This window comes from Chenopodium quinoa, unplaced genomic scaffold (genome assembly GCF_001683475.1).
Source record: "Chenopodium quinoa cultivar QQ74 unplaced genomic scaffold, ASM168347v1, whole genome shotgun sequence".
NCBI lineage: Eukaryota > Viridiplantae > Streptophyta > Magnoliopsida > Caryophyllales > Amaranthaceae > Chenopodium > Chenopodium quinoa.
Genome location: NW_018743327.1, coordinates 3,119,067 through 3,191,155, shown reverse-complemented (window position 1 = coordinate 3,191,155; position 72,089 = coordinate 3,119,067). Strand labels below are relative to the sequence as shown.

At 35.0% G+C, this 72,089-nt stretch overlaps 3 protein-coding genes and 1 long non-coding RNA gene across 4 annotated transcripts; 3 read left to right on the top strand and 1 right to left on the bottom strand.

The window, feature by feature from the left end:
• The first annotated feature begins 12,973 nt into the window (after positions 1 to 12,973).
• Positions 12,974 to 15,300, top strand: LOC110737341 (peroxisome biogenesis protein 7-like). Its single transcript, XM_021917697.1, has one exon. The coding sequence runs from the start codon at positions 13,979 to 13,981 to the stop codon at positions 14,894 to 14,896; it is 918 nt and encodes a 305-aa protein (XP_021773389.1). The 5' UTR covers positions 12,974 to 13,978; the 3' UTR covers positions 14,897 to 15,300.
• Positions 15,301 to 28,010: 12,710 nt separating this feature from the next.
• Positions 28,011 to 28,948, top strand: LOC110737339. Its single transcript, XR_002514367.1, has 2 exons — positions 28,011 to 28,117; positions 28,572 to 28,948. It is a non-coding gene; the product is annotated as an uncharacterized LOC110737339 (long non-coding RNA).
• A 17,997-nt stretch (positions 28,949 to 46,945) lies between these two features.
• Positions 46,946 to 57,224, top strand: LOC110737408 (7-methylguanosine phosphate-specific 5'-nucleotidase A-like). Its single transcript, XM_021917770.1, has 10 exons — positions 46,946 to 47,140; positions 47,345 to 47,474; positions 48,675 to 48,735; positions 48,834 to 48,966; positions 50,063 to 50,186; positions 50,747 to 50,803; positions 50,883 to 50,979; positions 51,207 to 51,414; positions 55,987 to 56,047; positions 56,876 to 57,224. Exons 1-10 carry the CDS (start codon positions 47,040 to 47,042, stop codon positions 56,933 to 56,935), a joined length of 1,032 nt encoding a protein of 343 aa, XP_021773462.1. The 5' UTR covers positions 46,946 to 47,039; the 3' UTR covers positions 56,936 to 57,224.
• A 1,630-nt stretch (positions 57,225 to 58,854) lies between these two features.
• Positions 58,855 to 63,279, bottom strand: LOC110737407. The gene is made up of 4 exons (XM_021917769.1): positions 62,495 to 63,279; positions 61,353 to 61,511; positions 60,589 to 61,248; positions 58,855 to 60,295 (listed from the first exon to the last, which is right to left on the bottom strand). Exons 1-4 carry the CDS (start codon positions 62,849 to 62,851, stop codon positions 59,171 to 59,173), a joined length of 2,301 nt encoding a protein of 766 aa, XP_021773461.1. The 5' UTR covers positions 62,852 to 63,279; the 3' UTR covers positions 58,855 to 59,170.
• Positions 63,280 to 72,089: the final 8,810 nt, after the last annotated feature.

Below are 72,089 nucleotides of genomic sequence, written 5' to 3'. Positions count from 1 at the left end.
TCCAGTCGAAATCCACTACCTGCAGATCAGGCACATAGTTCTTCTCAGACCAGGTGAGGGTCCTCACCATCCGTTTGGCAAACCCAGGACGATCCGGCGCGTCGAATTTAACATCTGCACCATAAGAAGTACTTGGTGAGAGAGTTGCAGCATAGTTGGCATTCATTCATTGTCAGCTGCTAACTGAACCTCCCAAAGGGTCGACCTTAGTCTTGACTCGCATAAATTCAAGCGGCCAAGGAAGTTCAATCCGATTCTTACCTTGGGTTTGAGGCTGGGGTTTTGGGGCATCACCCTCCCCAATCGTTGCCACACTGGCTGCAACATTGGGTAGCTGGGCACCCTTCGATGCCGTAGAGGCATCCGACGCATTGTTTGAGCGCTCTGAGTTTTTACTCAGAGTCTTCATAGCTGTAGGAGTTTTGCTCCCGGTCATAGGACGATCCGGGTTGGCTGAAGAGGTTGATTGGGAAGGGTTTTTCCTAGCAGCCTTAGCACTGGGAGTCTTTTCCAACTCATCACCCGGTCTATTAATTAGTTTTAAGATTGAGCGGGGCATAGTTGCTAGCACCCTGTAGAGAAAAGAGTCAATAAGATTACAGCCGGTAAAATGCTGGAGAAAAGTTAAAGTAAAAGCAAGTCAGGCGGTCTTACCCCGTCTTTTTTGGCGTCCTTGGCCTCGGCTGCAACCTTCTTGGCATGCAGCTGCTCTTTGCGCAGCACCGCAACAGACTTAACCGGTGTCTTTTCCAGGTCCACCAATTTCAGAGCTTCTTCTATAAGGAAGTAGAGACGGCAATTCGTCGGATGTATAGTGGGTCTACCCTTGGTGAACATTGTGCTAAGTCCGTAGGCGGACAGGAATGCCTCATCCTTGAAAAAAACTGGATGGGGGATCTAGTTCTTTGGCACGACTGTATGAGTCCCATCCCTTAAGGGCTTAGTCGTGGTCTAAAGAAATCCCGGCTCCATTATTTGTTCATGAGATTTGTAAGAGAGCCGGGGAGGGTACACTTCCTGCCTAGTTGAGCCGGTTCCCTATTATACCGGCGTAGGGTCCGGTTGTGACTCAAGCTTGGAGAGGAGACCAGATAAAACTTCTCCTTCTAGCCGGTCCATTTGGACACTTTGTCCAAGGACATTAAATATTGGGGAAGTGTGGTAAGAGTATACCACTCCCCATGACCTCCTGGGGCCTTGCTCATGTAATGCATGTTAGCAAAGGCAGAAAAGATGAGCTCTAAATCCTGAAACTCGCAGGCGGCGATGTAGCTCAGGATATTGACCCACGAGTTTAGGGTAAGCTGCCAAACGCCTACGTCGACCCCTTGAGAATTTTCCTGATTCCCCTATGAAGAGGGAAGCGGAGGCCGACTGCAATTACCGCCTCGTAGCAGACGAAGTAATTGTCAGCATTCTCTATTCCATCATCCTAGGCCATTACCGCATCCCCAGGCGGGACCTCAATTATCCACCCCTTTCCAAAAGACTACTTCTCTTTAAAAGACTCAAAGCCGCTCTGTAATAGGGCGATGTCACCCGGCAACATCCTAGTCTTTTTGGGGTCTGAGAACGTTGAAGCTTTAGCCGGTTGCTGGTAGTCAGCTGCAAAATCGTCTTGATCGAAGGCAGATGCTTCTGCCCCCGATCTTGTGGCGGCCTCGTTGCCGCCTGCCTCCTCCCCTGATCCATGAGAGGAGGCGGCCTCTTCACCGCCTACCTCCATCACGCTTGAACTATTTAAGGAAGAGGGAGCCTCATCATCTGAACCACTCCTCTCCTCCGATTCCTCCTGTTCCCCATCCGGAACAACCTCATCCGCGGGCACTTCCCTAGCGCGCCGGCTTCTTGGCTTAATAATCGTTTGTTTAACTTTAGCCATTGTGTCATGCACAAACACAGAGAGGGAGGAATTCGGGGATGAGCACAGCAGTTCCGACAGTCTAGAAAAGGCACCCCCTGTTCTAGATTCAGCCGTGCTGGGAGACCGGCTAAATGTCCTAGGCAGTGCCAAGTATGTGGATTGAGAGTCCATTTTTATTTTTGAAGAATATGTGTACAGACGGAACAAGAATGTATACAGATGAAAAAGAAGAAAAAAGTTGAAACAGGGTACAGGAGGTTACCTTACTTTGATTCTAAACTTTCTGAAAACTGCAACAGAAGGTAACCGGGTGTTGTAAGTGAGCACGCGGAAATGTTGAAAAATCTAATGCAGGCAAGATCAGAGAATCTCTCACTAGAATCTCACTTTCTCTCTCTAAAAAATTTCCCAAAGTTTGTAAATGAGGGGAGAGAAGGGGGGGGGGTAAAACCCTATTTATAGAGGGGTAAAACGGGGGCATCCCCGTCACACCCCAGAAGGTGAATAGTCGTTATTACTATTCACCACTCACAGGGGGACGCGTGTCACAGGCGTTACATGGCCCACCATGTCACCCTTGTGAGGGGCAAATGTTTAGGGTAAAAATACCCTAGACACGTGGACCAATGAGAGAGGCCCACGTGTCAAGCTCTAGCAGGTCACCATTGGCCACTCACTAGCTGGAACGTGGCAACCTCAGAGAATAATCAGAATTGCAGCCTTTAAAGGCCCAATTCCCGAGGAATCCGCACTTTGCGGCGCATCCCACAAAGCCTAGGTCAGAGTGATCTAGGGAGGGGCACTTTTCCCATCGACCCTATAAATAGGGATATATTCCCCCAATTTGGGGACAGATTGAATCATTTATTACATCCATTTTCTCTCTCATCAGAGAAAACCTAATCTCGGAATCCGAGAAGATCCCACTTAAATTTCCACACTTTTTCCTTTCATTCAATTTCTAACTTGATCTTCGGAGGTGGAGCTCCTACTACACGAAGTCCCCGTTGATTTTGCAGGTACAACTCGAGCCAGACCAATCTTTGTGACGTAACTCTCCCGAGGGACAATAACACCCAAAACACTTTCCAATTTTGTACTCTAATTGTTCAAATTTCTTCAAAGGAAGGGACTTAGTTAGCAAATCCACAAATTTTTCACATGATTAAATTTGTTGACAACTTCCTTTCTTTATACAAATTGATCGATATAGCTTTCGATGAACTTGTTAGCCAGGTATAGTAACTCGTCAACGAATAGACATGGAAAATGAATAAAAATAACTATATCAGTATCTATAAAGAACACATGATCTTGGTTTGTTATGTTAATGAAGACAAGATGATAATCTTATCGTATAAGAAAATATTGGATACCTATCAGATCCACAAAATTCCAAGTCATAAATTGGATAATTGTTCACTTATGGTGGCACTGCAATATCTTGGAAATTAAAAAGGCAAACTTTGACTGCAGCATAATCAAATCATGCCGAGTTGATCGCTCTTTATGAAGCTGGACATGTGTATGACTTAGATTAATGATCAATAATATTCAGGAGGAATGTGGGGTGAAAGTAGTGATAGAAAATTCAACCATCAATTATGAAGACAAATCTACATGCATCTCCCAAGTGACTTGTAGGATCCAACATAATGTAGGACTAGACACAAACACCTATCCCGAATTTTTTTTTCTTCTCACAGGATTTGCTGAAAGAAAAGAAGATAAGTATCGAACAAATTTTATCATGTGAAATAAAATCTCGATATTTTTTTACAAATTAAAGTCTCTTCCTTCAAAAAAAAAATTGATCAATTAGTACACAAGATTGTGATTCATCGCCATGATTTGAAGCTAAGTTAAAATTAGGGGGAGTGCTATATGCACTTTAATTTTTTCCCTTCAATCAAAATTCCATTGGATTTTTCCTCACAAGGTTTTGAACAAGACTAATAAAAAAAAGGTTTTAAGTGAGGTAGTACATCAATTGACTAACTATAGTTTTTATCTTATGAGGTCTTACCTAGCAAGGTTTTCAATGAGAGAATTTGTGCCCATTTTTATGTAGACATACAAGGGGGAGTGCTATGAAGTAAAATGTTACAGTAGGTTATAATCATAATTATTGACTCGCCACAAATATTGACCTTTGGCCTACATCACCATTTTTTTTAAAGTGGAAAAAGGAGACTAGCTCCCAATCGCGCGACTTGATATTACAAATGACACCTAGAGAGAGTCTAATAACTCTCTTATCCATATGAACACAAGAACAACATTAAAGGATGGGGGTATAACATACATGACCTGCTAGCAGTACAAATATGTGGATTGGCATAATCCATTGCAGATACTAGTCATAGGATGCTCAAAGCTTATTCCTTTGTGCTTCTTGGACTTGCGATAATAATACCTGAAATATATTTTATCTTTTTTAATTCTTCACCTTTGTTGTGTGCGAGATTTCATGTTTCCTAGATATAGAATAGAACTTGAAGGTAGTAGGACTGGGAATAAACTGGATCTGGTCGAGTTCAAAGAGACATGGGGTCATCTTCATTCATTAGAACCAAGAGATTCCTCTTCAACAAAATCAGTGGTAGAATAGTATCTCTCAGGTGCTTCACTCCCATTCTTGATACTTGAACCTTCATTACTGTTATTAGTTAGACATGAAGACATAGTCTCTTCTAAATCCTCCACAACATAAGTGTTGGGCTTTCCAAACCCAACAACATGGTTAACCACTTCAAAGCCATGAGTAAGTTTTACCTATTTCTTTTTGTTCTTTTTTTTCGCGTTTTCTCTCCTTTGGACTCTTTAGCTTAGAAGGCATAAACAAGGTATTAGGACCTTAGAGTCCTTGGCCTTGTAAAAATCACAATGTCTATCCTGAATAGTCTTTTCCTTCACCCGCACAGTCATTCACAAACTAGCAGATTCATTAAAGAAACTCAAAATTATCCCTTGCTTGAGCTTCAAATAAGACAAGGTGGAAATATTAAGGGATTGACCTCTATCTTTCCATTGAAGAAAGAACGTCCGGGTCCCATAGCCTTTGCATTTTTTTCAACCTAGTCTATATGGATATGTAGCGCATAGTGTTTCTTGTATATATAAATACTTCTGCATTCCGTTAAGTATGCATTGTTTTACTCTTAAACTAGTGTGTACCCCGGGCAATGCCCCGGTTGCTAGTTTGTGTACTTCTTGCTTTAATTTAATAATTATGTTCGACTGTTTGTATAGTTAGTGTGTGTAGTGATTCGGGCATTGCCTTGGATGTCACCTTTTTTTTTAATACATCATATATATTTATATTTAATCTTGTGAAAATAAATGAATTATATTACTTAATAAATAAAAGGAATATTATAATATTACGTGAAACTTAAAACGTTAATAATAGTTGGTTGAAATGGTAAAAGTAATATCTATATATATTGGAGGTTATGAGTTCGAATCTTGTTGAGAGCATATTTTATTTTGTTAAATGAAGTGGCTAGCTTATGTGGTGCATATACATTGTATGATGACGTGGCATTGTGACATAGATACACAAACTTTGAAGAGTGTCACGTGGCACCGTTCCTTTAAAAGGAACACCTTTTAATATATAGTATAGATAAATAAAACTCCTCTCTCTTTTCCTCTTACTAAAATGTCTAATGCGCGTGCATAGTTAGCCATGTTTGAGTTTTTTTTTTTTCCAAGTTGGTTTTATGCAACTTTAGTTGTTGGTTAATTTTAAGGGGTAAAAATCTTCTTCATACTATTTTTAAGAACTCAATAAAAAAGTCAACTAATATTAATAAGGAAAAATAAATAGACAAACATTTTAAAGAATATAATGTTCAAATACTGTTCATAAGAATTATCTCAAACTTTTTATAGGTAGAGAAAAAAAAAGGCAAAAAAAAAAAGAGCCAAAAAGCTACGCTACACATATAAAAAAAAGAATATTAAAAAGAAAAAATATCACACATGTGATTCACATGCATAAATAGGGGAGTATATGTTAATAGAATTTTTGAGGGATATTGTTGACATAACACTATTGATAAGCGTTTAGTTTAGCTTTTAATAAGGTAGAGAATATTGTTAGCATAGCAATATTCATAAGCTTTTAGTTAAACTTTTAATAAGGTAGATATTTTATAACATAAACAAATTATAAAAATTGGTTGTGCAACTTAGAGAACGACAATGTTTGTTTGTTTGTTTTTTTTTTAATGGTAATACTCCGTAAGAAAGATCATGTTTAGTTTTCAATCCCCATGGCTTATATGGTTCAATTTTTACGGGTGGACCCAAAATGACCAAAATGATTTAGGCCCGAATTACATGACTTGAATAAACACTAATTAAAAATTATCTGAACTAAATTGACTTTTTTAAAAATATCTTTTACGAAGTATTTGAATTTAATTGTAAAATTTGCATATTTGAATATTCATTCCTTTTATTCTCTTACCATTTGGTGAAGAGATTGAAAATTAGCCAAAATACAGATCTCACAGGTAAAGTCGCTAGCATAAGTTAAGAAAAGACTTAATAAAACCAGAAAGGCCAAGTAATATTTTATTTTTATTTTTATTTTATTTTTGTATAAATTATACAAAAAGATGTTTTGATTAATAAATTAAGATGTAAATTGAGATTTTAATGAATAATTGTATGCAAAAACAAAATTGAAAAAGAAGTTTCAAAACAATAATAAAACCAGAAAGGCCAAGTAATATTTTATTTTTATTTTTATTTTATTTTTGTATAAATTATACAAAAAGATGTTTTGATTAATAAATTAAGAAGTAAATTGAGATTTTAATGAATAATTGTATGCAAAAACAAAATTGAAAAAGAAGTTTCAAAACAATAATACAACTAAGCAGAAATTAAAAGTAAGAGCAAGCCCAATTTATAACCTTAGATAAACAATTATGTTTATCAAATGACATTTTCGTAAATAAGATGCATTGTAATATGTGTTTTTTTTATATTAAAAAAATAAATATTTTTACTGTTTGTGGGTCATTATGAGAAGTTGGATAGATTTTTGGAGTTAACACCGTTAACTCACCGTTTTCTACGTACTATTCATCATCTTCTTCCTCCCACTTTCTTCTTCTTCATGTTCATCTTCTTCCACTTGTTCATATTTTTTCTTCCCATCCACCCACCTTAATCTTCTTCTCCAATCTCTGTCTACTTTCACCTCCTCGATCTTTCAAGTTCGTTTGACACCATTTATGCCGGCGAAATAAAACAAAATCCTTAATAACAAAAGGAGAAATAATTAATGGTATAGTTAACTCTAAAGGGTAGCTGAGTTTTCTTTCCTCCATTAAATTCGACTTCGTACAACCATTTTCGACGACTTGCTGTCAGAACTAAACGAAAATTAAATCCAAATAACAAAGTGAAAATAACAAGCACGGTTAACTTTAGAGGGTAGGTAAACTTTTCTTCCTCTATACACGTCACTTGTTCGAGTCATAGTGAAAAGGTGTACTTTTCACCATTGAAATTGAAGGTTGAAGGAGGAAAGAGAAAACAAAAAAAGGTTAAAGGAGGAGAGTGAACATAAAAAAAATACCAAAAGGTTGAAGGAGGTGAGAGAAAACAACAGTTAACCAAAAGTTAGATTGATGTAATTTACACATACACCCCTTAATAGACAATTTTTGTTTATCAAGGTTATAAACTTGTATTTTCTGTAAAAATAATGCGATTTCAATTTCAATCTGGTCAATTTAATTAATACTAATAATATTTTCGGTTTTGTATATATATAATATTATTTTAGCAAAAATAAGTTCATTTTATTTAGCAAAAAAACATTTTAGCTTAATAAAAATAAGTTTTAATTAGTGTTAATATTGGTAACTTTATGTAACAAATAAAATAGAGAATCGAAAAACAATAAAAATAATATAAGTTCAACAAAACAATTTTAGTTCAGTGAAATAAATTTCAGTTTCGAAAAAAAAGTGAAGAGTTTATAAATTTTTAAATATGAAGGAAAATGTACCAAGCTCATTACTTCATTCTTAAAAAAAAAAAAGAACAAATTACTATTCTTTAAATTAAAATCAACTTTAAAGCCTTTAAACTGAATTATTTGCTTCGTAATTGAAGGAGTTCGATAATTATTTTTCATATTAATAGGATCTAAATTTTAAAAATTGTATATTTCTCCATATTTTTAATTCTTTAGAGAAAGAAGCAGAAAAATTAGAGAAAGAAATAGAAAATTTCGAGAGAGAGAAATTCCAGAGATCGAAGACAAAGGATGTGCACATTCAGTGTTTTGTCATGATTTTGATCATTGTTTTGTTAATGATTGATTGATGAATATTTATGTTGAATTTGAAGTCAATATGACAAAGATTGAAGATAACGTTCTTTATATAAAAAAAAATTGTTATGTTCATTGTTAATAACTCTGAAATTAATGTTTAATTTTCATTTAATTCACAATCTGATCTGTTTAATTATTATTATTATTATTATTGTTATTGTTATTGTTATTGTTATTGTTATTGTTATTGTTATTATTATTATTGTTGTTATTACTATTATTATTATTATTATTATTGTTATTATTATTATTATAATATTTTATGTTATTTTTTTATACCCCTTATGTTCGTTTAATTTGTTTTATCCCTTATGTAGTTCTTTTAAGTTTTTGTATTTTTTTGTTAATCTTTGAATTTAGCCCTTATCATATCATATCAGTAATATATAAAGCCGGTTTCATATTTTAGTTTTTTTACCAAGTGTTACGGCACGTAAGCGACAAATAGATTTAATTGTAACACATATGATGCTAAATAAGCGAATTCTAGGTTTTGAAGGGTTTTCTTTGGAGAAGTTTATGTTTTCTTTGTTTTTTTGATATAAACTTCTTACTTCCTCTTCTCCTCTTCAAATGATATAGAGTACTCTATTTATTGAGAGTAGACTTCCTAGGGTTAGGGTTAAATAATTAATATATATTGAATGTTGGGTTCGACAATAATATACGAGTAACACTAATTAAAATAAGCTAATTTTTCCAACTTAAAAAAGTGAAACTAACACCTTCGAAAAAAAACTCCCTCGCAAGAAAGGGTCTTCCTTTATAGGGTTTAGGGTTTTACTGTCGTTTGGCTTCGGATCTGCTTTCCTGTTTCTGCTTGTTGGCTATCTATGGCTGACGAAATTGCTGATCGCTATGCTAATCTCAATCTTGACGATGAGGATGGTGGTGTGGTGGACTTAGGAGTTGTCAAATATGCTCCTATGGCTGAAAAATTTCACTTACTTTTGATCGGTAGACTGGTGACTGAGAGACCGTATAATGTGGAGGCCTTTAAATCTACCATGACAAAAATTTGGGCTATGCAAGATAAACTAATAATTAGGGTTCTTGGATTTAATTTATTCGCTTTTCAATTCTTCTATTGGAGGGACAAGGAGAAAGTTTTGAATGGTCATCCTTGGTGTTTTGATAACTTATTGTTGGTTCTGAAGGAAGTAGAGGGCGATGAACAACCAGAGAAAGTTTTGTTGTATCATTCCCTTTTTTGGGTACGAATTAAACACTTACCTTTCAATTGTCGATCTGACGAAGATGTAAAAGAGTTGGTGGAAAATTGGGGTGAAGTTCTTGAGATAGAAGAGGATACTCTTGGCTTAGATCGATTTCGTAAGGTGAAGGTTATGATCAATATTACCAAGCCTTTACGGAGGGTGCAGCGAATTCGAGATAAGAGTGGCAGGGAGGTACATGTGGAATTTTCCTATGAAAGGCTGCCTTTCTTTTGCTTTGCATGTGGGATAATTGGACACTTCGATAGGGATTGTTGCTCGGTGTCGGAGGATAGTAAGAAAAATAATCTTGGATGGGGAGTATGGCTTAAAGCTCTGCATAGGAAGGGGAGGATGAAGGAAAGGGAGGAGCTTGAGTCAGTTTTAGTTTCGAGAAGAAAGCTTTTTGTAACAAAGGAGAAGGATGAAACCAATTTTCAATATGATGCTTTAGAAAATTAGGGGTTGGTGAAAGGGAGTATTGAAGGGAGTGATTTTAGTGGTAAGGGGAGGGAGGATAATATCACTGTGCTGGAATTAAATGGGAGTGAAAAGTATAGTGGGGTCGTGGAAGTGGTGCATAGAATTTTGGAGGGGGAACATAATGATGGGAAGGAAAACAATGCTGAAGCAGGGGAGGGAAATTGTAGTAATAATTCTGAAGGAAGTAGTGGGTTGGAGGTATTTGATTTTGGGCTGAGGTGGGGCCTAACAATGTAAAAGGCATAAATAAGAAGAGTAGTCACGGAGAGGGACCAATTTGATAGCCATATGGAGGTGGTGGATGAAGACATTCTGGGTAAGAGAGGGAGGAGTACAGGGGGAAAGGAGGGGATGGGGATGGGTCTAATAAAAAGGTGGTGTTGTCTGATGTTCATACTGAATTGCGGTTGGCGGAGGTTGCTAATGAGCAACCCCGCCGGGCTCAATGAGTATCTTTAGTTTAAACTATAGGGGGGGGGGGGGGGGGGGGCTGGGTAATACCTCTGCAGTTAGTAGTCTTCGGGACCTTATTCAAAGAGAGGCCCCATCTTCGATCTTTTTATCAGAGACGAAGTTAAGTAGTAGGGAATTTTAGAGAGTGTCAGAGCGTTTCCCTAACTATGATAGTTTAGCTGTTGATTCTATGGGGAGGTCGAGATGATTATCCCTTCCTTGGAGGAAGGGAATTTGTGTGGTTCTGCATACTATGTCAGTTCACCATGTTGATGTGAAGGTCCGGGTAGGCTTGGGGGAGGATGTGTGGAGACTTACGGGTTTCTATGGTTGGCCGGAGGTTGCTAATAGATATCTCTCATGGAGGTTACTTTGTGATCTTGCAATTCAATCCCATCTCCTATGGGTGTGCATTGGTGATTATAATGAGATATTATATGAGTCCGAGAAGTGTGGTGGTGATGATACAGCTCAATGGTAATACTAAGTTTTTCCACCAAAGAGCATCAAGGAGGAAGAGGAAGAACACCATTAAAAGTATCATAGATGATGATGATGTGCTTCGGTCTGGTGATGACGAGGTAGGTAGAGTTGCTACTGCCTATTTTCACCATCTTTTTACCTCATCAAATCCCACCCATATTGAGCAGGTGTTGCGTGATTTTCAAGCTAGGGTGACAGATGATATGAGCTTAATTTTGAAGGTCGAGTACTTTGCCGATAAAGTTAAGCGAGCCTTAGATCAAATGCATCCAATTAAGGCGCTGGGTCCTGATTGTATGTGTCCCTTATTTTTTAATCTTAGTGGCACATTGTTGGTCCTTCGATCTCGAATTGTGTTCTTTCGATTTTGCGTGGTGCCCCTATGTCTCAAACTCTCAATCATACTTATATTGATCTTATTCCGAAGAAAGATAATGTTGATCGTATGGTGGATTTTAGGCCTACCTAGTTGTTCAATGTGGTGTATAAATTAATCTCTAAGGTGCTTGCAAATCGTCTAAAAGTTTTTCTTGACAACATTATTTATGTGAATTAAAGTTCCTTTACTATGGGGAGGTTAATTTATGAAAATATTCTTGTGGCCTTTGAAATGTTCCATTATATGAAAAATTTGCCGAACAAGGGTGGTTGTATGGCTATGAAGCTTGACATGTCGAAAGCTTATGATAGGGTAGAGTGGGATTTCTTAGAAACAATACTTGATAAATTTGGGTTTGATGAGTCGTGGTCTCGGAATGTGATGAGGTGTGTTTGTTTGGTCTCTTTTTCCGTGCTTGTGAATGGGAATCCAACGGCAAAGGGATTAGACAAGGTGACCCTATTTCTCCATATTTGTCCATTTTGTGTGAGGAAGTCTTTTCTCAATTGCTCCGTGATGCAAAGGTCCGAGGTAGTATTCATGGTATTCGTGTTGCTCCTACTGCTCCATCTATCAATTATCTCTTGTTTGCGAATGATAGTAATATTTTCTTGAAAGCTACGATCGGTGATGTAGATTCGATTAAGGAGGTCCTTCATTTGTATGAGTTGTCATCGGGCCAAAAAATTAATTTTGATAAGCCGACAGTTTCTTTTAGCAAGGGAGTCCCGGATGCTAGGCGTGGTGAGTTGGCCAGCAACCTTGGGGTGCAAATTTTTGACATTCATGATAGATATTTGGGCTTACCTACGGTGATAGGTAGGTAAAAAAAAGTCATCACGAAAGGGGTAAAGGAGAAATTATGGAAGAAGCTTCAAGGTTGGAAGGGGATGGTTTTATCTAAGGCCGGTAGGGAAGTTATGATAGAGGCGGTGGCCCAATCTCTTCCTACCTACGCGATGAGTGTGTTTAAATTTCCATCGTCTTTTTGTGAGGAGTTAAGATCTCTTGTTGCTCAATTTTGGTGGGGGCAAAAACTAGGAATAAGAAAAATCCATTGGTTAGCTTGGAAAAAATTATGTAGATCGAAGAAGGAAGGGGGTCTTGGTTTCCGAGATTTCAAGTTGTTCAATTGGGCATTATTGGGTAAGCAAGCATGAGGTTAGTGAAGAATACGGGCAGCCTGGTGGAACAAGTATTAAAGAGTCGATATTATCCAAATTCGTCTTTATGGAGGCAAATATAGGCATTAATCCGAGCTATACGTGGAGGGGTATTGCTGAGGCTCGATGGATGGTTAGGCATGGGATGCGATGGAGGGTGGGAAATGGTGAGAATATTAAGGTGTGGACTAACCCTTGGGTTCCTATGACTTAAAATCATTTAATTCTTTCCCCTAGACGAGATGCTGATGTGAACATGCAAGTTAGTAAGCTCATGGTGACGGATACAAACGACTGGGATGTGCACAACAAGCTGTCTAAGTGTTTTCTTGGCTTCAAGTGTGACAGAATTCTCAGCATTCCCCTGAGTAAGAGGTTTCCGGAAGATAGTATTTGCTGGGACCTTGAGAATAATGGTGATTACTCAGTGAGGTCGGCCTACCATGCTCTGTTTGATGATGATTGGAATCCAAAGGAGGAAGCCGCTTCTTACCCTGCTGATATTTGGAAGAAAGTCTAGCAACTTCAAGTCCTGCCTCGTGTTAAAAAAAATTTGGCGAGCTTGCAATAATGCCCTCCCTACAAGGTATGGTATTAATGACCGAATAAAGACTATTCCCCTGAGTGTAGCATATGTTTGCATGAGTACGAGTCTACTCTTCATGATCTGAGAGATTGTAAGCATGCCAAAGCAATTTGGGAGAAGAGTGCTTTTGCTTTTGTGGCTAACTCGAACATAGTCTCTTTGATTGATTGGTGGATGAGCTGTTTTGCCGAGTTGGATTCTAATGATGTAGCTGATGTGGTCACGCTTTGCTGGGCCATTTGGGGAGCACACAACTCTCTGGTGGTGGAGAATGAGAGTAAGGATCTAGCTCAAGTGGTGAGCTATGCCTCGAAGACTTGTGAGGAAGTCAGAGCTGAGAACTCGAAGATTTTGAGTGGTGGACCTGCTGCTGGGAGCACTTATAAGACTGTATGGTTTGCTCCTCTTAGGGGCTTTTGTAAGGTCAATGTGGATGCGGGGGGAGTTGGTGAATTTGGAGCTGGTCTTGGGGAAGCAGTGAGGGACGATGAGGGCAGAGTCAGAGCTTGTAAGGTTGCTCAATCACATGACTGTTAGGAGATAAGTGTGGATGAAGTTAAAGCTATTGTGTTGGGGTTGGAATTGGCTAGAGACTTGGGGCTGCGAAGATTTATCTTGGAGAGTGACTTCCTTCCTATCATTTAAGCATTACGAGATAAGTCACAGGGTGCTGGTGAGTTGTTTTTAATTTTTGATGATATTGTTGATTTTAGTAGTTGTTTTGATTTGGTTAAGTGGTCTTTTGTTAAAAGAGGGGGAAATACGTTAGCTCATGCTATTGCCCATTCTCAACCTTGGGAATGTGGAGAACGTATGTGGCAAGATGAAATCCGTTCTCGGTTTGTAGAACTTGCTTTGGCTGATTTCAGTAATTAAGTTTAGCCCTTTGAGGGTTTGTTTAAAAAATTAAAATAACCTAATTTAACTTATTTCCTCACCATTGTACAACCTTAATCTACATCATTCACTAGACCCAGCCAACTCCAATCATGTCGGTGTTCAAAACTGCCTTCAAGGACTACTCCGTCAAATTCATCCCCTTCTTCAAACACCGCTTAGCCGTCGCCACCACCCAAAACTTCGACAAGCACGACAATGGCTGCCTCCACATCCTCGACCTCTCCCCCACCCCATCATCTCCAAACTCACCTTCTTCAATGCCACCGACTGCATCAACGACGTCGCCTGATCCAAATCCGACAACAACCTCCTCATCGACGCCTTTGCCGACGGCTCCCTCAAACTGTACAGCACCTCTTTCCCCTCAACAAGACCCTTATCACCCTCTCTCTGGACACACCAATGAAGCTTATTCCGTCGATTGGAGCCCAATTCGCAGTAATTCCATCATCTCAATCTCTTTCGATCATACAATCAAGCTTTGGACTATTGATCGTCCTACCAGTGTGAGCACCTTCAAGGGACAAGATTATTGTGTTTATAATGTTTCTTGGAATCCCCTGCTTGCCAATGTTTTTGCCTCGGCTTCCAGGGATTACACGGTTCGGTGTTGTGATGTTCGAAACTCGCGCTTTACTATGACCATACTTGCTAGTAGTAATAATCGTGAGATTTCGTCTTGTGATTGGAATACATTTGATGATTGTTTGCTGGCCACTGGGGCGATAGATAATATGGTTCGGGTTTGGGATGTGAGGAGTATTAGGACTCTCATTGGTGTTCTTGTTGGTCATAAGTATGCTGTAATGAAGGTTAAATTTTTGCCACATCGCCAGAACATGGTTATGAGTCTCTCTTTAGATAGGAAGGTTTGTATCTGGGATTTTACGGTGGAGGATGCTTTAATTGAGAAGTATGATCGTCATACTCATTACCCAGCCGGGATCGATATGAGTGTTCTTGATGAAGGGTTGTTGGCTAGTAATGGTTGGGATGGGATGACTTAGGTTTGGCAACATAGAACTGATCCTAGAGTAGAAGGAGGTATGTTGTAATTGCTTGGGTTGAGAATTTTATGTCTAAATGTTGATATATTAAGTGTTTAATAAAATCATCTAACCCAACTTTTTTTTTTGGATGTAATTGGAATGAGTTAATCATGCATTTACCCTTTTTTGTTTGTCCAATGATCTTTATTTATAAAACATGATGTGTATAATGTATATGGATGCAAATGGAATGTAAGCTATGATTGTTACGAAAAATGGTAGCTAATAAATTGTTGATAGTGGTGGGTATTGTTTATGTAATGTTGGAAATCTTTACTATTATGCTGAATTGTTGAGTTATAAGTTTTACTTGTTGTACCTTTGGAACTAGTTTGGACACTCTTTATCCTTGCCAAATTCTTTATCAATGTAAGAGTGTGCGCAAACTGTATATTATTAGGTGTAGACACCTAAATATGTCTCCCAAAACCAAACCCGATGATGAACAACTTTTTACCGTCATTATTGGTCGGGTTGAGTATTTAATCTTGGAGTTCTTAATCCATATTTCCATTTCATAAACCAACCCAATTCCTATCCCATTTCCCCAAATCATAACTTATTTTCCTCTTTTCGTGCCTTTAAACCCAAAATAATTCATTTCGTGTCCTTTTTATAGAAACGTTTAATCCAGTTTATTTTGGTCCATAATATGGGTCCAATAATTCAATAATTGGATGGGGCTTTAAAAGAGCTTTCCAACGATATATTATAAGCTCAAATCCGAGTTATAACGAGTAAGTTATGGCCAAAATATTAAACTAAGCCCAAACCGAACCTAAGCCCACCTTACCTGTGACCCAATGATCATGTGAAGGGTCCAAATTATTTAATCCCATTCCTAAACCAGTTAGGATTAATTAGAAGCTTCTATAAGTTTCTAAAATATCCTAATTATCCGTTTTGAAAAGATAAGATTAAAGAGTTTTAAATTGAATAAAACTCCTTTTTTGAAAATCCTATTTCCATCCGAATTGAAAGACATTCAAAGATAGACAGATATTATTTTAGTGCCTCATATTTTTTATCCAAATTTTATATGATTGGATATCCCTTGAAATTATCTTTCCAATGATATATTATAATATCAATTCCGAGCTTTAACGGAAAAGACATGAATAAAATGTCAAACTCTGTCCAAAACTGACACCGTCTCACTATTTTGGCCATATATTTTATTCTACATAATATTTTAATCTTATTTAAATTGGGTTAGAAAGTAGACTTTAAGATCTTTCCAACGATATCTTATTCATCTTATTCCAATTTCTGGATCAAAAGATATGATAAAAACAAAAATCGCAAAAACTGTTGTCTATCGCAAGAGTTTTAATCCGATTCGAACTCGATCTTTTCTTGATTCTTCGACCCTCTTTTTTCTCTACAAATAGAGGTCATATCACCCCTTTTTCAATCATCAACAATCTTGATCATCAAAATAATTCTCTTATCCCTCTTTAGCCTAAACACTAGCCTCCTCATTCTTTCACTATTCCTTCCTTTAAGCACTCCAAGGAGTCCATACAATACCCAAAGTTCTATACTTAAACCAAGGCGTGAAAGATATAATTAACTGATGGTTTGGACCAAATCAAATCTACCTTTATTTAATTTAATTTTCAATTTGATTTATATTTTTAATTGAAGTTATTAACAGTTTATTCATGATGTAGCAATTCAAGGAAACGCGAAAAGTGAGTAATTAATCACTTAATTTCCCTTATTTTTTTTCTTGTTGCTAGTATCATGATTAGGGTTATTATTATTATTTGATTTGACTAACAATTTATTGTTAAATTGCTTCCAATATTAATGTTTATTATATTATTTATTGATCACCATATTGCATGTTAAAGGGAATATGTAATTGGAAATCACGCCTAATAAGATAATTTGGACATTCGGTTTAGGACCCTTTTTAATCTTGTTGTTTAATTCAAGTGATCACAAATATTTTAGAATTATGTGTTGCATTAATATCCAACCAATTTAGCCTAATAATAGTTTGAAGCAAATTGAATATTTTGTTTGTATGCCTTTGAGATCGCAGGAATCACTTTTCACTATAAGAATCGAGTAGAGGCCAGTACGGGCGAATATGACTCCATGACTCACTTCGTACCATCATCCCCGATCCTCCTTTCGTGGTTCCGAACCACATGGAGTTAGTAATCTCATGGATTATGAATGGGGTGTAACCTTCACGGGTCAATCGTTGTTGCCTATCGTTGTCCCTTATCGTGGTTTCCTTTCTATGATCCGTGAACGGTTTACAAGTTCCTTAAAAACTTGTTGGCGGCTCCCTACTTTGCTTTGTCCCTAATCGTTGTCCTTAATCGTAATGTCAATTCCTACTTCCTAAGAGTGCCAAGCATATTCACCACATGCTTTAACGTAGGCGCACTTCGAGCGACGCTTACATTAGGATTCAGGGATTTTGCTTCATCATTGCATTTTTTTGAGATTATCCCTATCCAAGGATTCAAGGGTTTCTAGAATATTCCCCATAAGTAGACTTGCACCCCCTCTCTTAAGGGAAAATCCATTATAGTACTTAGAGCTGGATCAATAATAGTAAATTGTATAAGTACATGGCAATTATTTGGAGGAAGACCATTTCATCTCACATACCTGGTACCTCTGTCCATATTAAACAGAAGAATCAAGGGTAGTGGATGTAACTTCGTGTGTTTTTCTTCCCTTTATGGGTTGAAGAGATGGAATTGTGTGGATTTGGAAAGTTGAAGGAAAGTAGCTGTTATTAACTAATTAAAAGCGAGGAAAGGATGTTGTAAAGAGGCCATTATGCGGCATTGCAATAATCGGATTAGTTTATCGAAGGCTTTTCAGTTAGTTGTAAGAGTGACATATTGGACATCAAATTGATTGACAGGTAAAGGAAGATATCTTAAAGGTTTATTGTTAATTTGTAAGGAGGCAAGGAGTTTAATGGAATTGTGAATATGGAGTTTTAAAGTTGTTCAGTTCCCTCTAATTCAAAGCTAATTTGAGGACTCAATCCTCTTTCTTCTCCAAGTTTCTATTCTTGATGAGTTGATGGGATTGTATTATAAGTTAGAAACTACTAAGGAGTAGTATGTTTCTTAACCTATGTAGATATTGGGTACCTTAAATGATTTAAATGGTATATGTTTGACTTGCTTTACCTTAGGAACTAGTTTAGACATTTACATCCCTGTCATATTTCTTTACAATTTAAGAGTGCACACATGGTACATTATTAGGATTCAGGAATTTGGCTTTATCACTATATTTTGTTAAGAATATCCCTTGTTGAGGACTCAAGGGTTGATAGAATATTTCCCATAAGTGGAATTGAGCCCCTTCTCTTAGGAGAAATCCATTAAATTGCAAATGAAATGTAAAGAACCACTTAAGGGATCAATAATAGCAAATATTCAGGGGAAGGAAAGAGGAAGATTGTTTCATCTCACATCCCTGATATTTAAACAGAAGGATTTAAAGCTTGTTTGGGCAGTTGAAGTAAATTGTGTGTTTATTCTTTAGTACTTAAGTTGAAGAGATGGAATTATGTGGTATTGGAAAGTGGAAGAAAGGTAGTTGTTGTTAGCTCAATTGAAAATAGAGATGACAGTTACAGTAAGCCCATCTGAAACAAAGAAAACTAAAATATAATAACCCACTTTAGGAGTAGCAGTAGCTAGAGGTAGTTAAATGCTTGTAAGCTGTAACAATTGTTGATTGGTTTTTAGGAACCCATTTTAGCACCACTGTCATAGGGTAATAAGGCCTTAAACCTTGGTGTAGGTGTCTGGCTCCTAGTTCACATAGATTTGGCCCACGCTATTGCATTGATTACATAAGGATGAAATTCAATATTTGAAGTTTTTTTCAGGCCATTTGTATCTTTTACCAGGTGTAAAACAGGTTTAAGAAGAAAGTTTGATAACATCCATTCTCAGTTAAAAGTATAGAAAATGAGAGTTTAAAGTTGCTTTTAGGTGCATTCATCAGCACATTATAAAGGCACTCCAAAAAGGCTTCCAATTCTAACTGAAAACAAGGGATGGGTGTTGTAAAAGGGCCATTAGAATACATTGCTATATTTAGGTTCGTTAAGGTTCAATTAGTTGTAAGAGTAATATGTATGAGTGTATTACATTGGAGAGATTGTCAGGTAAAAAAAAATAGATTATTGTTAATGTCAAGAAAGAGGACAATAACTTAATGGAATTGTATATATGGAGCTTAAAAGATGTTCAGTACTTTCTATTTCAAAACCAATTTGAGGTCTCAATCGTCTTTCTTCTCCTAGTTTCCATACTTGATGTTTTTCATTCTTGGTGTTTTCAACCATTTGTTCATATATTAGAAGTTAGAACCTACAAGTATGTTTCTTAACCTATTAAAGTATGAAGAGAATGGGTAGCTTAATTAACTTAAATGATGACTGGTGAAATGGTTTCTTTACTGACTGGCATGAAAGTCTCCTTGGCCAGTTAGGTTTCAACTTATCATACATTTTTGCAAATACATACTGGATTGATAGACTTGTCTGCCAATTGCTGGTTATTAAATTTTTTTATTTCCTATTTTTTTTCAAACTCTTGGGTATTATATTGATTTCATGGTTTTGACCAAGGCTGTAAACCCTGATCATCATTTTTTGTTTATTTCTCCTGGTTTTGTTTTGCGAGGCAATTTCTGTGTAATTACTTCCCAATCTTTACTAGTTTACTAATATGTGTGGGAAACTCTAATAAGTTGAAGATAGGAATGGGACGGAGGGAGTAGTATAAATAGTAATCCTCGTATGTATCTATAATTAGCTTGGTCCTGCTGAGTGGTTTAGGTTGTACTGTGGTTGTTTATTACTAGATAATTTCAATTTAAGGAACAATTTTCTGGATATTGCACTTGTTCAATTCAGGTGGGTGTACATGACTTTGAAGTTCATCTTATTAGCTAGTTAGTCTCATGCAACTAAGGTGTTTACCTTTAATTAGCACGAATGATAGACTATTTGAATATGTGGAAACAAATGTTAATTGGGGTGATTGCCACTATTGTTGGGAACAGACCTTATATGAAATAGCATTTATGAATAACTTCTTGGAGCATTTAGCCTATTTTTAGATGACTCGCATCCACTCTTATCTTCCTTCTTCGAATTTGGTAAATAGTTTTCTTTAACAGGTACCTCATTTGAACCACAGCTCTCTGTTTTGCCTGATGAGAGGTCTTAAAACTCAGTCCTCCGGAAAGGTTGTGTTTTCCTAGTAGTTGCTGCTCCATTGTTGAAAAGCTGCTTGCTGGAGTTGTCTTCCATTGGGGAAACTCCTATTTGGAGAGTGGCCATCCATTGTTAAAGACTTATAGCTAGCTATAGCCCATGTTTGGTTCAATGCCGTCTGATTTTTTATGCTTCTTCTCTGAGCAGATTTTTTAAATGAATGAACGTTACCAGAATTTTTTTAGATACAGGGGTACAAGACATGTGTTTAGGGGCGGAGCTACAGGGGGCTGGCATAGGCCCGGCCCCTGCAGTCCAATCCTGCAGCCCATATTCTCTTTAATTTGTCCCCCGTAAACATTAGCTTACATAATGTTGAACTCCTCATATATATATAACTATGCTCTTGGTTCATTGGTAAGTCAATGCCATTTTTACACAAGGATTGCAGGTTCGAGCCTTAATAAAGGCAACAACTTTTTTTTTCCTTATTTATTACCTATAATAATAAAACAATCCTATTTAGTGGGCTATTAAAGAATAAAACAACTTTTTTTTTGTTCTTTTTGTTCTTTTTTTTTTTTTGGGGGGGGGGGATATTAAAAAAATTTATCCTACGGTAACTCTTTGACTATTTAATTTTCCAACAATGTTGGATCTTTCAATTTATTATTTCTTCCTTTTTTCCCCAAAATTTTCTATATATATATATATATATATATAAGTTCTAATTTGTCTATAGATCACCCTTTTTTTTAGTATGATATAATAGATATAATTGTAAAATAACAATAATAAAAAAAAATCCCTTAATTTTTGAAGTGGTTGATATTCAATAAGTAGATTTTACACCAGATATATATATATATATGAAAATAGATTGCCAATAATTTTTTCATATTATTAACGTTTTTTTATACGAAGTATGAAAAGTCATAATTATAATAATAAGCTATAAAATTATATATTGATTCAACCGTCATCGGCCCCCGTAGCTTAAAATTCCTGGCATCGCCTCTGCATGTGTTATTTCTTCTGGATCCCTACACCCACTCTCCTATTAATCTCTAAATTTCCTTAATCGTCATGCACCTCCTTGATGAATAGATTAGTATGAGATGGGAAGAGCAATGAGCAATTGTGCATAGCAATACATTTTATTTTATGTCCAAATATTGATATATTTAATGTTTAATAAAATCATCTAACACAACTTTTTTTGGATGTAATTGGAATGAGTTGATGATGCATTCACCCTTCTTAGGTTGTCCAATGATCTTTATATAAAAACCATGTTGTGTATAGTAAAGATGGATGCAAATGGAAATGTAAGCTATGATTTTCCGAAAAAACCAACACATTGGAAGAATTTGAAGAAAAATGTCCTCCAAGAGGTGAAGATTCAGTAATTTTCTACACAACTAGCTTGAGAAGAATAAGAAAAACTTTTGAGGATTATCAATGCTTCGGGTTGATCTACTGCGAAAGTTATGTGTCGATTCATTTGGAGTTTCGAGATGAGAGAATGGTTTGGTTATTTTCCACTTTGTTGATGTCCTTTTTTATGTTGGTTATTTGTTCCTTGTTTATTCCAATTATGATTCTTTGATTGAATTATTTGTTATATAAAATAGGAAAAATACACTTTATTAATCCCAACTATTGCCGATTTACTTCTAACAATCCCAACTAAGGTTTATTTTTTAACAATCCTAACTATGCCCTTAGTTTTCCTACAACAGTCCCAAAAACCGGTTACTTGCTAAAAAGGTATTTTTTTTTATTTTTTTTAAAATGCCACATGTTAGCACATGATTGGCCTAATGTTAAAAAAATAAAAAGGAAAAAAAAGAAAAAAAAATAAACAAAACCCATTCCAGCCACCCCCAGCCCACCGAAAACCGCCAACCAAACGCCAGCCAACTGGAAAATCGGTCGGCCAACCCCCAAAACCACCCAGCCACCTTCCCCCACCCCGAAAAATGGACGACAGGTTCTCCCAACCCCCAAAACCACCCAGCCACCTTCTCCACTAACCACCGCAACACCCTAACCCCACACCGAAAAACCCACATAAACTCGCCGGAAAATAGCCACATGCCCCCACTAACCACCGACACCAGTCGATTTCACCTTTACGACTCTAGGTGACCTATCCTCGACCCTCGAAACCACCTTCCCAGTCACCCCGATTCCCAAAACCACCAACAAGTCCAACGAAAGTCCAACAGGGTGGCTGGATAGGTGGTTTCGGGGGTCGAGATTGGGCCAGCTAGGGTTGTTGAGGTTAGGTTGGCGATGTCCGATGGGTAAGGGTGGTGGCCGTTGAGTTTCCGCCGGCGATGTTAAGCAGTCAGCTAGGGTTTTGCGGTGGAGAAGGTGGTTGGGAATTTTTGGGGTTTTTTTTGTTTTTTTTTTTAATTTTTTTGTTTTTATTTTTTATTTTTTTATTTTTTTTAAATTTGGACCAATCACGTGTTGACACGTGTCATGGTACCTGTTACAATAGGTTGTTGACTTTTTGTTGACCGGTTGGGACTGTTGGAGGAAAACTAAGGGCATAGTTAGGATTGTTAAAAAATAAACCTTAGTTAGGATTGTTAGAAGTAAATCAGCAATAGTTGGGATTAATAAAGTGTATTTTTCCTATAAAATATTTATCATTAATTATATGTATAGCTTGTACATGAGTTTTTTTTTTTTTTTTTGATGTTGTGAAGTACAATGTATGAGTTTTTCAAGATATCATTCTTTTTGTATATATTATTAGCCTAATTTTGTCGTTGGATCTTAGAAAATGCTCAGTTCATATGATGTTGAGATATTAATTTATTAAACGTTGATTTTTTTAATTATATTCCACAACGAACACAAATTAAAGTTTTACATGTAGATTTGGAGTGAATAAGTGATAGTTATTGTCGGAAAGCTTATTGTTAGGCAATGTATACAACTAAACCCAATTTACAATAATTTTATTTTACGTCGAACAGTTTGCGAAAAGTGACTTTTTTTCTAACAAAAGTGACCATTTTTTTGAACAAAAGTGACCCAAATTTTCACAAGAGTGACCCAATTTTTCACAAAAGTGACCTAAATTTTCATAGAAGTGAACTCTTTTTCACAAAAGTGACCCCTTTTTCCCAAAAAAGACCCATTTTTACAAAAGTGATCTTTTTTTTCCACAAAAGTGATTTTTTTTCCACAAAAGTGACCCTTTTTGTTTACAAAAGTTACTTTTTTTCACAAAAGTGACCCTTTTTGTTTACAAAAGTGACCTTTTTTTTCTCACAAAAAGTGACCATTTTTTTACAACAGAATTAAGCTACATATGCAAAACAGAGTATCAAAATCAACAAAAATAAACACAAAATTAACAATAGTCATGAAAAAACAGTACAATCACTCAAACAAATTAAAAGTCGCCGTCGGAACCACCACTAGCGACGCCGATAGCGCTGAAACCATCGCCGATTCCACCATGTCCGACCATCTCATCGAGCAAAGCAACGATGATGACGACGACTCTTTCTTCGAGTTATAGCTCACTTTACCTTCTTTCGATTTCAAATCTTCTCTTTCTACTCCTTGCTCAAAAAATTCATCAAAAAACTTCTACAATTGTGTAGAAGAGAAGGAATGTGAGCCGAAGAATTGAGGGAAAATAAGATGAAAATGGAAGCATATGAAGAAGATAGAGAAAGTAAAGTATGAACAAGAGAGAGAAAGTAAAGTAGAATATGAGGAAGAGATAGAAATTAAAGTAGAATATGAGGAAGAGAGAAAAAAATGTTTGTAACAAATTTCTTTGCCAACTGGAAGCTCGTGTACTGTGAAAGAATTTGGTGGAGTAACAAATTTATTTCTTACAGTATTTGTTACCGCCGCGCCATACACTATATTTGTGTACATCGGGTTTTTTAAAAAGTTTGTGTAAAAAGAAAAACTAATTATAAAGAGGAGGGTACTCTAAAGTATAAGAGAAAGAGAGAGAGAGAGAGAGAGTAATTTTATTTTATTACAAAGTATATAAAAGCAAGGAGTACAAAAACGCCTTACAATGATAAATTATCTTTCTCCCTACAATGATACATATTCACATGATTAATATAGACAGTAAATGACACTATTGGGTACAGTTATCACATAGTTTTCTAAGATAAGTGGCAAGAAATTTTGTATCATGCAATAAATAAGACCATTTCCATTTGTCAAACATTGTGGGGCATTCATCTACATAGTCTTATCATGTCACATAACACCTCCCTTGGAATGTCTGTATAAAATGAGGTATAAGTTGTTTCATAAAACTTTGGTAGGAAAAATCCTACGGGATAAATACCTTAGCTAGCTAGGAAATAAGAGTATAACAAATTTTTTAAAAGTGATTTTATGCATTTCCTTGTTAAATACTTTGTTAGGAATAACTCAATGAGATAAGACCTAATGGAAAGGAGAAAGTGTGCAATGTATTAATATTCCCCCTGATTATTAAATAGCTCACAAAGGTAATGCTTTCCAATTTTGTACACTAATTGTTCAAATTTCTTCGAATGAAGGGACTAAGTGAGAAAATAGACAAATAAAATTTTCACATGATTATATTTATTGACAACTTCCTTTCTTTTTACAAATTGATTGATATAGGTTTTTCTATGAACTTGTTAGCTTGTATAGTAACTCGTCAACGAATAGACATTGGAAAGGAATAAAACATTTATATCAGTACCTACAAGGAACACATGATCTTGGTTTGTTCTATCAATGAAGACACGATGACAATCTCATCGGATATGCAGATGTTGGATACCTATCATACTCAAAAAATGCTAAGTCAAAAATTGGATAATTGTTCACTTATGGTGGCACTGCAATATCTTGGAAATCAATAAAGCAAACTTTGATTGTAACACCCTAGAAATTCTTTTCCTTTAAAATACCTGTTTTGCTCTTTTTAAAACGTCAAATAGAAAAATCTAAGACACTACCGCTACCATGAAAACGGCTAAGACAACTATCAAAGACACACAGCGGAAGACTATCTTTAAAAACTGTAAAAACAATTCAACTTTAAAAGTCAACCAAACGAAAGCAAAGTCAAACCAAAGTAAAACAAAGTCAACCTACAACTTGGAACCATTGTAGGACCTTATTAAAACCAAACCAACTTAAAAACCTTTGCATTAGTCTCACACGCATAATTTAATAAAATAATCAAAGCAATAATCCACATTAATCATAAACTTATGGAAACTAAGCATGATTCGCTCTTCATCATGCCCATCATGAATATGCTTCATCACCTGAAAAGGTCCTCTATACTCGTCCCCACTACTCTCCATTAGAAATGGGTCGTCGTAGGGCCAAAGTAAAGACAAGGCCAAACAACCATACAACATACAATCAGCAAAGTTGGGTACATAAGCATAATTAAAACACACTAACATGCTTTCACCTATCATCACACAACTTACCTTGTTGCACCTGTTTACGAGCAAACAACATACAACATGACATTTAATTATATCATTAATTTATTTATTTAGTATTGATTACGCATCGACCGAGTTTCCCCCTAACCTGCCCCAATAAAGGGGTACTAACATGGGATCTAACCGTGCCAATATAAAAGAACCACTCGTAAGTAGCGGAATTCCTACACATAATAATAAAAAAAGGAATATAGGCGCCTGGTACTCCCAGTAGAAGTTATGGTCGAATATAAAGTCTCATAACTCCCCTCATATGTTCATACTCAAGATATATGCATTCCAAGAGTTTTGGTGCGTAACCTCTTTCACTTTACGTTATTTACATATTATTAGACTTGATGATGACTCTCAAACCATAACACATTTCAACCATCATAATTAGTCAAACATTTCATCACGCCAATTTAATTCTTGAATAATTAGTGACCACATAATATTTAATGTTGAACCTTTTTTAATCTACCTCGGTGTCAAAGACACCTTAAACGCATAATGCGCCAAAATATCTATCCCGGTGTTGGAAACACCTTAAGTGCACTAAGGCACCAATATATAATTTATTCTTCATGTACATAGACACTTAAATAGCTCTTTCCTCATGCTTATAGCATTAATAAAAAGGAAAAATTGCTCCCATTAATCTGAACTTTGCCTCATCTGCCCAAATTAATCATTACTTTGGATTATTCCCTATCACTCCCAACTTTAGGGGGTATTAATTTTTATTGCACCCAAATGACTTGCAACCGGTAAATCAGGTAAACATTTGTGAATTAGTTTTTTACACATGTGTCAATATGTAATTGGTTGAAAAAAATAGAGAAAATTAAAAAACAAAATTAAAAAAAAAACCAACATCCCACCCCCTTCCACCACCGCCACCTCCCCTTAGCTTCTCTCAGCCCCAACCACTAGCAGCACAACCTAGCCACCTTACCAACACCACAAGAACCCCTGGACCACCTCGACGCCAAAAGCACCCCCCAAAACGGCTGAAAAGGACCACCAGAAATGCACCCCCGTTTCTCCCTGAAAACGACAACCAGAATTGGCTTAAAACGGTCGAATTTCGGGCTAAATTGTTTGTATTAACCCTAAATCGGCCGATTTTGGCCGTTCGTGGCCAATTTTGTGGCTAATTTCGGGGGTGGATGAAGGGAAGGGGTGGGGGAGGGGTTTTCGGGGGTAGGGGAAGGGAAGGGTGGCTGGGCGGCGGTTTCCGGCAATGGGGGGAGGGATTTTCGGGGATGGGGCCGATTTTCCTGCGGGGTGGGGGTGGGGGTGTGGTGTTTGCCGGGCTGGGCATAGGTGGTTTGTGGGGGTTTTTTTAGCCAATTATAGGCTGACACGTGTATTGTAACCTATAATATTAGGTTGGATGACCGGTTGGGTGCAATAGAAATTAATACCCCCTAAAGTTGGGAGTGATAGGGAATAATCCAAAGTAGGGATTAATTTGGGCGGACGAGGCAAAGTTCAGATTAATGGGAGCAATTTTTCCTAATAAAAATTATATGAACCATAAAAAATCCTTTTCAATATTCCAAACCAAATTAAACATTTAGTTTAATTAAACATGCTCACTGTCATGCCAATAATAAAAGTGTGGTTCATACTCAATATGCCAATATAATTATTTTTAATCACTAATCCATCATAAATAATCCATGCTTCATAATTCAATCACCAACATCAACCAAATAACAAATTCCAATCAAAACCTATCATGATACTATTTGGAATTGATTATTCAAAGCCTAGCATGTTTCTACTTCATCAAATAAATACCAAGTACAGAAACGTACCTTGAATACGATCTTAAAATCACCACGAATATATGAAATCACTCACTTGGAAGTCTCATACATTCCAAAATTATAAAGAGGTTTTAATATCAACTCCACACAAATAATATATACCCTCATTAAATCACTCACAAATTATTTAAAACCCTTTACTTTAATCCCAAATAATGGGTAATAAAAAAATTCCTTCAAGAAACTCAATTCACTATGTGAAAAAACGAAATTGGCACCTCTCTACGGGCACCAATTCTTAAGAATCGGTGGGGAAAAATGGGCGGGATTTTGAGGGGAGAGTATTGCCACTGGTTCAAATTGAACCGGTGGGAAAAACATTAAACCCACCGATTTTGAACCGGTGGCCTTGTTAATTTAAAAAAAAAAAAAAAAAAAAACCGGCCTTAGCTTGGTCCTTTTGTCTCCCCTTTTATATCCCCTAACCCTAAAATAACTTAACCCTCATCAGCTTCAATATCTCTTATGCGCCTCTCTCTTCTCTCTCCTCCTTCACCCTCCTCTCTTCTCTGTCCTCTTTCTCTCTCCGACCACGAATTAAGCTCCCCTCTCTCTCCCCTTCTTTCCCCTCTCTTCTTCTTTCCCCTCTCTTCTCTCTTCTGTCTCCTGCCCACCACCACCACCGCCACTAACCACCGCTACCACCAAGTCCGAGGTTAGTGCATGTTATTGGGTTTAATTATTCGAGGTTAGGGTTTAAGGGTTAAGTGATTTTCGAATTTTTTTGGGTTTTTCGAATTGATTATAGGTTAATTTATTCTGGGTTTTTTTTCGAATTGATTTTGGGTTTTTCCGAATTGATTTTGGGGGGTTTTTTCGAATCGATTTTAGTGTTTTTTCGAATTGATATTGGGTTTATTTAACTCGATTTGGGGTATTTTAATTCGATTTTGGGGTTTTTTCAAATCAATTTTGGGTATTTTAATTCGATTTTTCTCATTTTTTCTGGGTTTAATTTTGGGTTAATTAATCGATTTTTATTTTTCTGGGTACATCATGCATGTGTTTTTTGGGTTTTTTTTATATTGAGTTTTCTGGGTTATTTTTTTCCGGGGATTTTATGTTTTTTCTATTTTTTATAATTTTGAGTTTTCTGGCTTTTTTTTCAGTTCGTGAGTCATCTTCGTTGAAGTCAGGGTCGGAGGAGAAAATTGATGGCCAATACTGCTTCTGCAATTCAGCTACCGAGCATCTGCAATTCAGGGATCTCTTCAAATCCATTTGTTTATTTTTTTTCTTTTTATTTTGGCAAGTGTAAAATTACTGATTATGAATTTCAATTATATTATGTATTAATTTATTATGTATATGTATAACATTTGGTGTGTAATTACTGATTATGAATTTCAATTATATTTGGTGTTGTATGAGTTTATTGCTAATTTTTAAGTGAAAAAAGACCAAAAAAAAAATTTGGACATTTTTGGCACCGGTTAACCGGTGCTAATTTTAAGTTTTCCCAGCGGTTCAAACCGATGGCTTTAAATGCGATTATTGGCACCCTCCAAATTGGCACCGGTTCAAAATTGGTGGCGTTGAGTAGACCTGGCAAATGGGTCATTCGGGTCGGGTATGGGTCGGGTCATTTCGGGTCGGGTCAAGTTCGGGTCAAAAGGTTATCGGGTCAAGTTCGGGTCGGGTCATTTCGGGTTTCGGGTTGATTTCGGGTCGACTGATAATCGGATCGGGTTGGGTATCGGGTCAACACTTCGGGTCGAGTTTGGGTCGGGTCAATTTTCGGGTCTTTCGGGTCGGGTCAATTTTCGGGTCGTTCGGGTCGGGTCAATTTTCGGGTTAACTTTGGGTCGGGTCAACTTTGAGTCGAGTCATATTCGGGTGATTCATTGGGTTAAATTCAACTCTGTATATTTATTTATTTATTTAATGACGAAAAACTCACTATATTTATTAAGGCTATTTTTTTCATGGAATATAGTAATTGTTTGGCTTATATTAACCTTTTGTGTGTGTGTGTGTGTTTAAATTGAGAATCACTTCCAGGATCTCCTAAAACTAAGAGGGATGCTCTAACTAATTGAATTATACCTCACTCTCTTATTGATCTTAGTTTAATACGTACTCTTATTATAATTGTCATTGTTGTAATAATTTCTTTGAATTATTCTTATACTCTCTCCGTCCTAAATTACTCTTAACGATTTGACATTTTGCACTATTTACACATCTCACTTTGACCGTCTTTTTAGCTATTAAATGAAAGTCAATGTTGTCATGTAAGATGTTGTTGGGTCTATTTTAATGTATAATTTCCTAATATAAACTTTTTAAAACTTATACAGTTATTTACTAAAAGAAGTTAAAGGTCGGGTCATTTTCGGGTCGGGTCAACTTCGGGTCTCGGGTCAACTTCGGGTCGGTCGTTTCGGGTCTCGGGTCAACTTTGGGTTGGGTCATCTTGGGTCGGGTCGTTTTGGGTTGGGTCATTTCGGGTTTTGGGTCAAGGTCGGGTCAGTTCCACTTCGGGTCGGGTATGGGTCGAGTCGGGTTAATTCGGGTTTTGGGTCAATTTCGGGTCACTGATTTCGGGTCATGGGTCGGGTCATTTGGGTCGGGTTATCGAGTCTGGGTCAAGATTGCCAGGTCTGGCGTTGAGGGGTTTTGAACCGGTGCCAATTTTGTTTTTTCTACTAGTGATTATGGCTTACTAACAAAATTTTCAGCTTTATTAAATCCTTAAAAGTTGCTGTAAATATGATTTAAAACGCCAAAATCAAAGATTTAAACCACCCATAATCAAATCCTATCATCATAAAATAATTTATAAACCTAGTGTTTTCAATTTGGAACTTTTTAATTTTAAACCAATTCTAAAAATTAACTTGCATAATATATATAATCAATCATCACAAAATCATCACCAATATTCAAAACATTAATTAATTAAAGGCTAGTTTTAGGATTACGCAAAGAAATTAAAAAAAAAACTTTTTTTTTGGAAACCGCCAGCAGCAACAGCCACCACGACACGCGGTTGGGCTGCTGTCGCGCCCGCCGGTGTTGTCGCGGCTGCTGGCGTGTGTGCTGGTGGCTGAGGTGGTCGGCCAGTGGTGCGTGGTGGTGGTGTCGGCCGTGTAAAAATAAAAGGAAAGGGAAAGTAAGAAAGAAAAGAAAAATAAGAGAGAAGGGAGAGAAAATTACCTTGGGTATTCTTCATACTTAAATTGCCCATGTGTTGAATATTTATACCCCTTTTTCTCTAGAAACTCTCCATACTTAAATTCCCTTTCTATCCTCATTAATCCCTTTCCTATTCAAACTTTTTACTTTAACTTTTAAAATTTTCCTTTTATAATATATTTCCTTTTATAAAATATTTCCAAATTATTAAAATCAATAATTAAAATGCCATAAATAATTCATTTCGAATTATTTAAATACTTCACAAAATACTTATTTAAATTAAAATACGTATAAAAAGACGGGGTACTATATTGATCATAGCATAATCAAATCATGCTGAGTTGATCGCTCTTTAGCAAAACATGTGTATGTCTTAGATCAATGATCAACAATATTCAAGAGGAATGTGGGGCAGTAATAGATAATTCAGCCATCAATTATGAAGACAAAGTTGCATGCATCTCCTAAGTGACCAAAGGATCCATCATGCAAGACTAGACACAAACACCTATCCCGAAATTGTTTTTCTTCTCACAAGATTTGTTGAAAGAAAAGAATACAAATATTCAAAAAATTCAATAAGGTTGTGTTAGGATACTTGCATTTCATTTGAAATAATTGATTTCAATTCCAGAATTTCAATTTCTAGAATTCAATTCCAGGTTTCATGTTTAGCAAATTAAGAATTTCAAATTTGAAATTTTAATTCCAAAAACTTGTTTAGGGAAACAAAGAATTTCCAATCTTGGATTCAAGCTAAAAGGATAATATCCTTCATCCTATTTTTTTCACTAACAAGTATCCTTTTACTTTTCTTCGCTTTTTATTTCGCTATAATTTTATTAGGATATTTTGGATTTTAACACCTGACAAAAGGCTGAAAATGGTTTTTAACACCCCCCAAAAAAAAACTTTTATTTTAACACCTCCCAAAAATATAAAAGTTGGAAGTTAACACCAGTTAACGATTTCCGTCACGGAAATTTAACGTGGGTCCCACAAATTGGCTTCAACTTCAATTTTCACCCAGCAAAACACGAAACTTCCTCTCTGAACCTTCATTTCATTGATTTTATCCATTACAGATTTTTGGTGCTCATAATTTACAGATTTACAGATTTTTGGTGCTCATAAATCAAACCATACAAAAAATAAATAAAAATTCAACACCGGTTCATCTTCTCCTTCGTTGGAGAACAAAGCGACTGAGAACTTCCATTTTTTTTACCACCAATTCCGCCGCCCATAAAGGGCCCTGTACGGCTACTGACCAAGCCTTCGCAGCCAGCAAACATGTTAACTGGGGACCGGCCACCAAAATTAAATCAACCACCCAAGAAACCAACCTTGCCCCATCCCGTTAGCCACCCAGCTCCCTCCCCCGACCGACGACCGGCGAACCCATCCCACCCCTTTTCCCCACAAACGCAACCCAACCCTCTCCCTTTTCCCCTGCTGCCCCGACCCAAGCCACCACACCGAAACCACAATCAAAGATCTGAATCGCCGCAACCACCACCACTACCACCACTCTTCTGCAACACTTTGCTCCAAACCCTAACGAATCGACCCGCCTTAACCTTTTCGGCCACCCTAACCCCTAAACCACCACACCGTAACTTTTTTCGGCAAACTTAAATTGATTTCTAGACGAGGTTCGATGGATCTGCGATTTGCTCTGATTTCGGGAATTGATGTTGGGAATTGATTTTTTGCGGTTTGAGTGAGGAGGTGGCTGCAGGGGTTGCGATTGTGGGCTGGTATTTGGAGAGGAGCTGATTTGGTTGCGAGAACGGGGAAAGGGAAGGGGGGTGGGTTCGGTTGGCAGCGTAGGGGTGGGGGAAAGGGAGGGGGGAGGGAAGGGGTGGCAGTTGAGGGGAGGGTGGGCAAGAACGAAGGAAAGAGTTTGGGATGGCAGCCATGAAGATGAAGGGAGGAAGAAGACGAAGAAAAGATGAAGGGAGGAATAAGAAGAAAAAATGGGATGGCAGCCACGAAGGTGGGTTTCGTAAAAAATTGAAAACGAAGGAGAGTTGAAGCCAATTTATGGGACCCACGTTAAATTTCCGTGACGGAAATCGTTAACTGGTGTTAACTTCCAACTTTTATATTTTTGGGAGGTGTTAAAATAAAAGTTTTTTTTTGGGGGGTGTTAAAAACCATTTTCAGCCTTTTGTCAGGTGTTAAAATCCAAAATATCCATTTTATTATAATCAACAAAATTAATTTCTTTTGCCACCATTTATTTCCAGAATTTGTTTTTGTTTTTCACTATTTTTTTTTCCAAAATATAAGCTTTTACACATGAATTTAATCAAAACTCGGAGAATAAAAAAAAACTAGAAAAAAATGACTAAAAAATAAAGAAGAACGAAGAACAAGAAATCCGTCGCATAAATCAAACACATTGAAACTACAACAAAATTGAAGCACGAATTGGGGGAAAACTTAACAATAGAGTAGCCCTAATTTTATCAAATTGACAAAATTAAACAACCAAAAAATAGGGGAAAATCGAAAGCTTATCACACTGATCAAAAAGAAGGGAGGTTTGAAGAGTAGAGAAATTCAAAAGCTACTACAAGGAAGGATTAAGGTACGCTTTAATGGAGGATTCAAGGTAAGCTAGCTTCAATGGAAAAGAGAGCTCAAAGCCACTACAATGGAGGATTAATCGACAAACACTTCGACGGAGGAGATCGAGAAAGCTCAGTAGTTCCTTTAATAGAGAAGAACACGCTACTTTAGAGTATTGAACTCAAGTTCTTCTTCAATGGAGGAGAGCGAAAATAGAGAACCCAACCCTAGGAGAGAGAATTTAAGAAATTACGCATAGGAGAAAGAGTTGTGTGTTTTTTTATAACTATATTGGAATTTGGAATGACAGCTTTAAAGTTGGAATTTCAATTTAATTAAAAATTAACTTATGTTTTAAAACCTTAGAATTGGGCCAAATCCAATCCCCAAATTCAGAGTAAACCCAAACAGTGTAATTAGGCCAAATCAAGAATTTCAATGGTTTCCAAATAGGCCATCATGTGAAATAAAATCTCGATATTTGTTTACAGAGTCTCTTCCTTTAAAAAAAATGATCAATTAGCGCACAAGATTGTGGTTCGTTGTCATTGGAAGCTAAGTAAAATAAGGGAGAGTATTATATGTAATGTACTTTTTCCCCTTTAATCAAAATTCAATTGGATTTTTCCTCACAAGGTTTTAAACGAGACTAAAAAAAGGTTTTAAACGAGGTATTACATCAATTGGATAACTATAATTTATTTAACCTATGAGGTCTTACCTAGCAAGGCTTTCAATGAGAGAATTTGTGCCCATTTTTATATAGACATTCAAGGGGAGTGCTATGAAGTAAAATACTACGGTAGGTGATTGTCACAAATATTGACCTACCACAACCTTTGTTGCATCTGATAAGTGCCATTTATGGCAAATGACACTCATTTGATGAGTATTCAGGTTGTTTTTACCTTCTTTTCATAGCTATTTTTCTTAATAAATGCTTAGTTTTATGCATTTTCTCTTTATTTTACCTTTTCTCTCTTATTTTGTGTTTTTTTATGGTTTTTCTAGCATTTTCTCCTTTATTTGCTTTCTTTTCGTGGTCATTGGCGGAACCAGAAAAATTATATTAGGGTGGCCAAGTTTGATATTAATTTTTTTCACAAGGACGTAAAGGTCCAAGTTTGTATTTTTTTTATTATAAATCTTTTTCTTATTACAATGCACAAAGAAGTTTCAAAGCTTAATACAATACTTTAAAAAAACAAACAAAAAACAAAAAAAAAAAGTTTAAACTTAATACTAAGAAAAATGAAAATACATTTATAAATCCTAAAGCCAATACGAAATTCTTATGGTGACTAAAACATGTGGAACGATTTGAGTAGTTAAATACAAGATGAAAAAAAATAAATAAAATAATAGCAAAGATTAGAAGTAGGATTCAAACTCTACTCTATAGTAATTGCAAGATTCTCTTTGCAAACATCAAAAACCAACTGGGCTACAGAGAACAATTAATAAAAATATGCAAAATTTATTTAAAAATTTAGCCAAGGGGGAGGCCATGGCCTACCCCAACCTCTTGGCTCTGCCCATGTTCGTGGTTATAGGTATTATACGAGATTTAGGTCTTGATATTGGTGGCCAACTAAGTTGGAAGACATTTGGAGCAAACTTATAGCATTGGGAAAACTCAAGATGCAAGGAAGTGGATGCTCCAAGTTCTAGCTCCTGCGCTCTCAAGTTGAAAGATGGTGTTAAACCCACCGTAGAGACCCTTGGAAACTGCCACCCCCAATGTTCATCAAGTGGAGCTCACAAAGACCCATTTGCGAGCTCACGAGGCATCGAAGAAGTCGAAGAAACCCAAAAGAGCGCAGGCACGTAGCCCCCTTGCGCGAGCGCGCACCCCTGCCCGCCCGGGCGCTCCTCCCTGTTTCCGGTTTCGCTGGATTTCATTTTCGCGCCTCTTATATATACCTATTCTTAACCCCGTTTTTTTAAGAAGTTTTTTAGACATAATTTTTGTAACACCCCCAAATCTCCCTCTACGGAAATACCAGTATATTACATATAATTATACCTTAGAGATAGACTTGGGCGTATTACCGTCGCGTGATTATACAAGGCTACTCAAAATACTTAACTCAATAACAAACTTGCAGCGGAAACTCAACTTTCTTTTATTAATACTTATAGAAATAGTAACATTATTATGAGTACTCAAAATAAAGACAAGACCTACATTCCTAATTAAACTAGATGAAGCAAATCCCGGGACTCCCATATGCTCATTCATGACTCCACCTGAAAATAGTCAACACTGCTTACCATTACGGTAAACAGGGCGAATCAAAACAAATAGGGAATACGGATTAGCAAAATATGCTAAGTACGATAAGTGCAAGATAATGTAAACTCATTTATTTGCAAACATGCTTTTAAAATCAATTTCAATAATTAATCCAATAATTTCAAACTCATTATTCCAAAACAATTCTAATGATTCAATATTCAAAATAATAGTTAATAAAAGCAATTCCTTTATTAAGAACCAAATCCTTTTAATCCAATTCCTTACCCAAGTGTGCACACCCCCAAGCTAGTCTACTTATATTACAAGGCTATTTTTGAGGAAAGACCCGGTCATACAAAGTCCAAGGCCTTATCAATAAACCAAATCCGCATAGTGGGATTACCAACATGCTTATAAAGCATTAATGTAAGTTTGCATGTGTGTTATTTGATTAGGGCTTGAGAATTATGCTAGATTGCATTGTGATTTCTATTGATACCACCCGTTGATTTAGGAATTGCAATTATCGATTGATTTGGATTTTGATTCTCCTAGTTTGTTATTCGTATAGACCACTAGCTTAACGCTTAGGAGATAGCTCTTTGATTCCAATGGATAGCTCTTATCATTAGTCTTCACAACCATTGATTGACATGTTTTTCCCAAATTGTTGCAATTATCATGATTATTTGTTGATCTCCATTCCCTAGTGTTTTACTTGTTTGATTCTTTATTTTGGTAATTGTTAGTGTTTCCTCTTTATCCTTGACTTCGACCTATCTTAGGCGCCCAATTGAAAGCACTTGAATATATTCGTTTCTTTGGGTTTAACCCTTCACTTACTTCTATACTTGTATTTAGGTTTGTTAAGTGTTTATAAATTTTGTTTGGCTTAGGGAGGATTAGTCAACGACCTAGTTTTCCCCTCCGCACCGCCAATTTTGTAAAGTGAAAAAAGGAGACTAGCTCCCAACCGACTCGATATTAGAAAGAGTCTAACTCTCTTAACTATATGAGCACAAGAACAACATTAAGGGATGGGGGTATAACATTCATGACCTGCTAGGCAATACAAATATGTAAATTGACATATTCCATTGCAGTTACTAGTCATAGGATGCTCGAAGCTTGATCCTTTGCTCTTCTTGGACCTTCAAAAATAATACTTGAAATATATTTTACCTTTTTTTATTCTTCACCTTTGTCGTTTGCGAGATTTCATGTTTCCTAGACGTGGAAAAGAAGTTGAAGGTTGTAGGAATGGGAATAAACTAGACCTGGTCGAGTTCAAGAGACATAGGGTCATCTTCATTAGAACCTACAGATTCCACTTCAACAAGATTAGTAGTAGAATAGCCTCTCGCATTCGCAGGTGCTTCACTCCCATTCTTGGTGCTTGAACCTTCGTTATTGTTATCAGTTAGAAATGAAGACATGGTCTCTTCTAACTCATCCTCAACATAAGTGTCGGGCTTTCCAAATCCATCAACATGGTTAACAACTTCAAAGTCAAGGGTGAGTTTAAACTATTTCTTTTTGTTCTTGTTTTTTTTGCATTTTCTCTCCCTTGGACTCTCCATCTTTGAAGGAATAACAAGGTATTAGGACCTTGGAGTCCTTGGCCTTGTAAGAATCATAATAGTCTTTTCTTTCACCTCCACAGTCATCCATGAACTAGCAGATTGGTTACAGAAACTAAAAATTATCTTTTGCTTGAGCTTCGAATAAGACAAGGTGGAAATATATTAAGGGATTGACCTCTTTTCATTCCATCGGAGAAACAATGGGGTTTTTCGGGTCCCATAGCCTTTGCATTTCTTGCAACCTAGTCTATATTGCTATGTAGCGCATAATGTTTCTTGTATCTATAAATACTTCTACATTCCGTTAAGTACGCATTATTTTACTCTTAGGTAAATAAAAATTTCTTTCTCTTTTCCTCTTACTAGGGTGGCTAACGCACGCCATGCGTTTGCATAGTTATCCATGTCTCTGCGAATCTTTTTCAGTTAGGTTTTATGTTACAACTTTAGTTGTTGGTTAATTTTAAGGGCTATAATCCTTTGCACACTATTTTTAAGAGTTCCATAAAAGAGTCAATTAATATTAATTAGTTGCAAATAAGTAGATAAACATTGTAAAGAGTATAATTTTTCAAACATTGTTCATAAGAATTATCTCAAACTTTTTAAAAGGTTGCGAAGAAAAGTCAAAAAAAAAAAGCTACGCTATACATGTAAATAAAAAAAAACAGATATTAAAAAGAAAAAAAATGTCACACATGTGATTCGCATGCATAAATAGGGGTCTATATGTAAATAGACTTTTTAGGGATATTGTTGACATAGCACTACTCATTAGCGTTTAGTTCAACTTTTAATAAGGTAGGAAATATTGTTGGCATAGCACTATTCATAAGCGTGTGGTTAACTTTTAATAAGGTAGGGATAGAGATTTCAAAACATAAACAAATTATAAAAACTGGTTGTGCAACAATTAATATAAAACTTTTTAACTAGAAAATCGGAGTAATTTTTGGAGAATGACGATGTTTTTTTTTCATGGTAATACTCTGTAAGAAATATCATGTTTAGTCCTTAACCCTTATGACTTATTTGGTTCAATTTTTACGGGTCAACCCAAAATGACCTAATTGATTTAGGCCCAAATTACATGACTTGAACAGACACTAATAAAAAAAAATACTTAAAATGCATTAGCTTGTTTTTTTAGTATCTTTTACAAAGTATTTGAAATGAATTGTAAAATTTGCATATTTGAATATTCATTTCTTTTATTCTATTTCCATTTGGATTCAAACAATTGGTGAAGAGATTAAATTAGCCTAAATATAGATCCCACGAGTAGAGTTGCTAGAACAAGTAAAGAAGACTTAATAAAACCAAAAAGGCCAGGTGGGGTTTTTTTTTGTTTTTTTATTTTGTAAATTATACAAAGAGATGTTCTGATTTATAAATTAAGATATAAATTGAGATTTTAATGAAGAATTATATGCAAAATCAAAATTGAAAGATAAGTTTCAAAACATTAATGCAAGTGCTTGTAACTTTGTTACTAAGAAGAAAAAAAAAGTAATGCAATTTCAGTTTCAATATGGTTTATATAATTAATACTGAAAATAATTACAGTTCTATGACTAAAATTTTAGTTTACCAAAAATAAGTTAATTTTAGCAAAAAATCATTTTAGTGTATTAAAAATAAGTTTTAATTAGTTAAGATTGGTAATTTTTATAACAAATATAATAGAGAATTGGAAAATAATAACTAATATCAGTTCAACAAAAACAAATTCAATTCGTGAAATAAATTTCAGTTTAGCAAAAATAAGGTGAAGAGTTGAGAGATGGCTGGAGTCTTAGGGTTTTATCGTAGCATCTAACATTACTAGTGCCTGTTACAAACAACAAATTATTTGTATCGAGCAAAATTTTGCCCGTTACAAATAATGCAATTTTTGTAACGTGCATCATTTTGCTTGTTACAAATAATATTTTTCGTACCACCACACTGCCTTAATTTAACGGACCACTATTTGCCCGTTACAAATACGGTGTTACAAATAGTATTTTTTCCATTAGTGAATAATATGCTTTATGATGTCTTTCTAAAACTAAATCTAATCTGTTGTTTTATTTAGTTAAGATATGAGACGACAAGGAAGAGACAAATTTGGCTTGAGCACAAGCGTAGTGCCATTAAAGAGACCTCCAAGTACCTTTAACTTTTTCACCTAGAGTCGTAGATAGATCACTTAATTTAATTCATTAGTGTAGCTGTCGTATGACTATTATTTAATGATATTATTACTTCCAGTTCAAAAAATAAAAATAAGAAAAATAGACCACTTAGTTCTCTTATTAATTTTTTATTTAATTTAATTTGATATTTTCAAATATGATAAAATTTGTTATTTTAAAATAGAGTCAGGAATTTAGAGTTCAATTCAGGGATGAAAATTGTGAATGCAAAATTGTAGTTGTCGTGAGTCTCATTTGTATACTCTTAAAGTCTCCTTTAATTTTCTCTACTTGTTTTTTTTTTACATAAATTATATTTTGTTTTATTAAGTTATCTTTTGTGATTCATTCACGCTTGCGTAGCGAGTGCGGAAAAATAAACTGCAATGACTGATGCATTGAGTTTTGTTTATTTTAACGGTGATTTCACCAAATGCTATAAAGTTATCTCAAATTCATCAAATGCCACTGAACTTTAAAAAATTCACCGAATGTCATTAATGATACATATACATGAAACTAATTAAGTATAATTTAAAATTTACATGAAACTACGTATATATTCTTGAAACATATAATTATGGGTAGTAAAAGATTAATCATAATTTTATATCACGTTTCTCATATTATATATTTCTATGTTAAATAACTTATTATATTTTATCTTTTAAATATTGGTAACAAGGATTTTTTTTATAAAAGAATAGGATCAATTGACCTCATTACATTGAATAATTTAGTAGCATTTGATGAAATTGCCATTATTTTAATATAATTTGTATGTAATTAGAGAATTAAACAAAATATTATTTTTCTGTTAATTGATTTCACCAAAAAAAACTCGTTACATTCAGCATGCACGAACATTACAAATGGAAAATGAGCAAGCCGAAAATGGGGCAGATGTGTGTGTGTGTATGTGTGTATATATATATGTGTGTGTATGTGTGTGTGTGTGAAAAAGAAGTCAACCTATAAATTGTGTGTGTCAAAAAGAAGTCAACCTTTAAATTAACTTAAGATAAGTCGACCTTTATAGGGTACCTTCTCAAAATAAGTTATGACCTATTGAATTTTGTGGTGACCAATTGTTTCAGTAATTATGCCACGTGTTATTATGTGGTTGGTCCTTTTAAAAAAAAAAAAATTAATGAAGATTTATTTTAGATTAATTGTTATTTTAAAATACTTTTTTCAATTAACAATTGTATCAAATAAAAAAAAAAAAATCCCATCCCCTACCCACTGCCTGCCCTTCTCCCCCACCATCTACTCGGTCACCGGTCGTTGATCGGAGACCACCCCATCCCCCGGCACCGGCGACTCCACCCTCTTTCTTTTCCCACCCACGACACCCCCAATTCCTTCCTTTCCCCTTTCCCGCTTCCCCCACATCCCGACCCCGATACTCACCCATCTATTTCCACTTTTTCTCTCTAGTTAGCCAAAAAATTGCTTGGAGGAAGGTTCATTTATATACTGCTCATCCCACCACGCAAATCTCGTCTGAGTTTTGAGGCCGAAACTCTAGATCTAAGGAATAAATGATATGAGGAATGGAGAAATTGGGGGTTTATCTTGGAAAGAGTTTGCAAATTTGAGAGTAGAATGGTGAAAAACTAATCGTCAAAGTTGCTATGGTTAATAAAGTAGAGAGTGACTTTCAGCGAATTTCCGACGAACTAGAGAGTGAAAGGGGAAAGAGAGGGGATGATATTAAGTTGGGAATGTGGGGAAGCGAGAAAGGGGAAAGGGAGGGATCGGGGTCGTCGGCACCGGGGGAGGGGATGGTCTTCAACCGGTGCCCGGTGGCATGGGAGGTGGTGGCCTGGTGGGGGAGGGGGCTGGCAGTAATTGAGGAGAGTGGGGGTGATTAGGATATTTATGTTCTTAATTAATTTATTTATTTAATGTAATGATAATTAACATTTAATAATATTTAGTAAATTATTTTTAATTTTTAATTAAAAACATGACTTGTTTAATAGGTTTGGTCATTGAACTTATTAAATGAAAATACCTTTTAAAAGTCTACTTATTTTAAGTTAATAAAAAGTTGACTTATTTTGAGCTAACCACACAAAGGTTGACTTATTCTTGACAAATTTTCCATATATATATAAAAAGTTGGCTTATTTTAAGATCATGTGAGAACCATGTTGAATAATAGGAACTAGGAATTCATCTGGACCTTTGATTGTATTTGATCTAACGGTTGAGATGTGTAGACACCCAAATGTGTCTCCCCAAAACCAAACCCAATGATGAATACCTTTCATGTCATTTGATTATCGAATAAAGCGAAAGTGTGAAAAGTCTAGTAATGAGGATGTTTTTATTAAAATATCTCTTCTTTCTGTTTTTGAAAATATTTCTTTTCTTACCATATTTTTGAAAAACGTGCATTCCAGTTTAGTTTGGTCCATGATATGGGTCCAATAATGGTGTAGTTGGATGGGGCTTGAAAAGACCTTTCCAACGATATATTATAAGCCCAATTCCGATGAATAATGAGGAAGTTATGGCCAAAATACTAAACTGGGCCCAAACCGGATTTTACCTACGACCCAATGATCATGTGGAGGGGCCAAAGGTTTAATCCTATTCCTAAACTAATTAGGATTAATTAGAAGCTTCTATAAGTTTTTAAAAGATCTTAATTATCCTTTTTGAAAAGATAAGATTAAAGAATTGAGTTAAATAAACACTTTCCTTTTTTAAAACTTTCCTTTTCTTTAATCCTAATTCTATTCGAATTTAAAGATGTTCAAAGACAGTCAGCTTTTATTTTCGTGTCTCATAATCTTTATCCAAATTTTATAGGGTTCGATAGATCTTGAAATTATCTTTCCAATGATATATTATAATATTAAATCCTAGCTATAACGAAAAAGATATGAATGAGACATGAAACTCTATCCAAAATTGACACCTTCCACTATTTCGGTCATATCTTTTTATCTACAAAAGATTTTAATCTGATTTTAATTGGGTTGGAAATTAGACTTCAAGAGCTTTCCAACGACATATTATATGCCTTATTTGGACTTCCGGATCAAAAGATATGATAAAAACAAAACGTGTGAGGCTTGGCGCCTGACGCTAACCTTCAGCGTCTGGCGCTAATTGCCAGCGTCGGCGCTAATCAAGTTTTATTTGCGTCAAAACTCTGTTTCGATTTTTTATCTTTTTTGCTGATTTTCTCTATAAATAGCCTTCTAAAAACTCCGTTTTAAATCACCAATTCTCACCAACTCTCATCAAGAAATTCTTGATTCTTTCTCTCTTTCTAGCCTAGCTTTTTACAAACATAATTCCTCATACATTAGCACTAGAAACACCTAGCATTTGTTCGAAGTTGCCTTCGCCCTAGACGTCAAAGGTTTTAATTTCTGAGGGTTTGGTCCCAAATCTCTCTTTTAATAATTATTTAATTTAATTTGTTTTAATTATTATTTTCCTTGAAGTTACTAACGTGTGTATTTTGTTATTAGAAAGAGGTACGAGACATCCAAGTAAGTATTTTAATGGTTTTTATTGATGTTATTATATAGAAATCATGCTTAGATTGTTATTATGATTCCTAGTATCATGTTAGGATGTTTTCCTTAATTTGATGTTTAGGGTGACAACAATAAATTCTTAGTATCATGTTTAGGGTAAATTTAATATCAAGTATGATTAAAAGTATGATGCTTCCTATGTTTTTCATAATATTCATGATAGTATCATGATAGGGCTATATATTTGATCTTTGATGTTTAGTGACATGCTAGGGTTTGTTATCAATCTTGTTAGTATCATGCCTAGGATCTTGCTATTATTATGCTTTAACATGATTATGATAAATATGATTATTTTATGATGATTACTATTATTATGATTATAATTGTTACAATAATTATTGTTATTGTTATTATTATGTTGCTTGATTTTTATTGTTATTGCTTGATCACACCTTTTTATGCATGTTTAAAGGGAATTCTCGGAGGGGCTTTTAGTGGATTCGTGAGTTGTAATCACGCTTAATAAGATAATTAATAATCTTGTTTAGGGTTAATTTGATTATAATTCAAGTGATCGCCAATAATAGTTTTATTTGTGCATTAATATTCAACCAACATAGATAAACAGGTTTAGGGTAGACCTATTGATTGCATGTTAGTCACAAAGCGCACGCACATGAATACGATCAGAATAAAGTAGAGGCCTATTATTAGGGCAGGTTCAATCTCTTTTAGGTTGGATTTGTACTTTCATCCCCGAACTACCAGTCATGGTTCCAGACCTATTGGAGTTGACGATCTCTTGGATCGTTAAGGGGTGTAACCTTCACCCTGTGAACGGTTTACAAGTTCCTAAAACTTGTTGGCGACTCTTTTGCTCTATCTTCTTTCCCTTTGGACGTCACCGTACTTTAGTGTATGACCACAGTGGGGTTCAAGTTTGGGGTAATGCTTGAAATATTCCCTACAAGATGTCATTCGCGTTTTTGCTTTATTAATGGCAAGCCTCCCTTGAGGGTGTATGCCAATGGGCGGCTATGCGAGTTCGTGATGAAATCGAACTCGACTCCATGGTTTGGGTGGATTTAAAAACTCGGATGAACCCTTATTGTCATGAATGTTTTCGGGTTGATAAAGCTTAAATCCTCCAAGGCTAAAAAGTATGTAGAACACATACGATTAAAAAAAATGAAGGAACATACTTATGCAAAAAAAGCAGAACCACTAGAATGTTTGTAGCAGTAATGTGACATGTCATTACATACCATGTAATGGTATTCTATGCCCTGCCACGACAATTTTTCCGTTGTGTGGTGCTGATAAAAACACCAGAGTGCTTTGTTTTTTTTTTTTATTATTTTTTTATCGCGATCAGGTTATTCGATTTTTCCTACGAAGCGAACCTAAATGCGACGTTAGAAAGTCAATGCATATGCACCAATGCCAAATTAATCACAGAAATACGATTCAAGAATCTTTCAAGTCTCATTCCTTCAAATTGATAAATAACCAAGAATCCTCCCTAGTGGAGTCATCAAATTGTGGCGTCGATTGAAGTGCGCCTACTTAAGCATGTTGTGGATATGTTTGGCAATCATAGGAAGTGAGAATTGACATTATATGATTAGGGACAAGGAAAGTTGGGAGCCGTCAGTAAGTTTTAAGGAACTTATAAACCATTCACGGATCGTTATAAGGCAATCACGAATAAGGGATAACGATAGGCAACAACGATTAACCCATGTTACACCCTATTCATAATCCATGAGATTACTAATTCTATTTGGTTCGGAACCACAAACAGAGGATTGGGGGTGATGGTACAAAGTGAGTCATGGAGTCACATTCTCCCATATTGGCCTTTACCCGATTCTTATTGTGAAAGTATTTTTGTGATCTGAAAGGCATGCAAACAAAGATTCAATTTCCTCCAAACTAATATTAGGCTAAATTGGTTGAATATTAATGCAACATATAATTCTAATTATTAGTGACCACTTGATTAAACAACAAAGTTAAAAAGGAACCTAAACCAAACATCCAAATTATCTTATAAGGCGTGATTGCAATTACATATTCCCTTTAAACATGCAATATGGTGATCAACAAAATAAAACAATATAATCATTATCAACATTGGAAGCAATTTAACCATGATAAGAACGATTATTACTAAATGACTAACATAACCAAAATAGTTAGAATTATAATAGGAACAAAAGGAACATATTCCTTACTTTAATTTGATTGCGTTTGCTTGCAATTATAAATCAATAAACTCGTTAGTAACTTCAAGAAAATAAATAATAAAATGGAAATTAAATCAAATGAAAGTAAATTAAAGTTTATTTGGGCCAAACTCTCAAACATTTCTACCTTTCACGTTGGCTTATGTACATATCGAATTTCGGGTAAAGTACAGACTCTGGGGAGTGCTTAAGGGGTGAATTGTGAGAAAAGGGAAGACAGGTATTAAGGCTAGAGCATAAGAGAGAAGGAGAGAATTAATAGGTTGGTGCCTCAAATCTGTTAAATTATATTAGCCCTTGTATTTATAGAGGAAATTGTGAGGGATGCAGTCCAGAACCCTAGAATTGATGCGCCGCAAAAGAAATGTACATTGTGCCACGACATTGGGCACCGTGGCATAGTATAGTCTGCTGTGGCATAGTACTTATACCGTAGCACGGTAATCAATTCTATCATTTCTGAAGGTCAAAACGCGTAAAAAGATAAAAGTGGGTAAAAAGAAATGTCGTGGCACGACAATGTGTATCGTGGCACGATATTTAATACCGTGCCCCTGCCATGGTTAATGAAATGGAGTAAACACAGTTTGGGCTGAAATGAGGTTTGGACAAGCTTTGACTAAATACTTGGACTAAAATGTGGACTGATTTGTATATTGATGTTGGACTAATTATGGATTTTAAGAACTCCCGAGATTAAATACTCGACCCGACCATTAATGGTTGTGAAAGGTTATTTACCATTGAGTTTGGTTTTGAGGAGACATCATGCCAACTCTTCATTGGTCATCGCGCACCTTTTGGACGGAGCTGATTGCGTCCTATACAACTAGCCCCTTAAGAGGTCGTATGACTCATGCCATCTCTTTTGAGTGCGTAACTTCACTGGTAATTACTCAATAGGATGTCTGACTGCAATTCCTCCCATACAACAAGCCCCTCAAGTCTTAGGAGTGCCTATGCGGTTCTAAGACTTAAGACAGTAGGTTGTGAAGTGATGAAGATGTTGTTGGGGCCTTTTGGGGACCATCCCACCTTTAAGTCTTTAACTCTTGATATACCCTTACTTAATAAGATTCGAACCTTAAAACTTCGGGTAACAAGGAAGTATGATTGGAGCAAAGATATGGTAATCTGAAAATAGTATAGTGCACCATGCTCATGGTGCACCGGAAAGAACATTAGACATATTTTAAAGAACATGGAAAAAAAATGCTAGTGTTTGAAAAAGAACATACTTGTGTTTGACAAAAGAACATGTTTGTGTTTGACAAGAACATGACATTATAAAGAACATAAAGTCTTTATAAAAAGAACATATTATTTTTCATGATTACTTGGGTGGTTGAACGTGTTTGAAAAAGAACATAATATTTGACAAAAAAGAACATGTTTGTGTTAGACAAAGATATAGGTGATCATTGGGCGGGCCGGGCCAAGGTTAAAAAATCGGCTCACTTTTCGGATCGGGCCAAGTTTTGGGCCGAAGTTTTTGTGCCCAAACCCGCCCAAAATGTTCCGATCGTGCGGACTTTTCGGGTCGAGTAAAAAAAATAACTAAATTGCATAAAAACGCATTCCCAAACCCGCCCAAAAAAAATAAATTTACGGGCTGGGTCCAATCCGATTTGGGGAGCGAAAAAATTCTGCCCAAAACCCGTCCAAAATCGGGCCGGGTCGGTCTGGTCTAACTTTGATCACCTCTAGCCAAAGAACATAAAGTCTTTACAAAATGAACATGATAATACATTAAAGAACATGTTCTTTTTTCTGATTACTTGGGTGATTGATTTTTATTTATTTATTTTTTAATATACATACATTAAAGAATATATATTGTATAATGTAAAGAACCTATTGTTCAAACTCAAAGAACATAATAATCAAACTTAAAGAGCATATTATATTATGCTCACGTTCATTACAAATATATATAATATTTTTTTTTCGCCCATATTCTTTTAAATATACCAAATGTTCTTTGCGGGTGCATGCCGGTGCACCAACCATACATTAATGGTAATCGTCTAATCAAAAGCCACTCTCTTTTCCATGTTGAGCTCCATTAGCATTTGCCATTTGGTATCCAAAAAGAGGTGCATGACATGAACTACGCCTATCATCGCTTCCATCTCATTAACACTTCCTCTGTTCGCTATACTCCTCTCAATCTCAATTTCCAAAATCATCACCTCACTCAAACTAGGTAATTTTCTCTCAACTTTCTCTTTCTTTTTAATTCTTCAATTCTGCATTTTTAAGGGTTTTCTTCATCTCATTCATAATCCCATTTTACAATTTTTTCTTCATTTTTCTGGGGATTAGATGGGTCACATTATTATCACTTTTAACAAAAATATATCTTCAATTAATCATGTTTCTTCCTTAATTGTTTTTGTATAATTTGCAGGATTGTAGTTTGCAGTGCAAGAAAGTTTTCAATGGAGGGTATTGAAAGTGAGGATATGGTGGTGGGTGACACTCTTGCTCTTCAGAAGAAGATTGCTGCTATTCGTGCTGCTGGACCTTCCAAGCTTCAGGTTTAAGCTTTGTTTTTCTCAATTTGTTTTTTGTTCATATGGGTTCATGGTGAGAACATTCAGTAATGGCAATTTCTAAGAAGTTCGAATTTATTTTATCTAAACTTAAGAATCCTTTTATGAAGTATTATATTGCTTGCTTGTTTGAACGCCTTAATCCCATAACTGGGGTTGGGTTAGCTACGTGGACCAATACGAGGACTTTAGGTCACCCATCCTAGTACTACTTCCAGGAAGTATTATATTATTGGACCTTATTTTTCGTTTTTTAACTCATTAAGCCATAATTTTATCTTATCTGGACTTATATGAATTTATTACCCTTATTATATTTTGTGTGAAAATAGGGTGAGGAAAGCATACTTTTAGAGAACTGAAAAGGTACATTCTAGTATTGAGAACTGATGATTAGAATCTGATTATGACAGTAGTTATGTGTATTTGTCACAACTATTGATCGTGCTTCAGCGCTTGCTATAAGAGTTTTGTGTGTCTCCCCTTGCTTGTTGCCTACTTTGATGTGCTTTGAGGGTAAAAATGTAAAACATTACTCCCTCCGTTATTCACATATCTGGCTTAATTTTTTCACCTCTATAAAATAATAAATGTTTTATATAATATGTCATTAGATTTGTCATAATGTCTAGTTTCATAGTATAATTTTGTTTCAATTTTTACTAATAAACAATTAAAGATATAAATGGTCAAAGTTGCATCTTGGCAAATGTGCCGGTCAAACTGATGCAAAAAAAAAAAAGAGTAATTGCTAGTGGTTAGGTACTTGTTACACATTTTGTGCACTTTGTAGTGGTGAAGGCCATCTTATGCTAAGGTATAAACTATAAAGTGGTACTCAGAGCACATCATCGAAAGAATTAGATCAACATAAGTAAAGATCTGGTGCTGTAAACTTGTGATAGATTCCACTACCATATTTTTGTCTAATGGTGCTAATGAGATTCCACTCCTATGAGTTGACACGAGCTCCCAAATACATATATTTTGCGAATTCCTGTTTAATTAATTTTTGTTCTGTTGCATCCAATTATGTACTAGTATATTTCTACTTGTGTAAGCTACCTAGATTTATCGAAGTATGTATACATTCAGATTGCTAATTAGGATGGAATGAATGAAACAAATGCCTTATGTGAGAGAGCAATAATTCCTTGCAGAAGCTTGACACATTTCACTTGTTAGGTGATTGCTGATTTTGATGCCACATTAACAAAATATAACATCAATGGCCAAAGGGGGCAAAGTAAGTCTGCCTCCAATCCTTTATTATATTAATATTCTTGGTCCTTTCACTCTATAATACATAATGCTTCCATTACTGTTTACTAATATCATGCATAGCCAGTCATGGGCTTCTACAGCAGGGGAATCCAGAGTATGATAGAAAGAGACAGGAGCTATATGACCATTACCGTCCAATAGAAATTTGTCCAGAAATTCCAATTGATGAGAAAACAAAGCTTATGGAAGCGTGGTAATTTTCTATATCATCTAATGTAGACCTCCTTGATATCTACCTGCTAGAATTTCTTGTTCCCTGCTTTGTCAGTCATGTAAATGATGTAATATTGACCCTAAAAAAAACCATGGCTCTACTAAGCAGTACAGTTATTTTTCAATAGGACATCAACCTTTTGACTGTATAGTTCATCTATACACTATCTTGTAGTTGTCGATAATACTTTCTTATGTAAATACACTTTCAACCCCATTTAATTTGGTGTTATTTTCATTTGCTGATGTCCCGTATTATATGAAGAAACACAACAATAACATCGTCCCAATGCTTTTAACAAAGCTAGAGTTCTAAGAAGGGTTGGGGTTAGAGTGTATGAAAAAGCCACAAACTTATACTTCCTCTGTTCTTTTTTAGTCGCGAGGTTGGAGACTTCACACTTGTCAATGCACATTTTATAACTAAAATATTTTAAGCATAAAAATTATTAAAAAGTTTACATTATGAAAGTTTGGAGGCAAATCTAATAAGATCCCACATGACTTTTTTTTTTTTTTTCCAAAGTATAAATCACAAAAGTCAATCATAAGAGTGAGTGTGAATGTAAAATTCCAAATGTTCTGAATAAAAAGAATGAGGAATTACTTCTTAAAAGGATAAAATTATACAGCAGTCATTGTTTACTACTGCCCAAATGGTGATTTTAATATTGGTTCCATGTTTAGTTGAAGTCTTTTTGAAAAAAATTAATATAATAAAGGGTGTGTTCATAAGAAATCAAACGTGCTTGTGCAAAAGTTTGTATCACAAAATAGGACAATGGGAGCCATTTATTTTAGTTTGTCCACTATTAGCAAGCCAAGAATGAAATCTTCTTTGAATTATTAGCAAGAAGATATACCATTTGAATCAAAGACAGTGTGAATGATACAAGAACTAAGAAGAATTTTAGATCATTCTATGACCACCCCCTCAAAGTTTTATTGAAGCATCCAAGGGAATTGCTAGCTTTCTAATCATGCTACCTTTAAAGGCAATCTATTTGGCAAGGGGTTGGGTTAGTGAACCATGTCCTTGATTCTATTTCTGATTGTTATTTTTCCCAAAAAAACAGGTGGGGAAAGACACATGGACTTCTTGTTGAGGGAGGTCTCACATTTGATGATATAAGAAAGTCTGTTGCTAATGCCAGAATGGCATTTCGAGAGGGTGTAATTGAACTGTTTCAGATTTTAGAGGTGATTATTCTTCATCTTTTAATCCTTCATTTTTAAGATCTTGTTGTTTCTGTTACATGCATATTTAAAAGTAAATTTTCTGCTTCACATTAGTTTGTTGAAGATGAACAACTGAACAAGTCCATTATAATTGGGGCTAGAAAATGATCCTGTTTCCTCACTCATCCTCTGTTTACTTATTACCAGCTCCCAAGCCAAAGCAAAGCGTTTTCAGCTCTAACCCATTAAGCCCATTATCTGTTTCCGTCTTATTAATATGCAAATAGTTCCTCGAGTCCATATGAGATGGCTCTTACCAATCTTCTTGCTCTATAATGCTCTCATTTGAATCATAAATGCATATCACTGCCCACATTCATGAGCCATAGTCCTATGAAATCTTGGTTTGAGCGAAATTCATGTTGTGTTTTCTTCTTCATCTATGTAGTGTGTTACAAAGTTTTTCCTGGAGCTCCTTATTTAACACTAGCACTTTTTTGTATATCAAGACATGTTAAAAAAATTTAATTGTTGAAGTTCCCTTTGTATATTTTACTAATTGTTTGTTGTTTCTGGTGCAGAAAAAAGATGTTCCTATCCTAATATTCTCTGCAGGACTTGCGGATATCATAGAGGAGGTAGGTGTGAGTTTTTGTTGTTTCTTTAATTAATTGTGGTTTTTATGCTCCCTTACGTTTTGTTCCATGAAATGAGCAGGTCCTCAGGCAGAGAATTCAGAGATCTTTTAAAAACATTGAGATTGTATCAAACCGGATGGTCTTTGATAACGAAGGGAACCTATCAGCTTTTAAAGGTATTTCTGTTATATATGAACCTCATTAACATGTGTATACTCTGTTCTTATGTAGTCATGTATTGACGATCATCATTGAAAGAGATATGGTTACACTGTTATTCTACTAGGACTATTTTTTGTTTTGGCCTCATACTTTATGAGCTTTTCTTACTTGCTGAACTACCCTCAAAGAGTTTTAATTTGATCCATCATCTATATTTATTCTTCTATCTTGTTGTTTCCAGGAAAAACTATTCATGTCTTGAACAAGAATGAGCATGCCCTGGATATGGCAGAACCTTTACATGATAAAGTGGGAGCTGTGGATGCGCCTGTTATTGATTATGTTGCCATGAAACAGAGAACCAATGTTCTACTTCTTGGAGACCACATTGGGGACTTGGGAATGTCAGATGGTCTTGATTATGAAACACGAATATCAGTGGGTTTTTTGTAAGTTCTTCTTTTCAATGCTATCTTCTATTAAAGCAATGGTATTGGTTTTTCTTTGTAAGTTGTTCTCATCTTCTGCCATGAGTTCATGATCACCTTTGGCTCTCTTGCATTTTATAGCTATGATTTGTCATTCTATCATTGCAACTCCTTTTTCCTTTTTATATTTTATAATTTTTTTTCTGAATATGCAAAGCAGGAACTAGATAGGGAGGGGGGGGGGGGGAAGGTGGGTAAGATTTGTTTTGTTACTATAGAATTCAAATCCTGTAACAAAAATCCCTGATACTCCCTGGTTGGAAAATATAAATCTGCTCTTATAGAAACCTGAGGAGATATTCCCTGTTGAGTAATACAGAAGTGTTCTTTATGAAACTTAAGGTATCAATCTTATCATCCTTCCTTCCCTTTTTAGCCATGGGATTAGCTTGCATGTTTAATCTCCTTGGGGAAAATTCAGCCATTCATGAAGTAATAATGGATATCAGGTCCGTGCAGTTAACACACAAGATTGTTAATTGGATTTTGGACTCCATCCAAGCATGCAATTGGTTTCTTCGAAGTGAATTTAGGGAGTGATCTCCCCATCCCAACAGAGATTAGCTATAGCTATCAAGGATTGTAGCTAATTCTCTATGGCTTTGCAAAGTTAGCCCTTTGCACATCAATGATGCCTCAAGCGAATAACAAGCCCTTAATCATCTTGCTCGAATTTCCTTGCTCGGGCTTCGAAATGGCTTGTGGATCATCAATTTGGGCCTCAAACAACGATTGGTCATAGAAATGCGTTCCAATCTCCAACATCTTGTAGCAGTCATGGAAGAGAGATAAAAAAATGTTCGCTCCTATTTCCTAGATATTTAACTCATTCTCGAAGATCGAAAGATCAGCCTTGGAAGAGAAAAAAAAAATTGGGGTGACAGAGAAAAAGGCAAATCTTAAATCTTACTTTTTCTCTCCTCTCATTTCTAAAAGCAAATTTTTCATATATAATAATTGTCATATTTGCTTATATTCCAAAATGAGCAAATTTTAACTTTTTCTCTATTCTATTTCATTTCTTGAAGCAAATATATCATGCATAAATGCATAAAAAATCATATTCGCTTATTTGCGCAAAATGTACCAATTGAGTAAATTTGTTTGCTTATTTGCATATAATGAGTAAAAAATTCCCACACTCGTCTTCTTCGTCTCCTAACACCATTAATAGACAAATGGTAGCTTTAGCATCACCCTACAACAATAACTATAACAACAATTCTAATCCACAACTCAAATAAAATAACAATAAAGTTATACTTCACATCTTCAATTAAAATTCCCAATAATATTCATCCCAAACTATGTTTCTCACATCCCATAATAGCACATTTAAACTCAAAATAAATTGAACAATTGTGGGGAATAACTGTATGAAAAAGCAGAATCAACACTTGATTTTAAGATTCTCACAATTATATAGTTATTTAATTAGAATTATCAATCTGAGGAGGAGAGAGAAAATAAGTGAAGATGGTGAAGAAGTGGAGAGAGAATTGAAATGGTTCAATAGTTGCATTCGTTTATGAATTTAATTGTAAATTTGCATCTTTTGTATGTAATTCCACCGTGGTTGGATGATATGGGCCGCGTTTGGTTTGATGTAAAACATTTTCAATGAAAAACTAGTTTTCATGGAAAACAGATTTTTAAGGAAAACCACACTTGCAAGATAATTTTCCTTTGTTTGGTTCTTATAAGAAAAGTAAAAGAGAAATTAAAAATAGTACTCCCTCCGTCCCTAAATTACATTCCTCTTTCTAGCATTTATTCCTCACATAATAGAGAGAAAGAGGAATGTAATTTAGGGACGGAGGGAGTTGTGGAAATGTGGGGATGGATGAGAGGAAAATAAAAAAGAAATAAGGAGAAGGGGAGGAAAATGTGGCTTCCCTTGTTTAGTCAAGGAAAATGTTTTCCACCATTATGAATGCAATTTTCCACCCCTTCACAAACCAAACAAAGGAAAATGAAAAATAATGGGAAAATCATTTTCCATGAAAACATTTTACATCACACCAAACGGGACCTTAAGGTCTTTTGGAGGAATATTGGGAAAATGATGGATGTAAAGGGGTTTTGATCAGGAGTTTGTATTGATCTGTACTACGATAAATGAGCTGATAAAAATGAGTCCTTGGACTTACATAGACCTAACTACCTCCCCAGATTTGAGATCCTCTCGCTAAAGCTTTATACCTTACTGGATTGTGAAAATCGCTCTTAACATCTTTAACTGGTGGACTTATGAGAATTTTTATTGAAGTTTGTTAAAGGTCTTACTAAGATGAATAACTAATACATAGTTGTTAGCTCTATCATTTAGTCTATCTCTTACTGTTTTCTTTGGTGATGATTTCTAATGGTTTATTAACTATTTGCTCATCTGGAATAGGCTATTACAATATATACTGCCATGTACTTGTAATTGTTGGAAGATTTTAAATTAGAAAATAACCTCTTTGACATGTGAGGATCAAGCCAGTGCTGATGATATTGAATGTAGAATTTGGGTTGTTGAAACTGTAGGCTTTCTTTGACAGGGACAACATAATAAAATTAAAGGTGTGCTGGAACAAATAATGTATTGAAAGCAGCTGTTTGACATGGTCTAACAAAAACTGACAGTCTGGCCTCAACTCTTACTACCCTATTAGCTGTGCTTCTTGTTCTGGTTTTGGAAGTTGGAATTGGAAATATTTTGGGTTTTAGATTAGTATATCCTCAATATTTGAATTTATGGGATGCTGTCTGGAAAGAACCTCATCATATTTTTCCTATTTTACTCTAGTTATGTTACAGTTATTCACTGGCTACATCATTGTTGGTATCTGCAGTAATGATGGCAATGAGACTGAAAATAGAACATTGTAAATGAGATGTAGAATGATTTGGAAACACGGTTAAGACATATAATAGAGAACAATGGCAACGATTGTTATCTGTAATATCCTCAAGCTCATTAACTTCCCTCTTGTCCGTTGCTTGTGGACATAACTAACATATCGTTAGTGAACCATGTAAAATCTGTATTCTTGTTTGTTGATTTTCTTAATTTTTCTTGCGTCTTTTACAACATTAAGTGATTGAGTTTCCAAGTCAGGTTTTACTGTGCTACCCTTTTTTTTTTCTGGTTGTTCACTAATTGTGGCTATGGAAATTTCATGACAATCCTGTTTCATTGCCTCTTGGTTCCTGATACTCTTTCCTGGAATATTTCTGTATTTGAAATGGAGATATATTGGATGATGTGAAAGCATACTGCTGGCATAAAATTAAATCTGGATGAGTTTTTTATTTTATTATTATTATTAACAATATGCTGAGAAATGAACTTAGCATAGTGACCAAAACAGAGGATTAAGGACAGAAGAGATTCAGGAAGGAAGAAGAATGATAAGGGAAGAATAAGTAAAGATATGAGCATATGATTGTATATTTATGCTAATAAAATTGCCAATTAAAGCCTCCCAGACCTCTTAATACTAATAACTTTCCACAATATTCAACTTAGCTCTCATGTTTCCCATTTTTTTATTGTTTGGTTTGTAAAGCATGGAAAACAATTATGAAAGGTGGAAAATTTATTTCTTAAGAGTTGAAAATTTCTCCTTTCGAAAGGAATGAATGCCATATTCCTTCTAATTCCTCATCCCTTTTCTATCCTCCCATCCATCTTTTGCCTTCTACTTCCATGTTTTCCTTCTTCCATTTGTTTTTCTTGTAAGGAAAAAAAAACCAAGGACAACTGTTTTTACAAGTGTATATTTCCTTTGAAAATTGTTTTCCATGGAAAATCATTTCCCTGGAATATAATTTGTGAATAAAAACCTATAATTAATGAAAAGATGAGGTGGTTATTAAGTAAACAGATTTCTAAAATGATTCTTACTATAATGTCAATATAATTAAATACAAATCTTGATTACTGAAGCACGCAACACTTGGTTAAAATCATTGCTCAATCTGATGATCATAGTAGTAGTCTAGTCTCTAAGACAATGATTCCCAAGGTAGGTTGTATTTTAAATACACACAGATGGTTGACTTAAGGAATTCATGTGAAAAGAATACAAGCCACATAATTTGTTACATTAGATTTTGTTTGGAGCTTTATCCCATGTTTTTCAGCTTCTCTTGCCACCAATGACAAAATTAATATGTAGTATTTCTTCCACCCAAAGTAATTCACCACATTAGTTTAAGAAATTGAGTTAAAATATCATAAAAATCGTTCTTTATCATCTCATCCAAATTGATATTGCCCTGCTTTAGTTTAAGAATTATTAGTTAATGATGTAATTAAAGGGACAAGGAAAGGTTCAAATTTTAATTTACTGAATATTGAAATTGAAATATTATTTTAGGATTATCAAATAGAAAGTTGGTTTATTAATTATTGATGGAGAATAATACAAATAAAGCTGTACCATTCATTTACTATATTAATTTTTTTTTTGTATAGTTGTAGCCTTGCACTATCATTTAAGTAGAATTTGTGACTGACCATGATCCATATGAATTATGCAGGAATGACAAGGTCAATGAATCTCTTGAGAGTTACAAAAAAGCCTTTGATGTTGTATTTTTGGTGAGTGGCCTGAATTGTGTGCCTCTTGTTTAATTTTGTTTAACTACTGATATTCTAATAATTTTGTTTTGGTCAAAGGTTGTTGTAGTCGCTCTGTCCTTCTCTGCTTTATTCCTCCGTTTGATCTTTTACTTTGGGCCAGTAAATGAGGGGCTATGAGAGAGCGTTATTAGAAGTAGGGTATTTTATTATAGTATGTGGGATCATAGTTGTTAAGCTGTTGATGTCTACTTTATCCAATGTGCTTTGATTCTGTGGAAAAGACCTACAGAATGACTTTTTTTTAGCTTTTTTCATTGAGTCCAACTGTCCAAGGGAGTCACAAGGGAGAGAGGGGATTTGAACCTGTGATACACTGACCTATCGTATACAATCTCTCAATATTTGTCATTAGGCCAAAACCTCATTGGTATGACTGACCTAATCATAGGTGCTGGCATGCTGCTTAGTGATCCTATTTTTTTCATACGGTCTGACTTGAGACCTAGGATCTTTGGGTGAATGCATTTTGGTGTGGATTGCATAAAAATTTAAACATAAACAATGTTTAGCCTGCCAATGAAATTGATTCCTTATACTAAGGATTGAACTTTTCCGTACATTTAAGAAAACAGAATGTGTCAGATCTATATTTTGACAGGATAAAATAAATACTTCGTAAAAAAGATAGTACAGTCTGAGAGGAGTTTTGTCAACAGATTTATGAAAATGCTGTATCTCAACATTCATTTTGCTTCTTGGAGTGAACTGTTTTGTATTGAAGCGATCTTCTGTTCCTTTAGAACTTAAACATGGAACTAAACATCTGTATTTTTTTTTTTTTTGCAGAATGATGCCCCGATGTCGGGAGTTGTCAACCTTCTTTCTCAGCTAATCAAAGATGGATGATGTATTGACTACATGCCTTGTATTCTTTTCACATCAATTCCTTAAGTCAACAATCTGTGCGTATTGAAAATACAACATACGTTGGGAATTATGGTTTTAGAGACTAATCAACTGCTAGCATTTTCAACTGGGTATATGATCGTCAGATTGAGCCATGATCTTAGCCAAGTATTTTACGCTTCGGTAATCATGATTATTGTTTATTCATGTTGACATAATTGTTAGAATAATTTATTGTTGTACGAATTTGTCTTCTTAAACTTAATAACAACCACATCTTTTCATTATATTTTCTTTTTTCTTATTTTGATTAATGTCTTGCTCTATTAGTTTGCTTTCAGACATGGTGGTGATATTCTGCATAGCACTCATCACATATGCCCTATTTCCTGTGGCATTTGATGAATGTGCAATAATGCACTGTCACTTCTGTTGGGTGTTACTATTGCCATATCTACAACTCTGAGCGATTTTCCTAAATATTGCTCGATAATGGAAAAAATAAAATAAAATAAAAAAAAAAAAAAATCTCAATGAAAATACTTCAAATTTTAAATTTAGCATGCTGCTCACAATTTTAAGATTTTTTTTCCTCACCTAAAATTACCCAAAATATTTCAGATGAGAAGATTATTTTGAAATGGAAGAAGTATTTTCCAAATCTGAAAATTTTAAAACATTTTCTAAAATCGTTTTCTTTACCAAATTGTATACATTGATAAACATAGATAAACTAACACAAATAAAGCTAGTGATCACATCAAATTAATTTCAAAATAAGCAATTACTTGAATAAGTTAAACCGAACATAGCCTTAAAAGCGAGAAATTCCTCCCTCCACACAAATTTACGCGAACGCGAAATGTCTTACATATTCAATGCGCACGATACCAAAAATAAGCAAGATTTTCCATGCAAGATATGGGTTGTGCGTAGAAGCAAACACAGCAAAGTGGCAGACACATACGTAATACACCACATAATTATAAAGTGGCAGACAAAACACATACTTTTAGGCTTTATTATGACATCCCATTTAGATTGGTGCAACTTCAAAGTCAAAGTCATAATTTGCAAAATCATTATCAACTAAAGTTCATCAACATTAACACATCTTCTCCCACCAAATTTGGGTGTGCTTGTTCCATGCCTGTAGGCTGTAGCATCTTGTGTGCAAGAAACATTAATTCAATTGGATTTAAAATTCACTTTAAACCCCTATTTAATGTAATTGCCTGTGCTTTAGAAAAATAGCTGTCACATTAGTTATTTTAGAAAAATAGCTATCACATTAGTTATTTTAGAAATCATGAATGACGACAATCAAATTAGAATATCATAAATAGTATTTTGTATATGTGAATGTGACTATACAATCAGGAAGTAGTTTAAGCTGTCACACCATTGCATTTCTAAAGTACATGTACTACTAATATATTTATATACTACCTACATTTTTTTTACATGTTTCTTTTATCACGTGCATCAATGCATAATGTTTACGATTATCTCTAATTATAAACATTGTAAATTTACAACGAGACGATTCAAAATAAATCACAAAAACTAGTTAAATTGTAGTTTGCACGTCAACTAAAAAACTGGTTGAATTAGTATTACCGAATATAATAAATGTCTTCTACACATTGATACATTATATTTAATTAACTCAAGTAAAACATAAGTCAAATTTGCAAGTAGATAACTTTTACAACGTACGCAAGTATTTGATATTGGAAAACATTTGTCTTTTCATATATGTCAATTTATTACTCCTTCATAAAAGCAAATGGAATTGCATCACTTCAAATTTTCAAATTCACCCGAATGAAAGACCAGAAAGACAAAAGCCTCTACTTTTAACTTTTTAACTAAGCTCTAGCATCTGAAAAATCTCACTGAAACAAATAACTGTACTATATAAGAGAAGTTGAAGCAAAATTAAAATAAAAACACTTTTATTATCATGTTATAATATGGCATAACAGTTTATCTCTATACTAAGCGCAAAAGATCACCCTGCACTTTTGAGGGCGAAACGCACTCACAAGGGCTTAGTAAGATTAATTACACATAATGCCTCCTGTAAGACCTTAAACGTCTGTTTAAAAAAAGAAAACATGGAGAAAATAAAAAAACCCTCCAAAAAATTATGAGTTAGAATGGACAATATGTATAATCCCTTCTCAATTTTTTTCCTAAGCAACAGCGACTGTCATCATTGATGCTGGTACGTCAACTGCTACTGGCCACCATTATTGGTGCTGGTACTTGATCAACTGCCATTGATGCATGTACATCAGCCGCTGGCAAAATTGGAACAACACCTGCTATCTCCAAAGCTATATACTCAGCAGGTGCTGGAAAAAACTGCTGCTTAGTGAAGTTAAACTCTATCTGTAGTCGCTGGTGAATCGGGGCTGAAGACTTCAATCCCTTCTTCATATCAATCTGCAACTCCCTTATTGGGATGGCAGCCAAGAACCTCTTTATGTACTCCTTGCAGGAATCTTTACCTCTGCAATGCACCTTCTCTTCCTTTATCCCTTGTGCACTTTCTGATTCCTGGTCAGACGAAACTTGCTGTTGACCCGTTGATGAAGAAGCCTCCACTATTGCAGACTTTGTTTCAGTGGGCTTTGCATCCTCTGATGATGAAGTTTGACAAGGTAATGTTTCGATGGTGGTGTCATGGTTGAATTTGAGAACAAAAGCTTGATTGCAGCCCTCGTAAAGCCTTTCTCCCAATGTGTCAATGATGTAAAAGGCATCCCAGTCAACCCTGAGGATGAAAAAATGGTCATTCCAGCTCACAACATACACCAAAGGTTCACTATTGCAGTTTAGCTCTGATGCAACCCGGCAAATCTCATCCCATATATTGTCAAATGACATGGCACCCTGAAGGAAGCCAAAACACTCCTCTTCTAGCCCATCAGGATGAAAAAAACCAATGAAAGATCTCTCTGGGACGACAGAGAGGGGGCGGATTTTAGCTTGAATGACAGTCTCAAGATCAAAGTGCTTGTCAGGAAATTTCTCCCGGTAGTCCTCATTCTCACAGAGATTTCTCCACTGAAGGGAACCTTCTCGAATGAGGCTGTCAAATTCAGATTTTACAGGCATTTCCCTTTGGTTGGAGTGAAGCCAATCAGCAATGACAGCAACCAAAGCAGTGCATGCACTCTCACCAGCTGCCCTTTCACTTCTTTGATCGATTGAAGCAAAAAAGACTTGAGTTTGAAGCTTCAAGCTCCCATCACGGCTCAGAACCTCCTTTTGCTCCCAGCTACCGACAGCAAAGTTGTCATCCCCAAATTCAGAAATGTATGATGCACTTCCCATCGAACCTTCAAATTGCTGCAATTAATCAAGGATTCACAACCATTATTGTTTATTTATGCATTAGTCATGCCCTCCAACCATTTTTCTTGATTCCCCCAATCATTTAGACTCACAAAGAATTGCAAATTTAGATAAATGGAAACCACAAGTCCACAACAATACTCAAATCACATAACCATGCACTTGGCACAATTTTGAAAACTTAAAGACAGACTAACATACCCAAACATCATAATTTTTATATGCAACTAAGCTAAAACAATAACCAAAAAAAAAACAAACAAGAGTGATTTTAGATCGATGCTTACCGCTAAGGATTCATCAGAAAGCTGTCGGCGATAAAAATCAATATCATCTCCGCCTTCTTCACCATAGTCCTTCTTCAGTAATGGCTCTCCTTTGACCTTACGAGATTTAAAGCTCAGCTTTCCTTTCGTCCATGAAATACCAAATTTCGAACTCGGCCTCTGCAATTGCTCTGAAATCAATGTGTCATAATCTTGAGCAACAGAGCTGTCTACATGTGGTTTATGTCTGCCGTAATAAACCAAATCATCGCCCTCACAATTGACTCCTAGGTCAAGTGCTCCTCCAGCGAAGTTGGCATGGACTAAAGTGCCATAACTGCAGGATTTTTGAACATCCACATCCTCTTTACTTTCTTCTGATTCACCCTCATCAGTATCGCCAAATGAGTCTGTGTCGAAAGGGTCTGAATCCTCACTTCCAGTAGAGAACTTACTGTCACAACTGCCTTCTCCATTGTATGCCTTCTTCAATTTTCTAGATGAAACAAAATCTGTCAAGCTTTTAACTTTTCTTAGATTTGATTTAAAAGAAGAAGCTTCATCATTCTTGATCAGATGAGAAGCACCAAAACAAGGCGATAATGGAGCAAACATTATTGGTCTCTGCCCTTCAACTGACAGTTCTCGCGCAGATTTCAACTCCATCAAGCTAAGAGAAATCTGTATGCAGCAATAAAACTTGTGAGCATGGTTCACAAACATAACAGGAGTACCAAATGCAGCCACATAATTCTAAACCAAGTATATAAAAGAGCGGGGCTTACACAAAGAGAGGGGCTGCAATTGAAACCGCTATGGAGGATAGAAAGAGGAACATTGATGTCAAAATCATTCACATCTTCTTCCAAAGAAACAAATTCAGCAAGGTTTAATACAGCAGATGCTGTCAACGGAGCCATCTTCTTTGTTCGTTTCTCAGAACCCTAAATTTTAGAAACAGATCAGTAAATCCATTTTAAAAAAACACTCTTACATATCATTAACATAAATGAGACAAAGGAAAAGGACAATTAAGCTAAACAACCAACAAAAAACAATAAAAAGTAATTCAAGCAACAAAAAATTTCTGCAGCCAAAGTCATACTTTCTTAGAGTTGAACGAGAATGCCAAATAGGTTCCCACAATATTAACACGCTACGAGTTCAGACACAACCACGACAGCCAAGAAAAACCAATGACTTGAATTATTAGCTTAGCTGAATCAAATAGATATGCATCATGACAGCAAGATAACATAATAGTGCATCATCGATCACATTGTCGGAATAAAAACAATAACATCATAGGTCACGAAAGTGCAAAACATTGTAAAATTATAGATTTGTGTATCATCATTAACAAGTTCACTCAGAAACAAGATTCATGTGCTAAAAACCTTGGCTTAATCAGTCAGTCAGTTCAATCCAATATCCAACCAGTCGTAAAATTCAAACCAAAAACATATTTTTTTATATATATCCCTAAAAATCAGCATATGCATTACCAGAAAAAAAATACCTAACAAAAACAGGATTATTTTTTTTAACGAGGTTTAGTCCAAGAATCAAGGCATATGGATAATTCTAACCTCAAAATTTAAAATTGATCAACAAAAATTCCGATTTTCAATGCAAATCAACAACCGCACATGATCATCCCATGAAAATAAAATATACAAAATAAATAAACAAAAAAAAAAAAAAAAAAAAAAAAAAAAAAAACAAAAACAAAACATGCAGCTGTCACAAAATCAAACAAAATTTAAGGAATCTATGAAATTCAATACCCACATAATAATCCAAAAAGTCAACTTGGATATATGATCAACATCAACATTTAATCTCAAAGAAGTAATCTTTAAAATCAACATCCACAAATTAAAACAAAAACTAAATACATAAATTCATATGTTAATTGAAAACTTACATAAAAGACCACCAAAGAGACTTCACAAGGATGAAAAACACCCTCAATCTTATCTTTAGACCCACAAAATTGACAAACCCTCGTAAATTCTTCATCCCACTGAACGACACCGTTTTGACCCAATCTCTCTTCCCTTGAAATTAATTTCTTGACACCCTTGTTTTTCAATGATTTAAACCCATTTGATTTAGGGTTTTTCCACTTAATCTCCACCCTAAATTTATAATTTTCATCATCATCTTTCTCTTCTTGAATTAAATTTAACCCTTTAATTGAACCAACCACAATTTTAACCTCAAATTTTCTCGATTGAAGTGGTGGCAACCATGGCCTCCACTTGATCATATTCACAACCATTAACAAAGATTAAAACTTTTACACAAAAAAAAAAAAAAATCAAAATTTGCACAATTGGTTCACTTTTCTCAAATGGGTATCTGGAATTTTTGGGAAATTTTTGGTCAAAAAAGAGGATGAGTAATTGGAATTTGAAGAAGTGGAGGGTTAAAGTAGAGTGGATTTTTTTATTTTATTTTTAATATAGAATTTACTTTGTTTTAATGTATTTGGGATATGAGGAAGAATATATATAATGGGTTATGAGTTGACTTTTTAGGGGATTAGAGTGGGTGAAATTGTGAAAATAAAATATTTTTTAAAAAAAAAATTGATAAAAAAAAAGGTCTTTAAAAAAAAGTTGAAAGTGAGGGGTGATGTGTTTTTGACAAGTAATGATGGTTGTATATTCACATACAAATTCCACTTCCACCACCGATTTGGATACAAATAGGTGGCAAGATTGAGATACAAGGCCGGCACTATTTTACTAAAGCTAAAACATAACGTCTCACTCTTCTTCTTTTTTTTATTTTCCATTAACAAATTAATTAGGAAATATGTGGATAGGATTGTGTGTGACAAGTTTTTGAAACTATGTGGAAATTAGTTAGTAGTGTTGTACACACATAGATTCATAAAGGCAATGATGTAGAGTAAGAGATGATAAAAATTGACATGGTACGATAACATAATAAATTTTTTATAAATTAATTGAATGAGGCTAATTTTTTTTCGTAGAATACGAAAAAAGCGAATCAATGTCAAAGATTTTCGACACGTTTAATAAATCGGGTTAACAAAACGTGATTGTAGGCATCAATCAAAGCGTGCCTACTTAAGCATGGGTGTGAATAGGGGTGTACAAAAATTGGCCCGGACCTGAAACCGGACCTGAACCGACCTGAACCGGACCGGACCGGACCTGACCCGGACCTGTTGATTCAGGTCCGGTCCCGGTTCTTAAAAATCCAGGTTCCCGATCTCGGTCCGGACCCGGTCCAAACCCGGGGTTTTCAGGTCCGGACCTGAAACCCGGGAAAATCGTAATTAAAAAAAAAAAAAAAAAAAAAAAACAAGAAAATATCTGATTCTCTCAGCCTCCCTCAATCTCTTTCATATTTTTAAGTTCTAACCCTAACTCCCTAAGCCCAAACTGATTCTCTCAGCCTCCCTCAATCTCAACTTCTCAACGCGGCTGTCCCAACTCGCTTCGGCCACCGCCCACTGCCGACACCTCCCTCATTCTCTCAGGCGATGCACACCGATAATATCTGGTAAGTATTTGCTTATAATTTTGGTATTTTTAATTCGAAATAATAAATTAAGTGTGAGAATTTATATGTTTATTCTTGTTTCAAATTTTCAATTGCTTTTAATGATTGTTTGATGTTTGCATGTTGAATTTCTTATTTTTAGTTCATCTCTTTCGAATTTCTGTTTTTTTTTTTTTTTGGTTTTTTTGAGTTTAGGGTTCATAAGAATTAAGAAGTTTAGGGTTTAGGGTTCAAGTGCGAAATTTAGTTCGAAATTTTGTGTTTATTATGATTATTAAGATTAATTTAGTGCGAAAATTTGTGTTTATTCCTAAAGTATAAGTTATTCAAGGTAATATATGTCTCCACTTGAATTATGGGTTGGGGTGGTAGGGTGGGTTGGGGTGGGGTTATGGTGGGGTTACGGTGGTACGATTCTGGTGTGTGGGGGTTAAGGGTTAAGGGGTGGCAGTGGGGTGGGGTGGGGTGGGTTGGGGTGGTGAGCAGGGGTGTGGGCAGTGGTGGATCTGGGTAGGGTAAGGGTTAGGGATGGGGCTGTTTTTTATTTATTTATTTATTTTTAACCAACCTGCAAATTGATCCAACATAATGCGGCACAACTTAGTAACTTACTACTTCGTAATAAATTTTGATCGTTGAGAAATTTTTTGGATGAGTAGTGAACTAGTGATTCATTATATTAATCATTGTTTGGTTTTCTAATGAATAATGAATGGACTTGCACTTATTAAACTAACTCATACTCCGTATCATATACGCTATTTACCTGGTATTGATATTTCTAATGTGTATATATGGACACTTTTTAAGCTAACTTATACTTTAAAATTTGTGTTTATTCCTGCTAGGCTGCTAAAAGTATGGACTCAGATTATTAAGATTAAATAAGTTGGCTAACCTGTGTGTAGTTCAGGGGTTCTTATTTTTGTTTTTATTCTTGCAGGGAGTGAAGGAAGTCAAGGAACCACGGATTCTTATTCTTGCAATGTAAGTTGCTCTTAAATTTTTTTATAAAATGGTATGTGTATATAATTGTTACTTTAAAATTACTTATATTGTATATAATTATATTGTAGATGGAGAGCTCTCAATCTAAACGGTCTGCTTCTTTTTCTGAACAAACGTCACAGCCACTTTCTGAAAAGGATATGGAAGAATTGCAATCTACTTTGCCTCCTGATAAGAAGCTAAAAGCGGGGCGGGAATATATATGGAACAGAAAAAGTAAGAGGAAAGCTGAGTATTGGAAATATTACTTAGAGTACGTCGAGAATGGAAAACTACGAGCTGAATGTAAGTTCTGTCCTAAAACTTTTGCTGCTGATGGTAATCTTAATGGTTCAAAAAATGTTAAAAACCATGCAGAATCATGTCTCGGTAATCCTATTAATATAGAAAAAGAAAAGGGCAAAGAAAAGCAAACTAAATTGTATTTTGATCAAGAACATGAGAGTAGTGAATTAAAGTGTGGGAGTAGGATTATTAACTTGAATGATGTTAGAGAGGCATTGATTCACATGATTATTGTTGATGAGTTACCATTTAAGCATGTGGAAAAACCCGGTTTTAGGCACTTTGTGCAAGTTGCATGTCCACAATTTCACATTCCATCTCGTGTTACCATTGTTCGTGATTGTTTAAAGTTGTATTATAGTGAAAAAGAGAAATTGAGAGAAATGTTTAAGACATGTCAAAGAATTTCTGTGACCACTGATACTTGGACTTCAATACAAAGAATTAATTATATGTGTCCTACAGCTCATTTCATTGATAATGACTGGAAATTGAATAAAAAGATCATAAATTTTTGTCCAATTTCTAGTCATAAAGGAGAGGCTATTGGAAAAGCAGTTGAGGCATGTTTAGAGTATTGGGGTATTGATGATAAACTTTTTACTGTCACTGTTGATAATGCTTCTTCAAATGATGTTGCTTGTGCACACTTGAGTAGAATGGTTAGAAGAACAGGATGTATAAATGATGGAAAAAATCTTCATGTTAGATGCATTGCTCATATCATTAATTTAATTGTGTGGGATGGTATTAGAGAACATGGTGTGTGCATTGATAGAGTTAGAATTCCCCTGCAAGAATACTTAGATTCAAAGATCTTGTGCAAAAAGCAAACATAGATTCAAAATCTTCTTTATCCTTTGATGTCCCCACTCGTTGGAACTCCACATACATAATGTTGGAAACGACTTTGAAGTTTCGACGTGTTTTTAGTGGGTTATCTCTTCCTGATGGAGAGGATTTGAATGACAATGAAAGGCCTCCAGAACCCGAAGATTGGGAAAAAGTGGAGAGGTTGGTTTTGTTTCTAGAGGGGTTTTATCTGTTAACTAAACGAATTTCTGGTTCCCATTATGTGACAGCTAATAAAGGTTTAGGAGAAATTGCTTCTATGTATGATATGTTGAATAATTGGGAACAAAGTGAGGACTTGAATTTTCAAGCTATGGTCATTGCAATGAAAAAAAAGTTTGATAAGTATTGGGGGGATGTGGATAAGATGAATAAGTTCATTTATGTTGCTCTTCTTCTCGACCCTCACTCTAAGATGGTCATTGTTGAATTGACACTAACGGATATGCATGGACCGGAAAAGGGTACAAAACTTGCTAATGATGTGAAGGAGTTCGCTTACTCTTTATTTGAGGAATATAGAAAAATGTATGCTACTTCTAATATTCCAGATTGTGGAGATAATATGTCAATGGATATTGATAATAGTAAAGGAGTGGGTTCCGATTATGTGAGGAAACTAAAAGAAAGAGCAAAACGATTGAAGGGGACAAGTGGGTATGCGATAAGTGAGTTGGATAGGTACTTAAATGATCAATTAGGGCCGGAGGAGGAAGAACAAGATGCATTGACATGGTGGGGTAAGAATGGTCAGCGTTATGTGATTCTTAATCGCATGGCACGTGACATACTAGCCATCCCATTGTCGACCGTTGCATCGGAATCTGTTTTTAGTACGGGAGGTCGTACTCTAGATCCATTTCGGAGTTCTTTAACTCCTAAGGTAATGCATCGTTATCTTTTTATTTTATAAAATCAAGTTTGTTTATATCTTAATATGACTTTGTTTATACATATTTGTGTAATATTTTTGTATTGAAGATGGTTCAAGCGTTACTTTGCACACAAGATTGGCTTAGAGCTAAGGAAGTGCCAATTGTTGATGTGGAAGAAAATTTGAAAGAGTTAGAGGAAATAGAGAAAGGTAGTAATAATTTTATGTATTTGAAATTTTGTTACACCAAATTTATTATTTCATTGTTATCAATCATTAATATATTCTATATTGTATTTTATTTAGAGGTGCAACGTGGTGAATCTAACGATGTAGACGATGAAGTTGTTTTCGTGGACTCATTAGTGTGAATCACGCGATCAAAGGGAAAACAACTCGTTGGAGAATTTATGTATTTCTAGTACTTGAGAGTTGAGACTTAAGAGAATTTATGTAATTTTATGAGTTTTCGTGGACTTATTTGTATTTTCGGTGGACTCATTTGTATTTTTGGTGTTTGAGAATCGGGACTTTATAGACTTTATGTAGTTTTGTAATTGATAATTTTGGTTTGTATGTAATTATTAAATTATGCAACAGGTCTAAAAATCACAAAACAGGTCCATATGCAGGTCCAACAGGCTTTGTATTAAAAAAAAAAAACGAAAAAGACACAAAACAGGTCCATTCAGGTCCAAACCCGGACCGGACCTGATTTTTCAGGTCTGGCCCGGAACTGGACCTGTTAATTCAGGTCCGGTCCCCGGTCCTCATAATTACCCAATTCAGGTCCCCGGTCCAAACAGGTCCGGTCCAGGTCCGGTCCGGTTTTGGACCGGTGTACACCCCTAGGTGTGAACGTGATTGACAAACATTAGAAGTGGGATTTGACATTATACAATTAGGAACAACGGATAAAGTAGGAAACTGCCAATAAGTTTATAAGGAACTTGTAAACCGTTCATAGATTCTAGGAAAAGTGACAAAGGCAACTACAAATCTAATCCATGAAGGTCATACCCCATTCAAAATCCATAAGATTCCTAACTCTGTATGGTCATAAACCACAATTAGGGGATCGAGAATGATGGTATGAAGTTGAGTCATTGAGACAATCTAGCCCGTATTGGCCTGTACTCAATTCGTATTGTGAAAAGTACTTTTTGCAATTTCATTGACATACAAACAATACTCCCTCTGTTTTAAAATACTTGCTCCACTTTTCTTTTCCGACCGTTTTTAAATACTTGCTCCATTACTTTATTTGAAAAGTTTTTACAATATTAAATTAATTTCACTCCCCTAGTGGACCCAACATATATTCTCTCTCATCTAATTCTCTCCACTACTTTTAAGTTATACAATTTTTTATTCTTTTACCCACCCCACTACCTCCATATTTTATTACTTTCTCCAATTTCTCCTAAAACTCCGCGCATGGAGAAATGGAGCAGGTATTTAAAAACACAGAGGGAGTAACATTTAATTTGTTCCAAACTAATATTATTAAAAGGTAACTTAAATTGGTTGTCCAAATTATCATATTAGGCTTGATTTTCATTTACATATTCTTGTTTAAACATGCAAAAAACTGATCTAAACAAAATAAAATAAAATGCAAAAAATTAGAAACAACGTCATATTATATTCAAAACATTCAAATCAAATAATAACAATAATAATAATAACAACAATAACAATAACAATAATAAGCAATTAAATAAATTAATCACTTACATTGCACGTGCTCCTTTAAATTGCTAGCTACATCATAAATAAATTGTTAGTAACTTCAAAGAATTATAAATGAAATAGAGAGAGAAAGAATAAAGTTTTAAATTTGTTCAAACCCTAGGGAATTTATACTTTCATGCCTTGGTTTAGGTATAGAACCTCGAGTACGGTATGGACCCCTTGAAATGCTTAGGAGGAAGTGTGTACGATGATTGTGTTTAATGCGTAGTAAGAAGAAATTTTGTTGGGAGGAATCGTGTAAGAATTGGTTGTGAATTGGTTGTCCCAAACTCCTAAAATGAGTCTGGTATATATAGGTTGGGATGCTGGACAGATGTCCAACATGGTAAAATAGTGTCGCGCCACATTTGAGGTGTGTGGTGCTTCGTCACAATGTGCCATGTTATGGTACAAAGTATTGTGTCATGGTACATGTGACATGGCACTAAAGTTAATTTTTTGGTGGGATTTTTTTTTTTTTTTTTTTTTTTTTTTTTTTTTGCGTGAAATATGAAATTGGAAAATATTTGAAATCATTGTATCGTGTTGCAATACGTTCCAATTTTTTCTAATTTCCTTTAATTTAGATTTTTGCCCGATTTCACAAAAATACATAATCTATAAACGACGTTTTATTGTTCAAGACTGTTTTCAAGGCTTAGGTTATTCTTTGGGTTTTGATTTCATGTTTTGGGCTTTGGAAGGGTAAAGGTTTAGTTGTGGTTTGGATTAGGAATAAGGATAAGGAGAGGGTTTGGATGGATGTTTGGGCTAAAATGGTTTAGGTGGATTAGGTGAAGATAGGCAGAGGTGATCTTCTATAGGGGTCATCTAGTGTCTGGCCCCTTGTAGAAGCCCAAAAGGTTTACATTTACCAGGTAAAAAATAGTCCAAAGTTAATAAAAAGGTAAACATGCTAGCCTTGATGAGTGACAAAGTGAGCATGGGCCACATACTTCTTATTTACTACGTATATACGGTATTTTTTTTTTTTGTTTCTTTTATCTGTTTCTTTTTGACATTTCAAGGTTAAACTAGGGCCCACAAATCTTCAACATTAATATTTTTATATTTTTTTGGAAACTTAATGAAAAAATTACTTTTCTTTTTTTTTTTTACTAACTTTTTTATGAGAAATTGTATTTTTTTTTTGTTTCTTTTATCTGTTTCTTTTTGACATTTCAAGGTTAAACTAGGGCCCACAAATCTTCAACATTAATATTTTTATATTTTTTTGGAAACTTAATGAAAAAATTACTTTTCTTTTTTTTTACTAACTTTTTTATGAGAAATTTGTATAGTAATAGTGATACGTAACTTTGTGTTCTTTTAGTAATGTAATGTAATTTTTTTTTTCCTTTTTATAAAGATCATGTTCAACTCTATTTGATTAAGTTTTATAAAAATATCTTATTGTGTCAATCTCTTATAACAAAAATTGATGTTGTAAGTTTTACAAGTCTATGAGATTTATAAGTTTATGACGTACATATAAGATTTTAAATTTTCGGCCCCCCAAATAAAATTCTCTAAGATCCGCCACTGAAGATAGGTTGGGCTATGGGTTCAATTCCAACACACTCCGCAGATTCAATACATAGATATGCCCTTTTTATACATGGCTAACACTAGATTTGCCCCACCAGTCTCATATATGTATTCAACAAAGTAATATCTTTATCTTTAATTGCATAAAAGTATAAGTTAATGTTAATTTCATTCATCCTTATGAATTAACTTATATTTGATTCATAGTAGATTGAAAAGGTGAAATGATAACCTTAAAGATTCAATGATTGAGCATATCCCATCAAACTTGAAATATCCGTTAAAGACATATTGACTAGTAAATGTATAACAAAACTCCTCTAGTTATAGTACCATATATAATAATGAATTCGTGAGTAATAAAAATAATAAGATAATATCCATTCAAAAATAATAATAATAATAATAATAATAATAATAAGATAGGAAGTAACTTTTTCATCTATATACTTAGATATTGTTGTCCTAATTTGTCTGTTCACTATTTAGGACAACAAAATAATTTGTCTGTTCACTATTTAACTCAATGACATCAAATGTGAATTAAAAAATTTGTAAATTCAGTCTATATATTATTGTAACTTTAGTTTATAACATTAGATGCACTACCCTAAAGTATATGTCATAATTTATGTCACTTTTTGCAAAAAAAAAGTTTGAAATGTGATAAATGACAATGTTAAACATTTAAATTTATTCAAGAGAAGATTTAGTGATGAATATAATACAATGTAATTGTGAACTCCATGCAATGACTCAAGACATCACCCAAGCTATAATGCTACTCTCTCGGTCCCTATTTTTTTCCATTTGACTTTTCATGGTTTTGACGCATTTTAAAACGTATATATTCAATCTAAATGCGTAAAAATTATAAGAACTAGCTTAATTTTAATAAAATATACAATGAGATGAATTCAACAAGATCCCCGCATAAACATATAGTAACTTATAGAATAATGATAATTTATGGATACAAATTTGAATATTTAACCCAAGTATGCAATGGGGAAAAGCTGGATGGAGGGAATAGTTATACATTAAAATTGTTATGAAGCATCATAATAATTGGTTTTTGCGCCTATTATTTACATCTAGCTTGTATTACCTTTATTAATGCGCAATTTATTACTTTTACAATTAAAGTAATTATATTTCTAGAAGGCTAAATTGCACAATAATAATACTATTTCAAGGTGTATATAGAAGGTGTTACATATGTATTTAAATTTTTGATACAAATGCAAGCAAGGGGCAACGAAAAATGGATGGAGGGAGTAGTTATACATTAAACTTGTTATTAAGTGGTTATAACACCTTCTATATTTACACCTTGAATTACCATCATTGATAAGCAATTTACTGTCACATTTAAAGTATTGTAAAACTTGTAGATAAGACTAAATTGCTCAACAATGTTGTTACTTCAAAATGTACATAGAAGATGTTACATATATATTTTAAAACTTTGATAGAAATATAAGCAACGAGGCAAAAAAAAAAAAAAAAAAAAAAGAAAAAAGAAAAAAAAAAAGGGAGTGCTTATACATTAAACTCATTATGAAACATCATATTAAAGGCAACAAAATTCCTCTCTCTACAATTGAGAGTTTCTCACACTAGAAATTGAGTCTCCCTTTGGAGTTCTTGCCCTTCTTGGTTTTCTCAAACCCTAACCCTA

What these genes read in the sequence shown, in the direction of transcription:
- LOC110737341 (XM_021917697.1), top strand. Translation starts at nt 13,979, where the DNA reads ATGTCGGTGTTCAAAACTGCCTTCAAGGACTACTCCGTCAAATTCATC.
- LOC110737407 (XM_021917769.1), bottom strand. Translation starts at nt 62,851, where the DNA reads ATGGTTGTGAATATGATCAAGTGGAGGCCATGGTTGCCACCACTTCAA. An exon ending in ATTGCAGCCCCTCTCTTTGT is followed by an intron (nt 61,249 to 61,352) that starts GTAAGCCCCGCT and finishes TGCTGCATACAG; the next exon opens with ATTTCTCTTAGCTTGATGGA. An exon ending in TTTCTGATGAATCCTTAGCG is followed by an intron (nt 60,296 to 60,588) that starts GTAAGCATCGAT and finishes GATTAATTGCAG; the next exon opens with CAATTTGAAGGTTCGATGGG.
- LOC110737408 (XM_021917770.1), top strand. Translation starts at nt 47,040, where the DNA reads ATGAACTACGCCTATCATCGCTTCCATCTCATTAACACTTCCTCTGTT. An exon ending in CTGGACCTTCCAAGCTTCAG is followed by an intron (nt 47,475 to 48,674) that starts GTTTAAGCTTTG and finishes TTCACTTGTTAG; the next exon opens with GTGATTGCTGATTTTGATGC. An exon ending in GAACCTATCAGCTTTTAAAG is followed by an intron (nt 50,980 to 51,206) that starts GTATTTCTGTTA and finishes TGTTGTTTCCAG; the next exon opens with GAAAAACTATTCATGTCTTG.